This window comes from Ambystoma mexicanum, chromosome 2q, assembly GCF_040938575.1.
Source record: "Ambystoma mexicanum isolate Mex_15411 chromosome 2q, UKY_AmexF1_1, whole genome shotgun sequence".
NCBI classification, from domain to species: Eukaryota; Metazoa; Chordata; class Amphibia; order Caudata; family Ambystomatidae; genus Ambystoma; species Ambystoma mexicanum.
The window spans coordinates 186072789-186133998 of record NC_090924.1 but is presented as its reverse complement, the minus strand read 5'-3'; the positions used below and the strand labels follow the sequence as shown (position 1 = coordinate 186133998).

Below are 61210 nucleotides of genomic sequence, written 5' to 3'. Positions count from 1 at the left end.
TCCCTGCCCAGGAATGTTTAAGGCATATTGTATGTCCCTCCCTTACAATGAAAACTCTGTTGAAAGCACAGAGGTACATAGGAATGGATCTGTTAAGAAATGAAACAAAAAGCCTGGAAAATGTCGAACCAGGTAGTATTTGGACTTACAAAAGACGGACTCACAGTCAAATGTGCTATCCGTTGACCCACTGACCCCCTTACCTTTTGTGTAATACTTTTGCTCTCAGTAGGGTTGTCCAAAGTTCTCTTCTTAAAGCGGCTTTCTTATAAAAAATCCTAGACCTGCTTTTTGTGGCACACATGCCTCATATCCCGTTGCTCTTGATAAACTCACATCATCTCCCCCCAATACAAGCTGTAAAAGATTTCCAGGCCTTATCCGAGCAAACTAGACGTGGGTCGAAGGTTCAGCAATCCTTAAATCAGCAGTAAAGTTAACATTGAAATCAGCCTCAGAATCTCTTCAAGGATGGTCCAACATCTATTGCTTACAGGGCTCAATCGGACAGCTTCTGGCACTGATGCCTTAAGCCACTTCCTGTTGTTGCCTTGTCCTTGATACAGCCATGGGCCCACATACACTCAGTGGTACAGAGTTTTTCTCATGTCTATGGGTCTATTGTGATGCTCTCAGGCTTGCATCACCCAGCCATTGTGATGGGGAGGGGTGTCATTTTGCAAGCACCCTGGAGCATGAATCTGTATATCTTCAAATATAATTGGCATTAAACCAAACCCTTTAGGACCAGATCAATACAGCAGCAAAGAATGCTTATTCATTGTTGTTTCCCTCTTCATTTCATACCACCCGATATTTAAATGGTGTTTGGACTTTCTACCCTCTGACATAAGGACATTTGGTATGGCAAACCTTTGACTAGATGTCCTAATCAATGGTTTGATTGACTCTCCCTTTGCACTTGCTTCAGCAACACATGTACTAATATTGGAATGATAATGTGAACATTAAATTGTCCCCTGCTCTAAAGGATGACACGCACATTCGTAAAGCATTCACTATTTTTGGCACATGACAGGACAGAAACTTTCTTAATTTGCAAGTCTTTATTTTTTAATACATGTTTTTTTAATGAAGATTGAAATTGTATGTTCATACATATTACACGACAACACACTACATTTTGCGCCAAATTCAACACTCATGCCTCAGGAGCCTTTTACTTGTGAGTCCTATTGACTGAATGAACAGCCCCCTCTCCTTCAATTTCTTGACTTGTACTTTTAGAAGTGGCAAGCTTCTTTTGTTTTTTTATCCCATTTTACCAAACTCCGTTTTATCAGTTTCCACCTTGTTGTGCACTCCAGCGTAAACTGCTTTAAGGTGCTATTTGCAAACATTGTTCTGAACTACAGCTTTACTTGCTTCTAGGCCTTAATCTTTAATTGGGGCTGAGCAGTGTACTCTGGCTTTGGCTGCTTTTAGTTGGTTGGTTTCTTTTTTGATTTCTGTAACTTTCAAAGAGTCCCATTGTGAAATACCGTTGTCAGAATGTGCTACAGTGCATGAAAACTTAAAATAAATGGTTGTGAGAGGGAGAGGGGGAGGGAGGGGGCGGGGGGAGAAAGAGAGCGGGCGGGAGGGGGAAGGTTAAGGAGGGAGGGAGAGAGAGAGAGAGAGAGAGAGAGAGAGAGAGAGAGAGAGAAAAACAAAGAAAATATGGTATTCGGGGGGGCTATGTTTTTACATGGAAAAGATTTTAGGCTTTTAATCAAGTGGAAAGAGGCTCTGTGGCTGGTATCTCAGCCTGTTGATGCTTTGTTGAGTTGCTTGGAACATGCAACAAAGGTGACCTGAAGCACTCCCGACCAGGTTGCATGTCTCTAATTTACTGAAATCCCACAGACCTCCTCCGTGTGCCACAAAGTACCTGAGCTCTGCAGTTGTTCCCCACAAGTCGCCAAGCTCCCCAGATTTACTTTCTCAGAGTTGCTAGTTACTGCTACCCCACCTCGACCACTATATTTTCCCCAGATACTTGCTACTGTGCAGAAAGCAGGGCTAAGAGAGAGGGAGAAGGGGTGTGCCTATGCAAATCATCTGCCAGGATCATTCCTGGGAGGTCATTCCATCCCACCAAATGACACCCGAGCAGCGGCACATAATTTGGAGAACAGAAATATTCGGACAGGCCACAAAGCAAAGGCTGGGCCGTTGATTGAGGAACCCTTTAGCCATGTCTCCCTAAGTTACCGAGGTCCAGAAAAATTCCACCCTCAGCTCTCATAGAGAGGTCCTTGGCCGATCGTGGCCGATCAGGGCCGTGAAGGGTCGGGGTGACTGCACACTGCCTCACCTTTTCACTGCTTTCTACAGCGGTAATGCTTTTGCAGAAGGGACCTGTACAAGTGATTTTATTCTGCGCTGTGGGAAAGTGACATTTAACCACTGGCATTAACCAAACGACTTGCGCTGCTCAACGCACATACATGCAGAGAAATCATTTCATGTTTTTTGGGGAAGGTCTAGAGGGTCCTGCTGATTATTTATGAAGCTGTACGCTACTCTTGCTTTTACAGAGAGTCTTCCCTGCCCAGGAATGTTTAAGGCATACTGTATATCCCTCCCTTACAATGAAAACTCTGTTAAAAGCACAGAGGTACATAGGAATGGATCTGTTAAGAAATGAAACGAAAAACCTGGACAAAATGTCGAAACGGGTAGGATTTGGACTTAGCACATCTGACTGTGAGTCAGTTAATTGTATCTCTTCACCCACTGACCCCCTTTCCTTTTGTGTAATCCTTTTGCTCTCAATAGGATTTTCCAAAGTGGCTTTCATATAAAAGATCATAGACCTGCATTTTGTGGCACACAAGCCTCATATCCCGTTGCTCTTTATAAATTCACATCATCTCCCACCAATACAAGCTGTAAAAGATTTTCAGGGCTTAGCCAAGCAAACTAGACTTGGGTCGAAGGTTAAGCAATCCTTAAATCAGCAGCAGAGTTAACATTGAAATCAGCCTCAGAATCTCTTAAGGGATGGTCCAACATCTGTTGCTTGCAGCACGCAATGGGGCAGCCTGGGTGCTGACAGCTTAAGCCAGCTCCTGTTCTTGCCTTGTCCTTGATCCAGCCATGGGCCCACATGCACTCAGAGGAATAGAGTGTTTCTCGTGTCTATGGGTCTGCCGTGATGCTCTCACGCTTGCATCACCCAGCCTTCGTGATGGGGAGGGTGTGTCAATTTGCAAGCACCCTGCAGCATGAATCTGTTTATCTTTAAATATAATTGCCATTAAACCAAACCCTTTAGGACCGGATCAATACGGCAGAAAAAGAATGCTGATGTATTGCTGTTTGCCTCTTAATTTCATACCATCCAACATATAAATGGTGTTTGGTCAATGATTTGCCATATCAAATGTCCTTATGTCACAGGCAGAAAGTTCAGAGGTCCTAATCAATGGTTTGGTTGGCTCTCCCTTTGCGCTTGCCTTAAGGCGCCAGCACCAGAGGCTGCCCGATTGCGCCCTGAAAGCAACCAATGTTGAGCCATCCTTTAAGAGATTCTGAGGCTGATTTCAATGTTATTTTTGCTGCTGATTTAACGATTGCTCAACCTTCGACCCACGTCTAGTTTCCTTGGCTATGCCCTTGACATCTTTTACAGCTTGCATTGGTGGGAGATGATGTGAGTTTATCGAGAGCAACGGGATATGAGGCATGTGGGCCATAAAAAACAGCTCTGGGATTTTTTTTTAATCAGAAAGCCCCTTTAAGTAGGGAACTTTGGATGGACAGCCCTGCTGAGAGCAAAAGGATTACACAAAAGATAAGTGGGTCAGTGGGTCAAGGGATAGCACATCTGACTGTGAGTCAGTTTATTGTTAGTCCAAATCCTACCCGTTTCAACATTTTTCCAGGCTTTTTGTTTAATTTCTTAACAGATCCATTCCTATGTAGCTCAGCAACACATGTACTAATATTGGAATGATAATGGGAACATTGAATTGGCCCCTGCTCTGAAGGATGACACGTACATTTGTAAAGCATTCACTATTTTTAGCACATGACGGGACAGAAACTTTGTTAATTTGCAAGTCTTTATTTTTTAATTCATCTTTTTTGATGAAGATTGAAATTGTATGTTCATAGGGGCTGACGCCTGGGCAGCGGCAGGCAATTTGGAGAACAGAAATATTATTCATACATATTAAACAACAACACAATACATTTTGCGCCAAATTCAACACTAATGCCTCAGGAGCCTTTTACTTGTGAGTCCTAGTGACTGAATGAACAGCCCCGTCCCCTTCAATTTCTTGACTTGTACTTTTAGAAGTGGCACGGTTCCCATTCGACCAAATTCAGTATTATCACTTTCCCCATTGTTGTGCACGCCAGCGTAAACTGCTTTAAGGTGCTATTTGCAAACATCACTCTGAACTACAGCTTTATTTGCTTCTAGGCCTTTATCTTTAATTGGGGCTGAGCAGTGTACTCTGGATTTGGCTGCTTTTAGTTGGTTGATTTCTTTTTTGATTTCTGTAACCTTCAAAGAGTCCCATTGTGAAATACCATTGTCAGAATATGCTACAGTGCATGAAAACTTAAAATAAATGGTTGTGAGAGGGAGAGGGAGAGGGGGAGGGAGGGGGCGGGGGGAGAAAGAGAGCGGGCGGGAGGGAGGAAGGAGGGAGGGAAGGAGGAAGGGAGAGAGAGAGAGAGACAGAGAGAGAGGAAACAAAGAAAATATGGTATTCGGGGGTTGGGGGGCTATGTTTTTACATGGAAAAGATTTTAGGCTTTTAATCAAGTGGAAATGGCTCTGTGGCTGGTATCTCAGCCTGTTGATGCTTTGTTGAGTTGCTTGGAACATGCAAGGAAGGAGACCTGAAGCACTCCCAACCAGGTTGCATGTCTCCAAGTTACTGAAATCCCACAGACCTCCTCCCTGTGCCACAAAGTTCTGGGCACTGAGCTCTGTAGTTCCCCACAAGTCGCAAAGCACCCCAGATTTACTTTCTCAAAGTTGCTAGTGACTGCTACCCCACCTCGACCACTATATTTTCCCCAGATACTTGCTACTGTGGAGTAAGCAGGGCTAATAAAGAGGGAGAGGGGGTTTGCCTATGCAAATCATCTGCCAGGATCCTACCTGGCAGGTCATTCCATCTTACCAGCTGACACCTGGGCAGCGGCAGGTAATTTGGAGAACAGACATATACGGACAGGCCACAAAGCAAAGGTTGGGCCGTTGATTGAGGATCCCTTTAGCCATGCCTCCCTAAGTTACCGAGGTCCAGAAAAATTCCACCCTCAGCTCTCATAGAGAGGTCCTTGGCCGATCGTGGCCGATCAGGGGAGTAAAGGGTCGGGGGTGACTGCACACTGCCTCACCTTTTCACTGCTTTCTACAGTGGTAATGCTTTTGCAGAAGGGGCCAGTACAAGTGATTTTGTTCTGCGCTGTGGGAAAGTGGTTAATGTCAGTGGATAAATGTCAAACTACTTGCGCTGTTCAACACACATACATGCAGAGAAATAATGTTATGTTTTTTGGGGAAGATCTAGAGGGTCCTGCTGATGATTTATTAAACTGTCTGCTACTCTTTCTTTTACATAGAGTCTTCCCTGCCCAGGAATGTTTAAGGCATATTGTATGTCCCTCCCTTACAATGAAAACTCTGTTGAAAGCACAGAGGTACATAGGAATGGATCTGTTAAGAAATGAAACAAAAAGCCTGGAAAATGTCGAACCAGGTAGTATTTGGACTTACAAAAGACGGACTCACAGTCAAATGTGCTATCCGTTGACCCACTGACCCCCTTACCTTTTGTGTAATACTTTTGCTCTCAGTAGGGTTGTCCAAAGTTCTCTTCTTAAAGCGGCTTTCTTATAAAAAATCCTAGACCTGCTTTTTGTGGCACACATGCCTCATATCCCGTTGCTCTTGATAAACTCACATCATCTCCCCCCAATACAAGCTGTAAAAGATTTCCAGGCCTTATCCGAGCAAACTAGACGTGGGTCGAAGGTTCAGCAATCCTTAAATCAGCAGTAAAGTTAACATTGAAATCAGCCTCAGAATCTCGTCAAGGATGGTCCAACATCTATTGCTTACAGGGCTCAATCGGACAGCTTCTGGCACTGATGCCTTAAGCCACTTCCTGTTGTTGCCTTGTCCTTGATACAGCCATGGGCCCACATACACTCAGTGGTACAGAGTTTTTCTCATGTCTATGGGTCTATTGTGATGCTCTCAGGCTTGCATCACCCAGCCATTGTGATGGGGAGGGGTGTCATTTTGCAAGCACCCTGGAGCATGAATCTGTATATCTTCAAATATAATTGGCATTAAACCAAACCCTTTAGGACCAGATCAATACAGCAGCAAAGAATGCTTATTCATTGTTGTTTCCCTCTTCATTTCATACCACCCGATATTTAAATGGTGTTTGGACTTTCTACCCTCTGACATAAGGACATTTGGTATGGCAAACCTTTGACTAGATGTCCTAATCAATGGTTTGATTGACTCTCCCTTTGCACTTGCTTCAGCAACACATGTACTAATATTGGAATGATAATGTGAACATTAAATTGTCCCCTGCTCTAAAGGATGACACGCACATTCGTAAAGCATTCACTATTTTTGGCACATGACAGGACAGAAACTTTCTTAATTTGCAAGTCTTTATTTTTTAATACATGTTTTTTTAATGAAGATTGAAATTGTATGTTCATACATATTACACGACAACACAATACATTTTGCGCCAAATTCAACACTCATGCCTCAGGAGCCTTTTACTTGTGAGTCCTATTGACTGAATGAACAGCCCCCTCTCCTTCAATTTCTTGACTTGTACTTTTAGAAGTGGCACGCTTCTTTTGTTTTTTTATCCCATTTTACCAAACTCCGTTTTATCAGTTTCCACCTTGTTGTGCACTCCAGCGTAAACTGCTTTAAGGTGCTATTTGCAAACATTGTTCTGAACTACAGCTTTACTTGCTTCTAGGCCTTAATCTTTAATTGGGGCTGAGCAGTGTACTCTGGCTTTGGCTGCTTTTAGTTGGTTGGTTTCTTTTTTGATTTCTGTAACTTTCAAAGAGTCCCATTGTGAAATACCGTTGCCAGAATGTGCTACAGTGCATGAAAACTTAAAATAAATGGTTGTGAGAGGGAGAGGGGGAGGGAGGGGGCGGGGGGAGAAAGAGAGCGGGCGGGAGGGGGGAAGGTTAAGGAGGGAGGGTGAGAGAGAGAGAGAGAGAGAGAGAGAGAGAGAGAGAGAGAGAGAGAGAAAAAACAAAGAAAATATGGTATTCGGGGGGGCTATGTTTTTACATGGAAAAGATTTTAGGCTTTTAATCAAGTGGAAAGAGGCTCTGTGGCTGGTATCTCAGCCTGTTGATGCTTTGTTGAGTTGCTTGGAACATGCAACAAAGGTGACCTGAAGCACTCCCGACCAGGTTGCATGTCTCTAATTTACTGCAATCCCACAGACCTCCTCCGTGTGCCACAAAGTACCTGAGCTCTGCAGTTGTTCCCCACAAGTCGCCAAGCTCCCCAGATTTACTTTCTCAGAGTTGCTAGTTACTGCTACCCCACCTCGACCACTATATTTTCCCCAGATACTTGCTACTGTGCAGAAAGCAGGGCTAAGAGAGAGGGAGAAGGGGTGTGCCTATGCAAATCATCTGCCAGGATCATTCCTGGGAGGTCATTCCATCCCACCAAATGACACCCGAGCAGCGGCACATAATTTGGAGAACAGAAATATTCGGACAGGCCACAAAGCAAAGGCTGGGCCGTTGATTGAGGAACCCTTTAGCCATGTATCCCTAAGTTACCGAGGTCCAGAAAAATTCCACCCTCAGCTCTCATAGAGAGGTCCTTGGCCGATCGTGGCCGATCAGGGCCGTGAAGGGTCGGGGTGACTGCACACTGCCTCACCTTTTCACTGCTTTCTACAGCGGTAATGCTTTTGCAGAAGGGACCTGTACAAGTGATTTTATTCTGCGCTGTGGGAAAGTGACATTTAACCACTGGCATTAAGCAAACGACTTGCGCTGCTCAACGCACATACATGCAGAGAAATAATGTTATGTTTTTTGGGGAAGATCTAGAGGGTCCTGCTGATGATTTATTAAACTGTCTGCTACTCTTTCTTTTACATAGAGTCTTCCCTGCCCAGGAATGTTTAAGGCATATTGTATGTCCCTCCCTTACAATGAAAACTCTGTTGAAAGCACAGAGGTACATAGGAATGGATCTGTTAAGAAATGAAACAAAAAGCCTGGAAAATGTCGAACCAGGTAGTATTTGGACTTACAAAAGACGGACTCACAGTCAAATGTGCTATCCGTTGACCCACTGACCCCCTTACCTTTTGTGTAATACTTTTGCTCTCAGTAGGGTTGTCCAAAGTTCTCTTCTTAAAGCGGCTTTCTTATAAAAAATCCTAGACCTGCTTTTTGTGGCACACATGCCTCATATCCCGTTGCTCTTGATAAACTCACATCATCTCCCCCCAATACAAGCTGTAAAAGATTTCCAGGCCTTATCCGAGCAAACTAGACGTGGGTCGAAGGTTCAGCAATCCTTAAATCAGCAGTAAAGTTAACATTGAAATCAGCCTCAGAATCTCTTCAAGGATGGTCCAACATCTATTGCTTACAGGGCTCAATCGGACAGCTTCTGGCACTGATGCCTTAAGCCACTTCCTGTTGTTGCCTTGTCCTTGATACAGCCATGGGCCCACATACACTCAGTGGTACAGAGTTTTTCTCATGTCTATGGGTCTATTGTGATGCTCTCAGGCTTGCATCACCCAGCCATTGTGATGGGGAGGGGTGTCATTTTGCAAGCACCCTGGAGCATGAATCTGTATATCTTCAAATATAATTGGCATTAAACCAAACCCTTTAGGACCAGATCAATACAGCAGCAAAGAATGCTTATTCATTGTTGTTTCCCTCTTCATTTCATACCACCCGATATTTAAATGGTGTTTGGACTTTCTACCCTCTGACATAAGGACATTTGGTATGGCAAACCTTTGACTAGATGTCCTAATCAATGGTTTGATTGACTCTCCCTTTGCACTTGCTTCAGCAACACATGTACTAATATTGGAATGATAATGTGAACATTAAATTGTCCCCTGCTCTAAAGGATGACACGCACATTCGTAAAGCATTCACTATTTTTGGCACATGACAGGACAGAAACTTTCTTAATTTGCAAGTCTTTATTTTTTAATACATGTTTTTTTAATGAAGATTGAAATTGTATGTTCATACATATTACACGACAACACACTACATTTTGCGCCAAATTCAACACTCATGCCTCAGGAGCCTTTTACTTGTGAGTCCTATTGACTGAATGAACAGCCCCCTCTCCTTCAATTTCTTGACTTGTACTTTTAGAAGTGGCAAGCTTCTTTTGTTTTTTTATCCCATTTTACCAAACTCCGTTTTATCAGTTTCCACCTTGTTGTGCACTCCAGCGTAAACTGCTTTAAGGTGCTATTTGCAAACATTGTTCTGAACTACAGCTTTACTTGCTTCTAGGCCTTAATCTTTAATTGGGGCTGAGCAGTGTACTCTGGCTTTGGCTGCTTTTAGTTGGTTGGTTTCTTTTTTGATTTCTGTAACTTTCAAAGAGTCCCATTGTGAAATACCGTTGTCAGAATGTGCTACAGTGCATGAAAACTTAAAATAAATGGTTGTGAGAGGGAGAGGGGGAGGGAGGGGGCGGGGGGAGAAAGAGAGCGGGCGGGAGGGGGAAGGTTAAGGAGGGAGGGAGAGAGAGAGAGAGAGAGAGAGAGAGAGAGAGAGAGAGAGAAAAAACAAAGAAAATATGGTATTCGGGGGGGCTATGTTTTTACATGGAAAAGATTTTAGGCTTTTAATCAAGTGGAAAGAGGCTCTGTGGCTGGTATCTCAGCCTGTTGATGCTTTGTTGAGTTGCTTGGAACATGCAACAAAGGTGACCTGAAGCACTCCCGACCAGGTTGCATGTCTCTAATTTACTGAAATCCCACAGACCTCCTCCGTGTGCCACAAAGTACCTGAGCTCTGCAGTTGTTCCCCACAAGTCGCCAAGCTCCCCAGATTTACTTTCTCAGAGTTGCTAGTTACTGCTACCCCACCTCGACCACTATATTTTCCCCAGATACTTGCTACTGTGCAGAAAGCAGGGCTAAGAGAGAGGGAGAAGGGGTGTGCCTATGCAAATCATCTGCCAGGATCATTCCTGGGAGGTCATTCCATCCCACCAAATGACACCCGAGCAGCGGCACATAATTTGGAGAACAGAAATATTCGGACAGGCCACAAAGCAAAGGCTGGGCCGTTGATTGAGGAACCCTTTAGCCATGTCTCCCTAAGTTACCGAGGTCCAGAAAAATTCCACCCTCAGCTCTCATAGAGAGGTCCTTGGCCGATCGTGGCCGATCAGGGCCGTGAAGGGTCGGGGTGACTGCACACTGCCTCACCTTTTCACTGCTTTCTACAGCGGTAATGCTTTTGCAGAAGGGACCTGTACAAGTGATTTTATTCTGCGCTGTGGGAAAGTGACATTTAACCACTGGCATTAACCAAACGACTTGCGCTGCTCAACGCACATACATGCAGAGAAATCATTTCATGTTTTTTGGGGAAGGTCTAGAGGGTCCTGCTGATTATTTATGAAGCTGTACGCTACTCTTGCTTTTACAGAGAGTCTTCCCTGCCCAGGAATGTTTAAGGCATACTGTATATCCCTCCCTTACAATGAAAACTCTGTTAAAAGCACAGAGGTACATAGGAATGGATCTGTTAAGAAATGAAACGAAAAACCTGGACAAAATGTCGAAACGGGTAGGATTTGGACTTAGCACATCTGACTGTGAGTCAGTTAATTGTATCTCTTCACCCACTGACCCCCTTTCCTTTTGTGTAATCCTTTTGCTCTCAATAGGATTTTCCAAAGTGGCTTTCATATAAAAGATCATAGACCTGCATTTTGTGGCACACAAGCCTCATATCCCGTTGCTCTTTATAAATTCACATCATCTCCCACCAATACAAGCTGTAAAAGATTTTCAGGGCTTAGCCAAGCAAACTAGACTTGGGTCGAAGGTTAAGCAATCCTTAAATCAGCAGCAGAGTTAACATTGAAATCAGCCTCAGAATCTCTTAAGGGATGGTCCAACATCTGTTGCTTGCAGCACGCAATGGGGCAGCCTGGGTGCTGACAGCTTAAGCCAGCTCCTGTTCTTGCCTTGTCCTTGATCCAGCCATGGGCCCACATGCACTCAGAGGAATAGAGTGTTTCTCGTGTCTATGGGTCTGCCGTGATGCTCTCACGCTTGCATCACCCAGCCTTCGTGATGGGGAGGGTGTGTCAATTTGCAAGCACCCTGCAGCATGAATCTGTTTATCTTTAAATATAATTGCCATTAAACCAAACCCTTTAGGACCGGATCAATACGGCAGAAAAAGAATGCTGATGTATTGCTGTTTGCCTCTTAATTTCATACCATCCAACATATAAATGGTGTTTGGTCAATGATTTGCCATATCAAATGTCCTTATGTCACAGGCAGAAAGTTCAGAGGTCCTAATCAATGGTTTGGTTGGCTCTCCCTTTGCGCTTGCCTTAAGGCGCCAGCACCAGAGGCTGCCCGATTGCGCCCTGAAAGCAACCAATGTTGAGCCATCCTTTAAGAGATTCTGAGGCTGATTTCAATGTTATTTTTGCTGCTGATTTAACGATTGCTCAACCTTCGACCCACGTCTAGTTTCCTTGGCTATGCCCTTGACATCTTTTACAGCTTGCATTGGTGGGAGATGATGTGAGTTTATCGAGAGCAACGGGATATGAGGCATGTGGGCCATAAAAAACAGCTCTGGGATTTTTTTTTAATCAGAAAGCCCCTTTAAGTAGGGAACTTTGGATGGACAGCCCTGCTGAGAGCAAAAGGATTACACAAAAGATAAGTGGGTCAGTGGGTCAAGGGATAGCACATCTGACTGTGAGTCAGTTTATTGTTAGTCCAAATCCTACCCGTTTCAACATTTTTCCAGGCTTTTTGTTTAATTTCTTAACAGATCCATTCCTATGTAGCTCAGCAACACATGTACTAATATTGGAATGATAATGGGAACATTGAATTGGCCCCTGCTCTGAAGGATGACACGTACATTTGTAAAGCATTCACTATTTTTAGCACATGACGGGACAGAAACTTTGTTAATTTGCAAGTCTTTATTTTTTAATTCATCTTTTTTGATGAAGATTGAAATTGTATGTTCATAGGGGCTGACGCCTGGGCAGCGGCAGGCAATTTGGAGAACAGAAATATTATTCATACATATTAAACAACAACACAATACATTTTGCGCCAAATTCAACACTAATGCCTCAGGAGCCTTTTACTTGTGAGTCCTAGTGACTGAATGAACAGCCCCGTCCCCTTCAATTTCTTGACTTGTACTTTTAGAAGTGGCACGGTTCCCATTCGACCAAATTCAGTATTATCACTTTCCCCATTGTTGTGCACGCCAGCGTAAACTGCTTTAAGGTGCTATTTGCAAACATCGCTCTGAACTACAGCTTTATTTGCTTCTAGGCCTTTATCTTTAATTGGGGCTGAGCAGTGTACTCTGGATTTGGCTGCTTTTAGTTGGTTGATTTCTTTTTTGATTTCTGTAACCTTCAAAGAGTCCCATTGTGAAATACCATTGTCAGAATATGCTACAGTGCATGAAAACTTAAAATAAATGGTTGTGAGAGGGAGAGGGAGAGGGGGAGGGAGGGGGCGGGGGGAGAAAGAGAGCGGGCGGGAGGGAGGAAGGAGGGAGGGAAGGAGGAAGGGAGAGAGAGAGAGAGACAGAGAGAGAGGAAACAAAGAAAATATGGTATTCGGGGGTTGGGGGGCTATGTTTTTACATGGAAAAGATTTTAGGCTTTTAATCAAGTGGAAATGGCTCTGTGGCTGGTATCTCAGCCTGTTGATGCTTTGTTGAGTTGCTTGGAACATGCAAGGAAGGAGACCTGAAGCACTCCCAACCAGGTTGCATGTCTCCAAGTTACTGAAATCCCACAGACCTCCTCCCTGTGCCACAAAGTTCTGGGCACTGAGCTCTGTAGTTCCCCACAAGTCGCAAAGCACCCCAGATTTACTTTCTCAAAGTTGCTAGTGACTGCTACCCCACCTCGACCACTATATTTTCCCCAGATACTTGCTACTGTGGAGTAAGCAGGGCTAATAAAGAGGGAGAGGGGGTTTGCCTATGCAAATCATCTGCCAGGATCCTACCTGGCAGGTCATTCCATCTTACCAGCTGACACCTGGGCAGCGGCAGGTAATTTGGAGAACAGACATATACGGACAGGCCACAAAGCAAAGGTTGGGCCGTTGATTGAGGATCCCTTTAGCCATGCCTCCCTAAGTTACCGAGGTCCAGAAAAATTCCACCCTCAGCTCTCATAGAGAGGTCCTTGGCCGATTGTGGCCGATCAGGGGAGTAAAGGGTCGGGGGTGACTGCACACTGCCTCACCTTTTCACTGCTTTCTACAGTGGTAATGCTTTTGCAGAAGGGGCCAGTACAAGTGATTTTGTTCTGCGCTGTGGGAAAGTGGTTAATGTCAGTGGATAAATGTCAAACTACTTGCGCTGTTCAACACACATACATGCAGAGAAATAATGTTATGTTTTTTGGGGAAGATCTAGAGGGTCCTGCTGATGATTTATTAAAACTGTCTGCTACTCTTTCTTTTACATAGAGTCTTCCCTGCCCAGGAATGTTTAAGGCATATTGTATGTCCCTCCCTTACAATGAAAACTCTGTTGAAAGCACAGAGGTACATAGGAATGGATCTGTTAAGAAATGAAACAAAAAGCCTGGAAAATGTCGAACCAGGTAGTATTTGGACTTACAAAAGACGGACTCACAGTCAAATGTGCTATCCGTTGACCCACTGACCCCCTTACCTTTTGTGTAATACTTTTGCTCTCAGTAGGGTTGTCCAAAGTTCTCTTCTTAAAGCGGCTTTCTTATAAAAAATCCTAGACCTGCTTTTTGTGGCACACATGCCTCATATCCCGTTGCTCTTGATAAACTCACATCATCTCCCCCCAATACAAGCTGTAAAAGATTTCCAGGCCTTATCCGAGCAAACTAGACGTGGGTCGAAGGTTCAGCAATCCTTAAATCAGCAGTAAAGTTAACATTGAAATCAGCCTCAGAATCTCGTCAAGGATGGTCCAACATCTATTGCTTACAGGGCTCAATCGGACAGCTTCTGGCACTGATGCCTTAAGCCACTTCCTGTTGTTGCCTTGTCCTTGATACAGCCATGGGCCCACATACACTCAGTGGTACAGAGTTTTTCTCATGTCTATGGGTCTATTGTGATGCTCTCAGGCTTGCATCACCCAGCCATTGTGATGGGGAGGGGTGTCATTTTGCAAGCACCCTGGAGCATGAATCTGTATATCTTCAAATATAATTGGCATTAAACCAAACCCTTTAGGACCAGATCAATACAGCAGCAAAGAATGCTTATTCATTGTTGTTTCCCTCTTCATTTCATACCACCCGATATTTAAATGGTGTTTGGACTTTCTACCCTCTGACATAAGGACATTTGGTATGGCAAACCTTTGACTAGATGTCCTAATCAATGGTTTGATTGACTCTCCCTTTGCACTTGCTTCAGCAACACATGTACTAATATTGGAATGATAATGTGAACATTAAATTGTCCCCTGCTCTAAAGGATGACACGCACATTCGTAAAGCATTCACTATTTTTGGCACATGACAGGACAGAAACTTTCTTAATTTGCAAGTCTTTATTTTTTAATACATGTTTTTTTAATGAAGATTGAAATTGTATGTTCATACATATTACACGACAACACAATACATTTTGCGCCAAATTCAACACTCATGCCTCAGGAGCCTTTTACTTGTGAGTCCTATTGACTGAATGAACAGCCCCCTCTCCTTCAATTTCTTGACTTGTACTTTTAGAAGTGGCACGCTTCTTTTGTTTTTTTATCCCATTTTACCAAACTCCGTTTTATCAGTTTCCACCTTGTTGTGCACTCCAGCGTAAACTGCTTTAAGGTGCTATTTGCAAACATTGTTCTGAACTACAGCTTTACTTGCTTCTAGGCCTTAATCTTTAATTGGGGCTGAGCAGTGTACTCTGGCTTTGGCTGCTTTTAGTTGGTTGGTTTCTTTTTTGATTTCTGTAACTTTCAAAGAGTCCCATTGTGAAATACCGTTGCCAGAATGTGCTACAGTGCATGAAAACTTAAAATAAATGGTTGTGAGAGGGAGAGGGGGAGGGAGGGGGCGGGGGGAGAAAGAGAGCGGGCGGGAGGGGGGAAGGTTAAGGAGGGAGGGTGAGAGAGAGAGAGAGAGAGAGAGAGAGAGAGAGAGAGAGAGAGAGAAAAAACAAAGAAAATATGGTATTCGGGGGGGCTATGTTTTTACATGGAAAAGATTTTAGGCTTTTAATCAAGTGGAAAGAGGCTCTGTGGCTGGTATCTCAGCCTGTTGATGCTTTGTTGAGTTGCTTGGAACATGCAACAAAGGTGACCTGAAGCACTCCCGACCAGGTTGCATGTCTCTAATTTACTGCAATCCCACAGACCTCCTCCGTGTGCCACAAAGTACCTGAGCTCTGCAGTTGTTCCCCACAAGTCGCCAAGCTCCCCAGATTTACTTTCTCAGAGTTGCTAGTTACTGCTACCCCACCTCGACCACTATATTTTCCCCAGATACTTGCTACTGTGCAGAAAGCAGGGCTAAGAGAGAGGGAGAAGGGGTGTGCCTATGCAAATCATCTGCCAGGATCATTCCTGGGAGGTCATTCCATCCCACCAAATGACACCCGAGCAGCGGCACATAATTTGGAGAACAGAAATATTCGGACAGGCCACAAAGCAAAGGCTGGGCCGTTGATTGAGGAACCCTTTAGCCATGTATCCCTAAGTTACCGAGGTCCAGAAAAATTCCACCCTCAGCTCTCATAGAGAGGTCCTTGGCCGATCGTGGCCGATCAGGGCCGTGAAGGGTCGGGGTGACTGCACACTGCCTCACCTTTTCACTGCTTTCTACAGCGGTAATGCTTTTGCAGAAGGGACCTGTACAAGTGATTTTATTCTGCGCTGTGGGAAAGTGACATTTAACCACTGGCATTAAGCAAACGACTTGCGCTGCTCAACGCACATACATGCAGAGAAATAATGTTATGTTTTTTGGGGAAGATCTAGAGGGTCCTGCTGATGATTTATTAAACTGTCTGCTACTCTTTCTTTTACATAGAGTCTTCCCTGCCCAGGAATGTTTAAGGCATATTGTATGTCCCTCCCTTACAATGAAAACTCTGTTGAAAGCACAGAGGTACATAGGAATGGATCTGTTAAGAAATGAAACAAAAAGCCTGGAAAATGTCGAACCAGGTAGTATTTGGACTTACAAAAGACGGACTCACAGTCAAATGTGCTATCCGTTGACCCACTGACCCCCTTACCTTTTGTGTAATACTTTTGCTCTCAGTAGGGTTGTCCAAAGTTCTCTTCTTAAAGCGGCTTTCTTATAAAAAATCCTAGACCTGCTTTTTGTGGCACACATGCCTCATATCCCGTTGCTCTTGATAAACTCACATCATCTCCCCCCAATACAAGCTGTAAAAGATTTCCAGGCCTTATCCGAGCAAACTAGACGTGGGTCGAAGGTTCAGCAATCCTTAAATCAGCAGTAAAGTTAACATTGAAATCAGCCTCAGAATCTCTTCAAGGATGGTCCAACATCTATTGCTTACAGGGCTCAATCGGACAGCTTCTGGCACTGATGCCTTAAGCCACTTCCTGTTGTTGCCTTGTCCTTGATACAGCCATGGGCCCACATACACTCAGTGGTACAGAGTTTTTCTCATGTCTATGGGTCTATTGTGATGCTCTCAGGCTTGCATCACCCAGCCATTGTGATGGGGAGGGGTGTCATTTTGCAAGCACCCTGGAGCATGAATCTGTATATCTTCAAATATAATTGGCATTAAACCAAACCCTTTAGGACCAGATCAATACAGCAGCAAAGAATGCTTATTCATTGTTGTTTCCCTCTTCATTTCATACCACCCGATATTTAAATGGTGTTTGGACTTTCTACCCTCTGACATAAGGACATTTGGTATGGCAAACCTTTGACTAGATGTCCTAATCAATGGTTTGATTGACTCTCCCTTTGCACTTGCTTCAGCAACACATGTACTAATATTGGAATGATAATGTGAACATTAAATTGTCCCCTGCTCTAAAGGATGACACGCACATTCGTAAAGCATTCACTATTTTTGGCACATGACAGGACAGAAACTTTCTTAATTTGCAAGTCTTTATTTTTTAATACATGTTTTTTTAATGAAGATTGAAATTGTATGTTCATACATATTACACGACAACACACTACATTTTGCGCCAAATTCAACACTCATGCCTCAGGAGCCTTTTACTTGTGAGTCCTATTGACTGAATGAACAGCCCCCTCTCCTTCAATTTCTTGACTTGTACTTTTAGAAGTGGCAAGCTTCTTTTGTTTTTTTATCCCATTTTACCAAACTCCGTTTTATCAGTTTCCACCTTGTTGTGCACTCCAGCGTAAACTGCTTTAAGGTGCTATTTGCAAACATTGTTCTGAACTACAGCTTTACTTGCTTCTAGGCCTTAATCTTTAATTGGGGCTGAGCAGTGTACTCTGGCTTTGGCTGCTTTTAGTTGGTTGGTTTCTTTTTTGATTTCTGTAACTTTCAAAGAGTCCCATTGTGAAATACCGTTGTCAGAATGTGCTACAGTGCATGAAAACTTAAAATAAATGGTTGTGAGAGGGAGAGGGGGAGGGAGGGGGCGGGGGGAGAAAGAGAGCGGGCGGGAGGGGGAAGGTTAAGGAGGGAGGGAGAGAGAGAGAGAGAGAGAGAGAGAGAGAGAGAGAGAGAGAAAAAACAAAGAAAATATGGTATTCGGGGGGGCTATGTTTTTACATGGAAAAGATTTTAGGCTTTTAATCAAGTGGAAAGAGGCTCTGTGGCTGGTATCTCAGCCTGTTGATGCTTTGTTGAGTTGCTTGGAACATGCAACAAAGGTGACCTGAAGCACTCCCGACCAGGTTGCATGTCTCTAATTTACTGAAATCCCACAGACCTCCTCCGTGTGCCACAAAGTACCTGAGCTCTGCAGTTGTTCCCCACAAGTCGCCAAGCTCCCCAGATTTACTTTCTCAGAGTTGCTAGTTACTGCTACCCCACCTCGACCACTATATTTTCCCCAGATACTTGCTACTGTGCAGAAAGCAGGGCTAAGAGAGAGGGAGAAGGGGTGTGCCTATGCAAATCATCTGCCAGGATCATTCCTGGGAGGTCATTCCATCCCACCAAATGACACCCGAGCAGCGGCACATAATTTGGAGAACAGAAATATTCGGACAGGCCACAAAGCAAAGGCTGGGCCGTTGATTGAGGAACCCTTTAGCCATGTCTCCCTAAGTTACCGAGGTCCAGAAAAATTCCACCCTCAGCTCTCATAGAGAGGTCCTTGGCCGATCGTGGCCGATCAGGGCCGTGAAGGGTCGGGGTGACTGCACACTGCCTCACCTTTTCACTGCTTTCTACAGCGGTAATGCTTTTGCAGAAGGGACCTGTACAAGTGATTTTATTCTGCGCTGTGGGAAAGTGACATTTAACCACTGGCATTAACCAAACGACTTGCGCTGCTCAACGCACATACATGCAGAGAAATCATTTCATGTTTTTTGGGGAAGGTCTAGAGGGTCCTGCTGATTATTTATGAAGCTGTACGCTACTCTTGCTTTTACAGAGAGTCTTCCCTGCCCAGGAATGTTTAAGGCATACTGTATATCCCTCCCTTACAATGAAAACTCTGTTAAAAGCACAGAGGTACATAGGAATGGATCTGTTAAGAAATGAAACGAAAAACCTGGACAAAATGTCGAAACGGGTAGGATTTGGACTTAGCACATCTGACTGTGAGTCAGTTAATTGTATCTCTTCACCCACTGACCCCCTTTCCTTTTGTGTAATCCTTTTGCTCTCAATAGGATTTTCCAAAGTGGCTTTCATATAAAAGATCATAGACCTGCATTTTGTGGCACACAAGCCTCATATCCCGTTGCTCTTTATAAATTCACATCATCTCCCACCAATACAAGCTGTAAAAGATTTTCAGGGCTTAGCCAAGCAAACTAGACTTGGGTCGAAGGTTAAGCAATCCTTAAATCAGCAGCAGAGTTAACATTGAAATCAGCCTCAGAATCTCTTAAGGGATGGTCCAACATCTGTTGCTTGCAGCACGCAATGGGGCAGCCTGGGTGCTGACAGCTTAAGCCAGCTCCTGTTCTTGCCTTGTCCTTGATCCAGCCATGGGCCCACATGCACTCAGAGGAATAGAGTGTTTCTCGTGTCTATGGGTCTGCCGTGATGCTCTCACGCTTGCATCACCCAGCCTTCGTGATGGGGAGGGTGTGTCAATTTGCAAGCACCCTGCAGCATGAATCTGTTTATCTTTAAATATAATTGCCATTAAACCAAACCCTTTAGGACCGGATCAATACGGCAGAAAAAGAATGCTGATGTATTGCTGTTTGCCTCTTAATTTCATACCATCCAACATATAAATGGTGTTTGGTCAATGATTTGCCATATCAAATGTCCTTATGTCACAGGCAGAAAGTTCAGAGGTCCTAATCAATGGTTTGGTTGGCTCTCCCTTTGCGCTTGCCTTAAGGCGCCAGCACCAGAGGCTGCCCGATTGCGCCCTGAAAGCAACCAATGTTGAGCCATCCTTTAAGAGATTCTGAGGCTGATTTCAATGTTATTTTTGCTGCTGATTTAACGATTGCTCAACCTTCGACCCACGTCTAGTTTCCTTGGCTATGCCCTTGACATCTTTTACAGCTTGCATTGGTGGGAGATGATGTGAGTTTATCGAGAGCAACGGGATATGAGGCATGTGGGCCATAAAAAACAGCTCTGGGATTTTTTTTTAATCAGAAAGCCCCTTTAAGTAGGGAACTTTGGATGGACAGCCCTGCTGAGAGCAAAAGGATTACACAAAAGATAAGTGGGTCAGTGGGTCAAGGGATAGCACATCTGACTGTGAGTCAGTTTATTGTTAGTCCAAATCCTACCCGTTTCAACATTTTTCCAGGCTTTTTGTTTAATTTCTTAACAGATCCATTCCTATGTAGCTCAGCAACACATGTACTAATATTGGAATGATAATGGGAACATTGAATTGGCCCCTGCTCTGAAGGATGACACGTACATTTGTAAAGCATTCACTATTTTTAGCACATGACGGGACAGAAACTTTGTTAATTTGCAAGTCTTTATTTTTTAATTCATCTTTTTTGATGAAGATTGAAATTGTATGTTCATAGGGGCTGACGCCTGGGCAGCGGCAGGCAATTTGGAGAACAGAAATATTATTCATACATATTAAACAACAACACAATACATTTTGCGCCAAATTCAACACTAATGCCTCAGGAGCCTTTTACTTGTGAGTCCTAGTGACTGAATGAACAGCCCCGTCCCCTTCAATTTCTTGACTTGTACTTTTAGAAGTGGCACGGTTCCCATTCGACCAAATTCAGTATTATCACTTTCCCCATTGTTGTGCACGCCAGCGTAAACTGCTTTAAGGTGCTATTTGCAAACATCACTCTGAACTACAGCTTTATTTGCTTCTAGGCCTTTATCTTTAATTGGGGCTGAGCAGTGTACTCTGGATTTGGCTGCTTTTAGTTGGTTGATTTCTTTTTTGATTTCTGTAACCTTCAAAGAGTCCCATTGTGAAATACCATTGTCAGAATATGCTACAGTGCATGAAAACTTAAAATAAATGGTTGTGAGAGGGAGAGGGAGAGGGGGAGGGAGGGGGCGGGGGGAGAAAGAGAGCGGGCGGGAGGGAGGAAGGAGGGAGGGAAGGAGGAAGGGAGAGAGAGAGAGAGACAGAGAGAGAGGAAACAAAGAAAATATGGTATTCGGGGGTTGGGGGGCTATGTTTTTACATGGAAAAGATTTTAGGCTTTTAATCAAGTGGAAATGGCTCTGTGGCTGGTATCTCAGCCTGTTGATGCTTTGTTGAGTTGCTTGGAACATGCAAGGAAGGAGACCTGAAGCACTCCCAACCAGGTTGCATGTCTCCAAGTTACTGAAATCCCACAGACCTCCTCCCTGTGCCACAAAGTTCTGGGCACTGAGCTCTGTAGTTCCCCACAAGTCGCAAAGCACCCCAGATTTACTTTCTCAAAGTTGCTAGTGACTGCTACCCCACCTCGACCACTATATTTTCCCCAGATACTTGCTACTGTGGAGTAAGCAGGGCTAATAAAGAGGGAGAGGGGGTTTGCCTATGCAAATCATCTGCCAGGATCCTACCTGGCAGGTCATTCCATCTTACCAGCTGACACCTGGGCAGCGGCAGGTAATTTGGAGAACAGACATATACGGACAGGCCACAAAGCAAAGGTTGGGCCGTTGATTGAGGATCCCTTTAGCCATGCCTCCCTAAGTTACCGAGGTCCAGAAAAATTCCACCCTCAGCTCTCATAGAGAGGTCCTTGGCCGATCGTGGCCGATCAGGGGAGTAAAGGGTCGGGGGTGACTGCACACTGCCTCACCTTTTCACTGCTTTCTACAGTGGTAATGCTTTTGCAGAAGGGGCCAGTACAAGTGATTTTGTTCTGCGCTGTGGGAAAGTGGTTAATGTCAGTGGATAAATGTCAAACTACTTGCGCTGTTCAACACACATACATGCAGAGAAATAATGTTATGTTTTTTGGGGAAGATCTAGAGGGTCCTGATGATGATTTATTAAACTGTCTGCTACTCTTTCTTTTACATAGAGTCTTCCCTGCCCAGGAATGTTTAAGGCATATTGTATGTCCCTCCCTTACAATGAAAACTCTGTTGAAAGCACAGAGGTACATAGGAATGGATCTGTTAAGAAATGAAACAAAAAGCCTGGAAAATGTCGAACCAGGTAGTATTTGGACTTACAAAAGACGGACTCACAGTCAAATGTGCTATCCGTTGACCCACTGACCCCCTTACCTTTTGTGTAATACTTTTGCTCTCAGTAGGGTTGTCCAAAGTTCTCTTCTTAAAGCGGCTTTCTTATAAAAAATCCTAGACCTGCTTTTTGTGGCACACATGCCTCATATCCCGTTGCTCTTGATAAACTCACATCATCTCCCCCCAATACAAGCTGTAAAAGATTTCCAGGCCTTATCCGAGCAAACTAGACGTGGGTCGAAGGTTCAGCAATCCTTAAATCAGCAGTAAAGTTAACATTGAAATCAGCCTCAGAATCTCGTCAAGGATGGTCCAACATCTATTGCTTACAGGGCTCAATCGGACAGCTTCTGGCACTGATGCCTTAAGCCACTTCCTGTTGTTGCCTTGTCCTTGATACAGCCATGGGCCCACATACACTCAGTGGTACAGAGTTTTTCTCATGTCTATGGGTCTATTGTGATGCTCTCAGGCTTGCATCACCCAGCCATTGTGATGGGGAGGGGTGTCATTTTGCAAGCACCGTGGAGCATGAATCTGTATATCTTCAAATATAATTGGCATTAAACCAAACCCTTTAGGACCAGATCAATACAGCAGCAAAGAATGCTTATTCATTGTTGTTTCCCTCTTCATTTCATACCACCCGATATTTAAATGGTGTTTGGACTTTCTACCCTCTGACATAAGGACATTTGGTATGGCAAACCTTTGACTAGATGTCCTAATCAATGGTTTGATTGACTCTCCCTTTGCACTTGCTTCAGCAACACATGTACTAATATTGGAATGATAATGTGAACATTAAATTGTCCCCTGCTCTAAAGGATGACACGCACATTAGTAAAGCATTCACTATTTTTGGCACATGACAGGACAGAAACTTTCTTAATTTGCAAGTCTTTATTTTTTAATACATGTTTTTTTAATGAAGATTGAAATTGTATGTTCATACATATTACACGACAACACAATACATTTTGCGCCAAATTCAACACTCATGCCTCAGGAGCCTTTTACTTGTGAGTCCTATTGACTGAATGAACAGCCCCCTCTCCTTCAATTTCTTGACTTGTACTTTTAGAAGTGGCACGCTTCTTTTGTTTTTTTATCCCATTTTACCAAACTCCGTTTTATCAGTTTCCACCTTGTTGTGCACTCCAGCGTAAACTGCTTTAAGGTGCTATTTGCAAACATTGTTCTGAACTACAGCTTTACTTGCTTCTAGGCCTTAATCTTTAATTGGGGCTGAGCAGTGTACTCTGGCTTTGGCTGCTTTTAGTTGGTTGGTTTCTTTTTTGATTTCTGTAACTTTCAAAGAGTCCCATTGTGAAATACCGTTGCCAGAATGTGCTACAGTGCATGAAAACTTAAAATAAATGGTTGTGAGAGGGAGAGGGGGAGGGAGGGGGCGGGGGGAGAAAGAGAGCGGGCGGGAGGGGGGAAGGTTAAGGAGGGAGGGTGAGAGAGAGAGAGAGAGAGAGAGAGAGAGAGAGAGAGAGAGAGAGAGAAAAAACAAAGAAAATATGGTATTCGGGGGGGCTATGTTTTTACATGGAAAAGATTTTAGGCTTTTAATCAAGTGGAAAGAGGCTCTGTGGCTGGTATCTCAGCCTGTTGATGCTTTGTTGAGTTGCTTGGAACATGCAACAAAGGTGACCTGAAGCACTCCCGACCAGGTTGCATGTCTCTAATTTACTGCAATCCCACAGACCTCCTCCGTGTGCCACAAAGTACCTGAGCTCTGCAGTTGTTCCCCACAAGTCGCCAAGCTCCCCAGATTTACTTTCTCAGAGTTGCTAGTTACTGCTACCCCACCTCGACCACTATATTTTCCCCAGATACTTGCTACTGTGCAGAAAGCAGGGCTAAGAGAGAGGGAGAAGGGGTGTGCCTATGCAAATCATCTGCCAGGATCATTCCTGGGAGGTCATTCCATCCCACCAAATGACACCCGAGCAGCGGCACATAATTTGGAGAACAGAAATATTCGGACAGGCCACAAAGCAAAGGCTGGGCCGTTGATTGAGGAACCCTTTAGCCATGTATCCCTAAGTTACCGAGGTCCAGAAAAATTCCACCCTCAGCTCTCATAGAGAGGTCCTTGGCCGATCGTGGCCGATCAGGGCCGTGAAGGGTCGGGGTGACTGCACACTGCCTCACCTTTTCACTGCTTTCTACAGCGGTAATGCTTTTGCAGAAGGGACCTGTACAAGTGATTTTATTCTGCGCTGTGGGAAAGTGACATTTAACCACTGGCATTAAGCAAACGACTTGCGCTGCTCAACGCACATACATGCAGAGAAATAATGTTATGTTTTTTGGGGAAGATCTAGAGGGTCCTGCTGATGATTTATTAAACTGTCTGCTACTCTTTCTTTTACATAGAGTCTTCCCTGCCCAGGAATGTTTAAGGCATATTGTATGTCCCTCCCTTACAATGAAAACTCTGTTGAAAGCACAGAGGTACATAGGAATGGATCTGTTAAGAAATGAAACAAAAAGCCTGGAAAATGTCGAACCAGGTAGTATTTGGACTTACAAAAGACGGACTCACAGTCAAATGTGCTATCCGTTGACCCACTGACCCCCTTACCTTTTGTGTAATACTTTTGCTCTCAGTAGGGTTGTCCAAAGTTCTCTTCTTAAAGCGGCTTTCTTATAAAAAATCCTAGACCTGCTTTTTGTGGCACACATGCCTCATATCCCGTTGCTCTTGATAAACTCACATCATCTCCCCCCAATACAAGCTGTAAAAGATTTCCAGGCCTTATCCGAGCAAACTAGACGTGGGTCGAAGGTTCAGCAATCCTTAAATCAGCAGTAAAGTTAACATTGAAATCAGCCTCAGAATCTCTTCAAGGATGGTCCAACATCTATTGCTTACAGGGCTCAATCGGACAGCTTCTGGCACTGATGCCTTAAGCCACTTCCTGTTGTTGCCTTGTCCTTGATACAGCCATGGGCCCACATACACTCAGTGGTACAGAGTTTTTCTCATGTCTATGGGTCTATTGTGATGCTCTCAGGCTTGCATCACCCAGCCATTGTGATGGGGAGGGGTGTCATTTTGCAAGCACCCTGGAGCATGAATCTGTATATCTTCAAATATAATTGGCATTAAACCAAACCCTTTAGGACCAGATCAATACAGCAGCAAAGAATGCTTATTCATTGTTGTTTCCCTCTTCATTTCATACCACCCGATATTTAAATGGTGTTTGGACTTTCTACCCTCTGACATAAGGACATTTGGTATGGCAAACCTTTGACTAGATGTCCTAATCAATGGTTTGATTGACTCTCCCTTTGCACTTGCTTCAGCAACACATGTACTAATATTGGAATGATAATGTGAACATTAAATTGTCCCCTGCTCTAAAGGATGACACGCACATTCGTAAAGCATTCACTATTTTTGGCACATGACAGGACAGAAACTTTCTTAATTTGCAAGTCTTTATTTTTTAATACATGTTTTTTTAATGAAGATTGAAATTGTATGTTCATACATATTACACGACAACACACTACATTTTGCGCCAAATTCAACACTCATGCCTCAGGAGCCTTTTACTTGTGAGTCCTATTGACTGAATGAACAGCCCCCTCTCCTTCAATTTCTTGACTTGTACTTTTAGAAGTGGCAAGCTTCTTTTGTTTTTTTATCCCATTTTACCAAACTCCGTTTTATCAGTTTCCACCTTGTTGTGCACTCCAGCGTAAACTGCTTTAAGGTGCTATTTGCAAACATTGTTCTGAACTACAGCTTTACTTGCTTCTAGGCCTTAATCTTTAATTGGGGCTGAGCAGTGTACTCTGGCTTTGGCTGCTTTTAGTTGGTTGGTTTCTTTTTTGATTTCTGTAACTTTCAAAGAGTCCCATTGTGAAATACCGTTGTCAGAATGTGCTACAGTGCATGAAAACTTAAAATAAATGGTTGTGAGAGGGAGAGGGGGAGGGAGGGGGCGGGGGGAGAAAGAGAGCGGGCGGGAGGGGGAAGGTTAAGGAGGGAGGGAGAGAGAGAGAGAGAGAGAGAGAGAGAGAGAGAGAAAAAACAAAGAAAATATGGTATTCGGGGGGGCTATGTTTTTACATGGAAAAGATTTTAGGCTTTTAATCAAGTGGAAAGAGGCTCTGTGGCTGGTATCTCAGCCTGTTGATGCTTTGTTGAGTTGCTTGGAACATGCAACAAAGGTGACCTGAAGCACTCCCGACCAGGTTGCATGTCTCTAATTTACTGAAATCCCACAGACCTCCTCCGTGTGCCACAAAGTACCTGAGCTCTGCAGTTGTTCCCCACAAGTCGCCAAGCTCCCCAGATTTACTTTCTCAGAGTTGCTAGTTACTGCTACCCCACCTCGACCACTATATTTTCCCCAGATACTTGCTACTGTGCAGAAAGCAGGGCTAAGAGAGAGGGAGAAGGGGTGTGCCTATGCAAATCATCTGCCAGGATCATTCCTGGGAGGTCATTCCATCCCACCAAATGACACCCGAGCAGCGGCACATAATTTGGAGAACAGAAATATTCGGACAGGCCACAAAGCAAAGGCTGGGCCGTTGATTGAGGAACCCTTTAGCCATGTCTCCCTAAGTTACCGAGGTCCAGAAAAATTCCACCCTCAGCTCTCATAGAGAGGTCCTTGGCCGATCGTGGCCGATCAGGGCCGTGAAGGGTCGGGGTGACTGCACACTGCCTCACCTTTTCACTGCTTTCTACAGCGGTAATGCTTTTGCAGAAGGGACCTGTACAAGTGATTTTATTCTGCGCTGTGGGAAAGTGACATTTAACCACTGGCATTAACCAAACGACTTGCGCTGCTCAACGCACATACATGCAGAGAAATCATTTCATGTTTTTTGGGGAAGGTCTAGAGGGTCCTGCTGATTATTTATGAAGCTGTACGCTACTCTTGCTTTTACAGAGAGTCTTCCCTGCCCAGGAATGTTTAAGGCATACTGTATATCCCTCCCTTACAATGAAAACTCTGTTAAAAGCACAGAGGTACATAGGAATGGATCTGTTAAGAAATGAAACGAAAAACCTGGACAAAATGTCGAAACGGGTAGGATTTGGACTTAGCACATCTGACTGTGAGTCAGTTAATTGTATCTCTTCACCCACTGACCCCCTTTCCTTTTGTGTAATCCTTTTGCTCTCAATAGGATTTTCCAAAGTGGCTTTCATATAAAAGATCATAGACCTGCATTTTGTGGCACACAAGCCTCATATCCCGTTGCTCTTTATAAATTCACATCATCTCCCACCAATACAAGCTGTAAAAGATTTTCAGGGCTTAGCCAAGCAAACTAGACTTGGGTCGAAGGTTAAGCAATCCTTAAATCAGCAGCAGAGTTAACATTGAAATCAGCCTCAGAATCTCTTAAGGGATGGTCCAACATCTGTTGCTTGCAGCACGCAATGGGGCAGCCTGGGTGCTGACAGCTTAAGCCAGCTCCTGTTCTTGCCTTGTCCTTGATCCAGCCATGGGCCCACATGCACTCAGAGGAATAGAGTGTTTCTCGTGTCTATGGGTCTGCCGTGATGCTCTCACGCTTGCATCACCCAGCCTTCGTGATGGGGAGGGTGTGTCAATTTGCAAGCACCCTGCAGCATGAATCTGTTTATCTTTAAATATAATTGCCATTAAACCAAACCCTTTAGGACCGGATCAATACGGCAGAAAAAGAATGCTGATGTATTGCTGTTTGCCTCTTAATTTCATACCATCCAACATATAAATGGTGTTTGGTCAATGATTTGCCATATCAAATGTCCTTATGTCACAGGCAGAAAGTTCAGAGGTCCTAATCAATGGTTTGGTTGGCTCTCCCTTTGCGCTTGCCTTAAGGCGCCAGCACCAGAGGCTGCCCGATTGCGCCCTGAAAGCAACCAATGTTGAGCCATCCTTTAAGAGATTCTGAGGCTGATTTCAATGTTATTTTTGCTGCTGATTTAACGATTGCTCAACCTTCGACCCACGTCTAGTTTCCTTGGCTATGCCCTTGACATCTTTTACAGCTTGCATTGGTGGGAGATGATGTGAGTTTATCGAGAGCAACGGGATATGAGGCATGTGGGCCATAAAAAACAGCTCTGGGATTTTTTTTTAATCAGAAAGCCCCTTTAAGTAGGGAACTTTGGATGGACAGCCCTGCTGAGAGCAAAAGGATTACACAAAAGATAAGTGGGTCAGTGGGTCAAGGGATAGCACATCTGACTGTGAGTCAGTTTATTGTTAGTCCAAATCCTACCCGTTTCAACATTTTTCCAGGCTTTTTGTTTAATTTCTTAACAGATCCATTCCTATGTAGCTCAGCAACACATGTACTAATATTGGAATGATAATGGGAACATTGAATTGGCCCCTGCTCTGAAGGATGACACGTACATTTGTAAAGCATTCACTATTTTTAGCACATGACGGGACAGAAACTTTGTTAATTTGCAAGTCTTTATTTTTTAATTCATCTTTTTTGATGAAGATTGAAATTGTATGTTCATAGGGGCTGACGCCTGGGCAGCGGCAGGCAATTTGGAGAACAGAAATATTATTCATACATATTAAACAACAACACAATACATTTTGCGCCAAATTCAACACTAATGCCTCAGGAGCCTTTTACTTGTGAGTCCTAGTGACTGAATGAACAGCCCCGTCCCCTTCAATTTCTTGACTTGTACTTTTAGAAGTGGCACGGTTCCCATTCGACCAAATTCAGTATTATCACTTTCCCCATTGTTGTGCACGCCAGCGTAAACTGCTTTAAGGTGCTATTTGCAAACATCACTCTGAACTACAGCTTTATTTGCTTCTAGGCCTTTATCTTTAATTGGGGCTGAGCAGTGTACTCTGGATTTGGCTGCTTTTAGTTGGTTGATTTCTTTTTTGATTTCTGTAACCTTCAAAGAGTCCCATTGTGAAATACCATTGTCAGAATATGCTACAGTGCATGAAAACTTAAAATAAATGGTTGTGAGAGGGAGAGGGAGAGGGAGAGGGAGAGGGGGAGGGAGGGGGCGGGGGGAGAAAGAGAGCGGGCGGGAGGGAGGAAGGAGGGAGGGAAGGAGGAAGGGAGAGAGAGAGAGAGACAGAGAGAGAGGAAACAAAGAAAATATGGTATTCGGGGGTTGGGGGGCTATGTTTTTACATGGAAAAGATTTTAGGCTTTTAATCAAGTGGAAATGGCTCTGTGGCTGGTATCTCAGCCTGTTGATGCTTTGTTGAGTTGCTTGGAACATGCAAGGAAGGAGACCTGAAGCACTCCCAACCAGGTTGCATGTCTCCAAGTTACTGAAATCCCACAGACCTCCTCCCTGTGCCACAAAGTTCTGGGCACTGAGCTCTGTAGTTCCCCACAAGTCGCAAAGCACCCCAGATTTACTTTCTCAAAGTTGCTAGTGACTGCTACCCCACCTCGACCACTATATTTTCCCCAGATACTTGCTACTGTGGAGTAAGCAGGGCTAATAAAGAGGGAGAGGGGGTTTGCCTATGCAAATCATCTGCCAGGATCCTACCTGGCAGGTCATTCCATCTTACCAGCTGACACCTGGGCAGCGGCAGGTAATTTGGAGAACAGACATATACGGACAGGCCACAAAGCAAAGGTTGGGCCGTTGATTGAGGATCCCTTTAGCCATGCCTCCCTAAGTTACCGAGGTCCAGAAAAATTCCACCCTCAGCTCTCATAGAGAGGTCCTTGGCCGATCGTGGCCGATCAGGGGAGTAAAGGGTCGGGGGTGACTGCACACTGCCTCACCTTTTCACTGCTTTCTACAGTGGTAATGCTTTTGCAGAAGGGGCCAGTACAAGTGATTTTGTTCTGCGCTGTGGGAAAGTGGTTAATGTCAGTGGATAAATGTCAAACTACTTGCGCTGTTCAACACACATACATGCAGAGAAATAATGTTATGTTTTTTGGGGAAGATCTAGAGGGTCCTGCTGATGATTTATTAAACTGTCTGCTACTCTTTCTTTTACATAGAGTCTTCCCTGCCCAGGAATGTTTAAGGCATATTGTATGTCCCTCCCTTACAATGAAAACTCTGTTGAAAGCACAGAGGTACATAGGAATGGATCTGTTAAGAAATGAAACAAAAAGCCTGGAAAATGTCGAACCAGGTAGTATTTGGACTTACAAAAGACGGACTCACAGTCAAATGTGCTATCCGTTGACCCACTGACCCCCTTACCTTTTGTGTAATACTTTTGCTCTCAGTAGGGTTGTCCAAAGTTCTCTTCTTAAAGCGGCTTTCTTATAAAAAATCCTAGACCTGCTTTTTGTGGCACACATGCCTCATATCCCGTTGCTCTTGATAAACTCACATCATCTCCCCCCAATACAAGCTGTAAAAGATTTCCAGGCCTTATCCGAGCAAACTAGACGTGGGTCGAAGGTTCAGCAATCCTTAAATCAGCAGTAAAGTTAACATTGAAATCAGCCTCAGAATCTCGTCAAGGATGGTCCAACATCTATTGCTTACAGGGCTCAATCGGACAGCTTCTGGCACTGATGCCTTAAGCCACTTCCTGTTGTTGCCTTGTCCTTGATACAGCCATGGGCCCACATACACTCAGTGGTACAGAGTTTTTCTCATGTCTATGGGTCTATTGTGATGCTCTCAGGCTTGCATCACCCAGCCATTGTGATGGGGAGGGGTGTCATTTTGCAAGCACCCTGGAGCATGAATCTGTATATCTTCAAATATAATTGGCATTAAACCAAACCCTTTAGGACCAGATCAATACAGCAGCAAAGAATGCTTATTCATTGTTGTTTCCCTCTTCATTTCATACCACCCGATATTTAAATGGTGTTTGGACTTTCTACCCTCTGACATAAGGACATTTGGTATGGCAAACCTTTGACTAGATGTCCTAATCAATGGTTTGATTGACTCTCCCTTTGCACTTGCTTCAGCAACACATGTACTAATATTGGAATGATAATGTGAACATTAAATTGTCCCCTGCTCTAAAGGATGACACGCACATTCGTAAAGCATTCACTATTTTTGGCACATGACAGGACAGAAACTTTCTTAATTTGCAAGTCTTTATTTTTTAATACATGTTTTTTTAATGAAGATTGAAATTGTATGTTCATACATATTACACGACAACACAATACATTTTGCGCCAAATTCAACACTCATGCCTCAGGAGCCTTTTACTTGTGAGTCCTATTGACTGAATGAACAGCCCCCTCTCCTTCAATTTCTTGACTTGTACTTTTAGAAGTGGCACGCTTCTTTTGTTTTTTTATCCCATTTTACCAAACTCCGTTTTATCAGTTTCCACCTTGTTGTGCACTCCAGCGTAAACTGCTTTAAGGTGCTATTTGCAAACATTGTTCTGAACTACAGCTTTACTTGCTTCTAGGCCTTAATCTTTAATTGGGGCTGAGCAGTGTACTCTGGCTTTGGCTGCTTTTAGTTGGTTGGTTTCTTTTTTGATTTCTGTAACTTTCAAAGAGTCCCATTGTGAAATACCGTTGCCAGAATGTGCTACAGTGCATGAAAACTTAAAATAAATGGTTGTGAGAGGGAGAGGGGGAGGGAGGGGGCGGGGGGAGAAAGAGAGCGGGCGGGAGGGGGGAAGGTTAAGGAGGGAGGGTGAGAGAGAGAGAGAGAGAGAGAGAGAGAGAGAGAGAGAGAGAGAGAGAAAAAACAAAGAAAATATGGTATTCGGGGGGGCTATGTTTTTACATGGAAAAGATTTTAGGCTTTTAATCAAGTGGAAAGAGGCTCTGTGGCTGGTATCTCAGCCTGTTGATGCTTTGTTGAGTTGCTTGGAACATGCAACAAAGGTGACCTGAAGCACTCCCGACCAGGTTGCATGTCTCTAATTTACTGCAATCCCACAGACCTCCTCCGTGTGCCACAAAGTACCTGAGCTCTGCAGTTGTTCCCCACAAGTCGCCAAGCTCCCCAGATTTACTTTCTCAGAGTTGCTAGTTACTGCTACCCCACCTCGACCACTATATTTTCCCCAGATACTTGCTACTGTGCAGAAAGCAGGGCTAAGAGAGAGGGAGAAGGGGTGTGCCTATGCAAATCATCTGCCAGGATCATTCCTGGGAGGTCATTCCATCCCACCAAATGACACCCGAGCAGCGGCACATAATTTGGAGAACAGAAATATTCGGACAGGCCACAAAGCAAAGGCTGGGCCGTTGATTGAGGAACCCTTTAGCCATGTATCCCTAAGTTACCGAGGTCCAGAAAAATTCCACCCTCAGCTCTCATAGAGAGGTCCTTGGCCGATCGTGGCCGATCAGGGCCGTGAAGGGTCGGGGTGACTGCACACTGCCTCACCTTTTCACTGCTTTCTACAGCGGTAATGCTTTTGCAGAAGGGACCTGTACAAGTGATTTTATTCTGCGCTGTGGGAAAGTGACATTTAACCACTGGCATTAAGCAAACGACTTGCGCTGCTCAACGCACATACATGCAGAGAAATAATGTTATGTTTTTTGGGGAAGATCTAGAGGGTCCTGCTGATGATTTATTAAACTGTCTGCTACTCTTTCTTTTACATAGAGTCTTCCCTGCCCAGGAATGTTTAAGGCATATTGTATGTCCCTCCCTTACAATGAAAACTCTGTTGAAAGCACAGAGGTACATAGGAATGGATCTGTTAAGAAATGAAACAAAAAGCCTGGAAAATGTCGAACCAGGTAGTATTTGGACTTACAAAAGACGGACTCACAGTCAAATGTGCTATCCGTTGACCCACTGACCCCCTTACCTTTTGTGTAATACTTTTGCTCTCAGTAGGGTTGTCCAAAGTTCTCTTCTTAAAGCGGCTTTCTTATAAAAAATCCTAGACCTGCTTTTTGTGGCACACATGCCTCATATCCCGTTGCTCTTGATAAACTCACATCATCTCCCCCCAATACAAGCTGTAAAAGATTTCCAGGCCTTATCCGAGCAAACTAGACGTGGGTCGAAGGTTCAGCAATCCTTAAATCAGCAGTAAAGTTAACATTGAAATCAGCCTCAGAATCTCTTCAAGGATGGTCCAACATCTATTGCTTACAGGGCTCAATCGGACAGCTTCTGGCACTGATGCCTTAAGCCACTTCCTGTTGTTGCCTTGTCCTTGATACAGCCATGGGCCCACATACACTCAGTGGTACAGAGTTTTTCTCATGTCTATGGGTCTATTGTGATGCTCTCAGGCTTGCATCACCCAGCCATTGTGATGGGGAGGGGTGTCATTTTGCAAGCACCCTGGAGCATGAATCTGTATATCTTCAAATATAATTGGCATTAAACCAAACCCTTTAGGACCAGATCAATACAGCAGCAAAGAATGCTTATTCATTGTTGTTTCCCTCTTCATTTCATACCACCCGATATTTAAATGGTGTTTGGACTTTCTACCCTCTGACATAAGGACATTTGGTATGGCAAACCTTTGACTAGATGTCCTAATCAATGGTTTGATTGACTCTCCCTTTGCACTTGCTTCAGCAACACATGTACTAATATTGGAATGATAATGTGAACATTAAATTGTCCCCTGCTCTAAAGGATGACACGCACATTCGTAAAGCATTCACTATTTTTGGCACATGACAGGACAGAAACTTTCTTAATTTGCAAGTCTTTATTTTTTAATACATGTTTTTTTAATGAAGATTGAAATTGTATGTTCATACATATTACACGACAACACACTACATTTTGCGCCAAATTCAACACTCATGCCTCAGGAGCCTTTTACTTGTGAGTCCTATTGACTGAATGAACAGCCCCCTCTCCTTCAATTTCTTGACTTGTACTTTTAGAAGTGGCAAGCTTCTTTTGTTTTTTTATCCCATTTTACCAAACTCCGTTTTATCAGTTTCCACCTTGTTGTGCACTCCAGCGTAAACTGCTTTAAGGTGCTATTTGCAAACATTGTTCTGAACTACAGCTTTACTTGCTTCTAGGCCTTAATCTTTAATTGGGGCTGAGCAGTGTACTCTGGCTTTGGCTGCTTTTAGTTGGTTGGTTTCTTTTTTGATTTCTGTAACTTTCAAAGAGTCCCATTGTGAAATACCGTTGTCAGAATGTGCTACAGTGCATGAAAACTTAAAATAAATGGTTGTGAGAGGGAGAGGGGGAGGGAGGGGGCGGGGGGAGAAAGAGAGCGGGCGGGAGGGGGAAGGTTAAGGAGGGAGGGAGAGAGAGAGAGAGAGAGAGAGAGAGAGAGAGAGAGAGAGAAAAAACAAAGAAAATATGGTATTCGGGGGGGCTATGTTTTTACATGGAAAAGATTTTAGGCTTTTAATCAAGTGGAAAGAGGCTCTGTGGCTGGTATCTCAGCCTGTTGATGCTTTGTTGAGTTGCTTGGAACATGCAACAAAGGTGACCTGAAGCACTCCCGACCAGGTTGCATGTCTCTAATTTACTGAAATCCCACAGACCTCCTCCGTGTGCCACAAAGTACCTGAGCTCTGCAGTTGTTCCCCACAAGTCGCCAAGCTCCCCAGATTTACTTTCTCAGAGTTGCTAGTTACTGCTACCCCACCTCGACCACTATATTTTCCCCAGATACTTGCTACTGTGCAGAAAGCAGGGCTAAGAGAGAGGGAGAAGGGGTGTGCCTATGCAAATCATCTGCCAGGATCATTCCTGGGAGGTCATTCCATCCCACCAAATGACACCCGAGCAGCGGCACATAATTTGGAGAACAGAAATATTCGGACAGGCCACAAAGCAAAGGCTGGGCCGTTGATTGAGGAACCCTTTAGCCATGTCTCCCTAAGTTACCGAGGTCCAGAAAAATTCCACCCTCAGCTCTCATAGAGAGGTCCTTGGCCGATCGTGGCCGATCAGGGCCGTGAAGGGTCGGGGTGACTGCACACTGCCTCACCTTTTCACTGCTTTCTACAGCGGTAATGCTTTTGCAGAAGGGACCTGTACAAGTGATTTTATTCTGCGCTGTGGGAAAGTGACATTTAACCACTGGCATTAACCAAACGACTTGCGCTGCTCAACGCACATACATGCAGAGAAATCATTTCATGTTTTTTGGGGAAGGTCTAGAGGGTCCTGCTGATTATTTATGAAGCTGTACGCTACTCTTGCTTTTACAGAGAGTCTTCCCTGCCCAGGAATGTTTAAGGCATACTGTATATCCCTCCCTTACAATGAAAACTCTGTTAAAAGCACAGAGGTACATAGGAATGGATCTGTTAAGAAATGAAACGAAAAACCTGGACAAAATGTCGAAACGGGTAGGATTTGGACTTAGCACATCTGACTGTGAGTCAGTTAATTGTATCTCTTCACCCACTGACCCCCTTTCCTTTTGTGTAATCCTTTTGCTCTCAATAGGATTTTCCAAAGTGGCTTTCATATAAAAGATCATAGACCTGCATTTTGTGGCACACAAGCCTCATATCCCGTTGCTCTTTATAAATTCACATCATCTCCCACCAATACAAGCTGTAAAAGATTTTCAGGGCTTAGCCAAGCAAACTAGACTTGGGTCGAAGGTTAAGCAATCCTTAAATCAGCAGCAGAGTTAACATTGAAATCAGCCTCAGAATCTCTTAAGGGATGGTCCAACATCTGTTGCTTGCAGCACGCAATGGGGCAGCCTGGGTGCTGACAGCTTAAGCCAGCTCCTGTTCTTGCCTTGTCCTTGATCCAGCCATGGGCCCACATGCACTCAGAGGAATAGAGTGTTTCTCGTGTCTATGGGTCTGCCGTGATGCTCTCACGCTTGCATCACCCAGCCTTCGTGATGGGGAGGGTGTGTCAATTTGCAAGCACCCTGCAGCATGAATCTGTTTATCTTTAAATATAATTGCCATTAAACCAAACCCTTTAGGACCGGATCAATACGGCAGAAAAAGAATGCTGATGTATTGCTGTTTGCCTCTTAATTTCATACCATCCAACATATAAATGGTGTTTGGTCAATGATTTGCCATATCAAATGTCCTTATGTCACAGGCAGAAAGTTCAGAGGTCCTAATCAATGGTTTGGTTGGCTCTCCCTTTGCGCTTGCCTTAAGGCGCCAGCACCAGAGGCTGCCCGATTGCGCCCTGAAAGCAACCAATGTTGAGCCATCCTTTAAGAGATTCTGAGGCTGATTTCAATGTTATTTTTGCTGCTGATTTAACGATTGCTCAACCTTCGACCCACGTCTAGTTTCCTTGGCTATGCCCTTGACATCTTTTACAGCTTGCATTGGTGGGAGATGATGTGAGTTTATCGAGAGCAACGGGATATGAGGCATGTGGGCCATAAAAAACAGCTCTGGGATTTTTTTTTAATCAGAAAGCCCCTTTAAGTAGGGAACTTTGGATGGACAGCCCTGCTGAGAGCAAAAGGATTACACAAAAGATAAGTGGGTCAGTGGGTCAAGGGATAGCACATCTGACTGTGAGTCAGTTTATTGTTAGTCCAAATCCTACCCGTTTCAACATTTTTCCAGGCTTTTTGTTTAATTTCTTAACAGATCCATTCCTATGTAGCTCAGCAACACATGTACTAATATTGGAATGATAATGGGAACATTGAATTGGCCCCTGCTCTGAAGGATGACACGTACATTTGTAAAGCATTCACTATTTTTAGCACATGACGGGACAGAAACTTTGTTAATTTGCAAGTCTTTATTTTTTAATTCATCTTTTTTGATGAAGATTGAAATTGTATGTTCATAGGGGCTGACGCCTGGGCAGCGGCAGGCAATTTGGAGAACAGAAATATTATTCATACATATTAAACAACAACACAATACATTTTGCGCCAAATTCAACACTAATGCCTCAGGAGCCTTTTACTTGTGAGTCCTAGTGACTGAATGAACAGCCCCGTCCCCTTCAATTTCTTGACTTGTACTTTTAGAAGTGGCACGGTTCCCATTCGACCAAATTCAGTATTATCACTTTCCCCATTGTTGTGCACGCCAGCGTAAACTGCTTTAAGGTGCTATTTGCAAACATCGCTCTGAACTACAGCTTTATTTGCTTCTAGGCCTTTATCTTTAATTGGGGCTGAGCAGTGTACTCTGGATTTGGCTGCTTTTAGTTGGTTGATTTCTTTTTTGATTTCTGTAACCTTCAAAGAGTCCCATTGTGAAATACCATTGTCAGAATATGCTACAGTGCATGAAAACTTAAAATAAATGGTTGTGAGAGGGAGAGGGAGAGGGGGAGGGAGGGGGCGGGGGGAGAAAGAGAGCGGGCGGGAGGGAGGAAGGAGGGAGGGAAGGAGGAAGGGAGAGAGAGAGAGAGACAGAGAGAGAGGAAACAAAGAAAATATGGTATTCGGGGGTTGGGGGGCTATGTTTTTACATGGAAAAGATTTTAGGCTTTTAATCAAGTGGAAATGGCTCTGTGGCTGGTATCTCAGCCTGTTGATGCTTTGTTGAGTTGCTTGGAACATGCAAGGAAGGAGACCTGAAGCACTCCCAACCAGGTTGCATGTCTCCAAGTTACTGAAATCCCACAGACCTCCTCCCTGTGCCACAAAGTTCTGGGCACTGAGCTCTGTAGTTCCCCACAAGTCGCAAAGCACCCCAGATTTACTTTCTCAAAGTTGCTAGTGACTGCTACCCCACCTCGACCACTATATTTTCCCCAGATACTTGCTACTGTGGAGTAAGCAGGGCTAATAAAGAGGGAGAGGGGGTTTGCCTATGCAAATCATCTGCCAGGATCCTACCTGGCAGGTCATTCCATCTTACCAGCTGACACCTGGGCAGCGGCAGGTAATTTGGAGAACAGACATATACGGACAGGCCACAAAGCAAAGGTTGGGCCGTTGATTGAGGATCCCTTTAGCCATGCCTCCCTAAGTTACCGAGGTCCAGAAAAATTCCACCCTCAGCTCTCATAGAGAGGTCCTTGGCCGATCGTGGCCGATCAGGGGAGTAAAGGGTCGGGGGTGACTGCACACTGCCTCACCTTTTCACTGCTTTCTACAGTGGTAATGCTTTTGCAGAAGGGGCCAGTACAAGTGATTTTGTTCTGCGCTGTGGGAAAGTGGTTAATGTCAGTGGATAAATGTCAAACTACTTGCGCTGTTCAACACACATACATGCAGAGAAATAATGTTATGTTTTTTGGGGAAGATCTAGAGGGTCCTGCTGATGATTTATTAAACTGTCTGCTACTCTTTCTTTTACATAGAGTCTTCCCTGCCCAGGAATGTTTAAGGCATATTGTATGTCCCTCCCTTACAATGAAAACTCTGTTGAAAGCACAGAGGTACATAGGAATGGATCTGTTAAGAAATGAAACAAAAAGCCTGGAAAATGTCGAACCAGGTAGTATTTGGACTTACAAAAGACGGACTCACAGTCAAATGTGCTATCCGTTGACCCACTGACCCCCTTACCTTTTGTGTAATACTTTTGCTCTCAGTAGGGTTGTCCAAAGTTCTCTTCTTAAAGCGGCTTTCTTATAAAAAATCCTAGACCTGCTTTTTGTGGCACACATGCCTCATATCCCGTTGCTCTTGATAAACTCACATCATCTCCCCCCAATACAAGCTGTAAAAGATTTCCAGGCCTTATCCGAGCAAACTAGACGTGGGTCGAAGGTTCAGCAATCCTTAAATCAGCAGTAAAGTTAACATTGAAATCAGCCTCAGAATCTCGTCAAGGATGGTCCAACATCTATTGCTTACAGGGCTCAATCGGACAGCTTCTGGCACTGATGCCTTAAGCCACTTCCTGTTGTTGCCTTGTCCTTGATACAGCCATGGGCCCACATACACTCAGTGGAACAGAGTTTTTCTCATGTCTATGGGTCTATTGTGATGCTCTCAGGCTTGCATCACCCAGCCATTGTGATGGGGAGGGGTGTCATTTTGCAAGCACCCTGGAGCATGAATCTGTATATCTTCAAATATAATTGGCATTAAACCAAACCCTTTAGGACCAGATCAATACAGCAGCAAAGAATGCTTATTCATTGTTGTTTCCCTCTTCATTTCATACCACCCGATATTTAAATGGTGTTTGGACTTTCTACCCTCTGACATAAGGACATTTGGTATGGCAAACCTTTGACTAGATGTCCTAATCAATGGTTTGATTGACTCTCCCTTTGCACTTGCTTCAGCAACACATGTACTAATATTGGAATGATAATGTGAACATTAAATTGTCCCCTGCTCTAAAGGATGACACGCACATTCGTAAAGCATTCACTATTTTTGGCACATGACAGGACAGAAACTTTCTTAATTTGCAAGTCTTTATTTTTTAATACATGTTTTTTTAATGAAGATTGAAATTGTATGTTCATACATATTACACGACAACACAATACATTTTGCGCCAAATTCAACACTCATGCCTCAGGAGCCTTTTACTTGTGAGTCCTATTGACTGAATGAACAGCCCCCTCTCCTTCAATTTCTTGACTTGTACTTTTAGAAGTGGCACGCTTCTTTTGTTTTTTTATCCCATTTTACCAAACTCCGTTTTATCAGTTTCCACCTTGTTGTGCACTCCAGCGTAAACTGCTTTAAGGTGCTATTTGCAAACATTGTTCTGAACTACAGCTTTACTTGCTTCTAGGCCTTAATCTTTAATTGGGGCTGAGCAGTGTACTCTGGCTTTGGCTGCTTTTAGTTGGTTGGTTTCTTTTTTGATTTCTGTAACTTTCAAAGAGTCCCATTGTGAAATACCGTTGCCAGAATGTGCTACAGTGCATGAAAACTTAAAATAAATGGTTGTGAGAGGGAGAGGGGGAGGGAGGGGGCGGGGGGAGAAAGAGAGCGGGCGGGAGGGGGGAAGGTTAAGGAGGGAGGGTGAGAGAGAGAGAGAGAGAGAGAGAGAGAGAGAGAGAGAGAGAGAAAAAACAAAGAAAATATGGTATTCGGGGGGGCTATGTTTTTACATGGAAAAGATTTTAGGCTTTTAATCAAGTGGAAAGAGGCTCTGTGGCTGGTATCTCAGCCTGTTGATGCTTTGTTGAGTTGCTTGGAACATGCAACAAAGGTGACCTGAAGCACTCCCGACCAGGTTGCATGTCTCTAATTTACTGCAATCCCACAGACCTCCTCCGTGTGCCACAAAGTACCTGAGCTCTGCAGTTGTTCCCCACAAGTCGCCAAGCTCCCCAGATTTACTTTCTCAGAGTTGCTAGTTACTGCTACCCCACCTCGACCACTATATTTTCCCCAGATACTTGCTACTGTGCAGAAAGCAGGGCTAAGAGAGAGGGAGAAGGGGTGTGCCTATGCAAATCATCTGCCAGGATCATTCCTGGGAGGTCATTCCATCCCACCAAATGACACCCGAGCAGCGGCACATAATTTGGAGAACAGAAATATTCGGACAGGCCACAAAGCAAAGGCTGGGCCGTTGATTGAGGAACCCTTTAGCCATGTATCCCTAAGTTACCGAGGTCCAGAAAAATTCCACCCTCAGCTCTCATAGAGAGGTCCTTGGCCGATCGTGGCCGATCAGGGCCGTGAAGGGTCGGGGTGACTGCACACTGCCTCACCTTTTCACTGCTTTCTACAGCGGTAATGCTTTTGCAGAAGGGACCTGTACAAGTGATTTTATTCTGCGCTGTGGGAAAGTGACATTTAACCACTGGCATTAAGCAAACGACTTGCGCTGCTCAACGCACATACATGCAGAGAAATAATGTTATGTTTTTTGGGGAAGATCTAGAGGGTCCTGCTGATGATTTATTAAACTGTCTGCTACTCTTTCTTTTACATAGAGTCTTCCCTGCCCAGGAATGTTTAAGGCATATTGTATGTCCCTCCCTTACAATGAAAACTCTGTTGAAAGCACAGAGGTACATAGGAATGGATCTGTTAAGAAATGAAACAAAAAGCCTGGAAAATGTCGAACCAGGTAGTATTTGGACTTACAAAAGACGGACTCACAGTCAAATGTGCTATCCGTTGACCCACTGACCCCCTTACCTTTTGTGTAATACTTTTGCTCTCAGTAGGGTTGTCCAAAGTTCTCTTCTTAAAGCGGCTTTCTTATAAAAAATCCTAGACCTGCTTTTTGTGGCACACATGCCTCATATCCCGTTGCTCTTGATAAACTCACATCATCTCCCCCCAATACAAGCTGTAAAAGATTTCCAGGCCTTATCCGAGCAAACTAGACGTGGGTCGAAGGTTCAGCAATCCTTAAATCAGCAGTAAAGTTAACATTGAAATCAGCCTCAGAATCTCTTCAAGGATGGTCCAACATCTATTGCTTACAGGGCTCAATCGGACAGCTTCTGGCACTGATGCCTTAAGCCACTTCCTGTTGTTGCCTTGTCCTTGATACAGCCATGGGCCCACATACACTCAGTGGTACAGAGTTTTTCTCATGTCTATGGGTCTATTGTGATGCTCTCAGGCTTGCATCACCCAGCCATTGTGATGGGGAGGGGTGTCATTTTGCAAGCACCCTGGAGCATGAATCTGTATATCTTCAAATATAATTGGCATTAAACCAAACCCTTTAGGACCAGATCAATACAGCAGCAAAGAATGCTTATTCATTGTTGTTTCCCTCTTCATTTCATACCACCCGATATTTAAATGGTGTTTGGACTTTCTACCCTCTGACATAAGGACATTTGGTATGGCAAACCTTTGACTAGATGTCCTAATCAATGGTTTGATTGACTCTCCCTTTGCACTTGCTTCAGCAACACATGTACTAATATTGGAATGATAATGTGAACATTAAATTGTCCCCTGCTCTAAAGGATGACACGCACATTCGTAAAGCATTCACTATTTTTGGCACATGACAGGACAGAAACTTTCTTAATTTGCAAGTCTTTATTTTTTAATACATGTTTTTTTAATGAAGATTGAAATTGTATGTTCATACATATTACACGACAACACACTACATTTTGCGCCAAATTCAACACTCATGCCTCAGGAGCCTTTTACTTGTGAGTCCTATTGACTGAATGAACAGCCCCCTCTCCTTCAATTTCTTGACTTGTACTTTTAGAAGTGGCAAGCTTCTTTTGTTTTTTTATCCCATTTTACCAAACTCCGTTTTATCAGTTTCCACCTTGTTGTGCACTCCAGCGTAAACTGCTTTAAGGTGCTATTTGCAAACATTGTTCTGAACTACAGCTTTACTTGCTTCTAGGCCTTAATCTTTAATTGGGGCTGAGCAGTGTACTCTGGCTTTGGCTGCTTTTAGTTGGTTGGTTTCTTTTTTGATTTCTGTAACTTTCAAAGAGTCCCATTGTGAAATACCGTTGTCAGAATGTGCTACAGTGCATGAAAACTTAAAATAAATGGTTGTGAGAGGGAGAGGGGGAGGGAGGGGGCGGGGGGAGAAAGAGAGCGGGCGGGAGGGGGAAGGTTAAGGAGGGAGGGAGAGAGAGAGAGAGAGAGAGAGAGAGAGAGAGAGAGAAAAAACAAAGAAAATATGGTATTCGGGGGGGCTATGTTTTTACATGGAAAAGATTTTAGGCTTTTAATCAAGTGGAAAGAGGCTCTGTGGCTGGTATCTCAGCCTGTTGATGCTTTGTTGAGTTGCTTGGAACATGCAACAAAGGTGACCTGAAGCACTCCCGACCAGGTTGCATGTCTCTAATTTACTGAAATCCCACAGACCTCCTCCGTGTGCCACAAAGTACCTGAGCTCTGCAGTTGTTCCCCACAAGTCGCCAAGCTCCCCAGATTTACTTTCTCAGAGTTGCTAGTTACTGCTACCCCACCTCGACCACTATATTTTCCCCAGATACTTGCTACTGTGCAGAAAGCAGGGCTAAGAGAGAGGGAGAAGGGGTGTGCCTATGCAAATCATCTGCCAGGATCATTCCTGGGAGGTCATTCCATCCCACCAAATGACACCCGAGCAGCGGCACATAATTTGGAGAACAGAAATATTCGGACAGGCCACAAAGCAAAGGCTGGGCCGTTGATTGAGGAACCCTTTAGCCATGTCTCCCTAAGTTACCGAGGTCCAGAAAAATTCCACCCTCAGCTCTCATAGAGAGGTCCTTGGCCGATCGTGGCCGATCAGGGCCGTGAAGGGTCGGGGTGACTGCACACTGCCTCACCTTTTCACTGCTTTCTACAGCGGTAATGCTTTTGCAGAAGGGACCTGTACAAGTGATTTTATTCTGCGCTGTGGGAAAGTGACATTTAACCACTGGCATTAACCAAACGACTTGCGCTGCTCAACGCACATACATGCAGAGAAATCATTTCATGTTTTTTGGGGAAGGTCTAGAGGGTCCTGCTGATTATTTATGAAGCTGTACGCTACTCTTGCTTTTACAGAGAGTCTTCCCTGCCCAGGAATGTTTAAGGCATACTGTATATCCCTCCCTTACAATGAAAACTCTGTTAAAAGCACAGAGGTACATAGGAATGGATCTGTTAAGAAATGAAACGAAAAACCTGGACAAAATGTCGAAACGGGTAGGATTTGGACTTAGCACATCTGACTGTGAGTCAGTTAATTGTATCTCTTCACCCACTGACCCCCTTTCCTTTTGTGTAATCCTTTTGCTCTCAATAGGATTTTCCAAAGTGGCTTTCATATAAAAGATCATAGACCTGCATTTTGTGGCACACAAGCCTCATATCCCGTTGCTCTTTATAAATTCACATCATCTCCCACCAATACAAGCTGTAAAAGATTTTCAGGGCTTAGCCAAGCAAACTAGACTTGGGTCGAAGGTTAAGCAATCCTTAAATCAGCAGCAGAGTTAACATTGAAATCAGCCTCAGAATCTCTTAAGGGATGGTCCAACATCTGTTGCTTGCAGCACGCAATGGGGCAGCCTGGGTGCTGACAGCTTAAGCCAGCTCCTGTTCTTGCCTTGTCCTTGATCCAGCCATGGGCCCACATGCACTCAGAGGAATAGAGTGTTTCTCGTGTCTATGGGTCTGCCGTGATGCTCTCACGCTTGCATCACCCAGCCTTCGTGATGGGGAGGGTGTGTCAATTTGCAAGCACCCTGCAGCATGAATCTGTTTATCTTTAAATATAATTGCCATTAAACCAAACCCTTTAGGACCGGATCAATACGGCAGAAAAAGAATGCTGATGTATTGCTGTTTGCCTCTTAATTTCATACCATCCAACATATAAATGGTGTTTGGTCAATGATTTGCCATATCAAATGTCCTTATGTCACAGGCAGAAAGTTCAGAGGTCCTAATCAATGGTTTGGTTGGCTCTCCCTTTGCGCTTGCCTTAAGGCGCCAGCACCAGAGGCTGCCCGATTGCGCCCTGAAAGCAACCAATGTTGAGCCATCCTTTAAGAGATTCTGAGGCTGATTTCAATGTTATTTTTGCTGCTGATTTAACGATTGCTCAACCTTCGACCCACGTCTAGTTTCCTTGGCTATGCCCTTGACATCTTTTACAGCTTGCATTGGTGGGAGATGATGTGAGTTTATCGAGAGCAACGGGATATGAGGCATGTGGGCCATAAAAAACAGCTCTGGGATTTTTTTTTAATCAGAAAGCCCCTTTAAGTAGGGAACTTTGGATGGACAGCCCTGCTGAGAGCAAAAGGATTACACAAAAGATAAGTGGGTCAGTGGGTCAAGGGATAGCACATCTGACTGTGAGTCAGTTTATTGTTAGTCCAAATCCTACCCGTTTCAACATTTTTCCAGGCTTTTTGTTTAATTTCTTAACAGATCCATTCCTATGTAGCTCAGCAACACATGTACTAATATTGGAATGATAATGGGAACATTGAATTGGCCCCTGCTCTGAAGGATGACACGTACATTTGTAAAGCATTCACTATTTTTAGCACATGACGGGACAGAAACTTTGTTAATTTGCAAGTCTTTATTTTTTAATTCATCTTTTTTGATGAAGATTGAAATTGTATGTTCATAGGGGCTGACGCCTGGGCAGCGGCAGGCAATTTGGAGAACAGAAATATTATTCATACATATTAAACAACAACACAATACATTTTGCGCCAAATTCAACACTAATGCCTCAGGAGCCTTTTACTTGTGAGTCCTAGTGACTGAATGAACAGCCCCGTCCCCTTCAATTTCTTGACTTGTACTTTTAGAAGTGGCACGGTTCCCATTCGACCAAATTCAGTATTATCACTTTCCCCATTGTTGTGCACGCCAGCGTAAACTGCTTTAAGGTGCTATTTGCAAACATCGCTCTGAACTACAGCTTTATTTGCTTCTAGGCCTTTATCTTTAATTGGGGCTGAGCAGTGTACTCTGGATTTGGCTGCTTTTAGTTGGTTGATTTCTTTTTTGATTTCTGTAACCTTCAAAGAGTCCCATTGTGAAATACCATTGTCAGAATATGCTACAGTGCATGAAAACTTAAAATAAATGGTTGTGAGAGGGAGAGGGAGAGGGGGAGGGAGGGGGCGGGGGGAGAAAGAGAGCGGGCGGGAGGGAGGAAGGAGGGAGGGAAGGAGGAAGGGAGAGAGAGAGAGAGACAGAGAGAGAGGAAACAAAGAAAATATGGTATTCGGGGGTTGGGGGGCTATGTTTTTACATGGAAAAGATTTTAGGCTTTTAATCAAGTGGAAATGGCTCTGTGGCTGGTATCTCAGCCTGTTGATGCTTTGTTGAGTTGCTTGGAACATGCAAGGAAGGAGACCTGAAGCACTCCCAACCAGGTTGCATGTCTCCAAGTTACTGAAATCCCACAGACCTCCTCCCTGTGCCACAAAGTTCTGGGCACTGAGCTCTGTAGTTCCCCACAAGTCGCAAAGCACCCCAGATTTACTTTCTCAAAGTTGCTAGTGACTGCTACCCCACCTCGACCACTATATTTTCCCCAGATACTTGCTACTGTGGAGTAAGCAGGGCTAATAAAGAGGGAGAGGGGGTTTGCCTATGCAAATCATCTGCCAGGATCCTACCTGGCAGGTCATTCCATCTTACCAGCTGACACCTGGGCAGCGGCAGGTAATTTGGAGAACAGACATATACGGACAGGCCACAAAGCAAAGGTTGGGCCGTTGATTGAGGATCCCTTTAGCCATGCCTCCCTAAGTTACCGAGGTCCAGAAAAATTCCACCCTCAGCTCTCATAGAGAGGTCCTTGGCCGATCGTGGCCGATCAGGGGAGTAAAGGGTCGGGGGTGACTGCACACTGCCTCACCTTTTCACTGCTTTCTACAGTGGTAATGCTTTTGCAGAAGGGGCCAGTACAAGTGATTTTGTTCTGCGCTGTGGGAAAGTGGTTAATGTCAGTGGATAAATGTCAAACTACTTGCGCTGTTCAACACACATACATGCAGAGAAATAATGTTATGTTTTTTGGGGAAGATCTAGAGGGTCCTGCTGATGATTTATTAAACTGTCTGCTACTCTTTCTTTTACATAGAGTCTTCCCTGCCCAGGAATGTTTAAGGCATATTGTATGTCCCTCCCTTACAATGAAAACTCTGTTGAAAGCACAGAGGTACATAGGAATGGATCTGTTAAGAAATGAAACAAAAAGCCTGGAAAATGTCGAACCAGGTAGTATTTGGACTTACAAAAGACGGACTCACAGTCAAATGTGCTATCCGTTGACCCACTGACCCCCTTACCTTTTGTGTAATACTTTTGCTCTCAGTAGGGTTGTCCAAAGTTCTCTTCTTAAAGCGGCTTTCTTATAAAAAATCCTAGACCTGCTTTTTGTGGCACACATGCCTCATATCCCGTTGCTCTTGATAAACTCACATCATCTCCCCCCAATACAAGCTGTAAAAGATTTCCAGGCCTTATCCGAGCAAACTAGACGTGGGTCGAAGGTTCAGCAATCCTTAAATCAGCAGTAAAGTTAACATTGAAATCAGCCTCAGAATCTCGTCAAGGATGGTCCAACATCTATTGCTTACAGGGCTCAATCGGACAGCTTCTGGCACTGATGCCTTAAGCCACTTCCTGTTGTTGCCTTGTCCTTGATACAGCCATGGGCCCACATACACTCAGTGGAACAGAGTTTTTCTCATGTCTATGGGTCTATTGTGATGCTCTCAGGCTTGCATCACCCAGCCATTGTGATGGGGAGGGGTGTCATTTTGCAAGCACCCTGGAGCATGAATCTGTATATCTTCAAATATAATTGGCATTAAACCAAACCCTTTAGGACCAGATCAATACAGCAGCAAAGAATGCTTATTCATTGTTGTTTCCCTCTTCATTTCATACCACCCGATATTTAAATGGTGTTTGGACTTTCTACCCTCTGACATAAGGACATTTGGCATGGCAAACCTTTGACTAGATGTCCTAATCAATGGTTTGATTGACTCTCCCTTTGCACTTGCTTCAGCAACACATGTACTAATATTGGAATGATAATGTGAACATTAAATTGTCCCCTGCTCTAAAGGATGACACGCACATTCGTAAAGCATTCACTATTTTTGGCACATGACAGGACAGAAACTTTCTTAATTTGCAAGTCTTTATTTTTTAATACATGTTTTTTTAATGAAGATTGAAATTGTATGTTCATACATATTACACGACAACACAATACATTTTGCGCCAAATTCAACACTCATGCCTCAGGAGCCTTTTACTTGTGAGTCCTATTGACTGAATGAACAGCCCCCTCTCCTTCAATTTCTTGACTTGTACTTTTAGAAGTGGCACGCTTCTTTTGTTTTTTTATCCCATTTTACCAAACTCCGTTTTATCAGTTTCCACCTTGTTGTGCACTCCAGCGTAAACTGCTTTAAGGTGCTATTTGCAAACATTGTTCTGAACTACAGCTTTACTTGCTTCTAGGCCTTAATCTTTAATTGGGGCTGAGCAGTGTACTCTGGCTTTGGCTGCTTTTAGTTGGTTGGTTTCTTTTTTGATTTCTGTAACTTTCAAAGAGTCCCATTGTGAAATACCGTTGCCAGAATGTGCTACAGTGCATGAAAACTTAAAATAAATGGTTGTGAGAGGGAGAGGGGGAGGGAGGGGGCGGGGGGAGAAAGAGAGCGGGCGGGAGGGGGGAAGGTTAAGGAGGGAGGGTGAGAGAGAGAGAGAGAGAGAGAGAGAGAGAGAGAGAAAAAACAAAGAAAATATGGTATTCGGGGGGGCTATGTTTTTACATGGAAAAGATTTTAGGCTTTTAATCAAGTGGAAAGAGGCTCTGTGGCTGGTATCTCAGCCTGTTGATGCTTTGTTGAGTTGCTTGGAACATGCAACAAAGGTGACCTGAAGCACTCCCGACCAGGTTGCATGTCTCTAATTTACTGCAATCCCACAGACCTCCTCCGTGTGCCACAAAGTACCTGAGCTCTGCAGTTGTTCCCCACAAGTCGCCAAGCTCCCCAGATTTACTTTCTCAGAGTTGCTAGTTACTGCTACCCCACCTCGACCACTATATTTTCCCCAGATACTTGCTACTGTGCAGAAAGCAGGGCTAAGAGAGAGGGAGAAGGGGTGTGCCTATGCAAATCATCTGCCAGGATCATTCCTGGGAGGTCATTCCATCCCACCAAATGACACCCGAGCAGCGGCACATAATTTGGAGAACAGAAATATTCGGACAGGCCACAAAGCAAAGGCTGGGCCGTTGATTGAGGAACCCTTTAGCCATGTATCCCTAAGTTACCGAGGTCCAGAAAAATTCCACCCTCAGCTCTCATAGAGAGGTCCTTGGCCGATCGTGGCCGATCAGGGCCGTGAAGGGTCGGGGTGACTGCACACTGCCTCACCTTTTCACTGCTTTCTACAGCGGTAATGCTTTTGCAGAAGGGACCTGTACAAGTGATTTTATTCTGCGCTGTGGGAAAGTGACATTTAACCACTGGCATTAAGCAAACGACTTGCGCTGCTCAACGCACATACATGCAGAGAAATAATGTTATGTTTTTTGGGGAAGATCTAGAGGGTCCTGCTGATGATTTATTAAACTGTCTGCTACTCTTTCTTTTACATAGAGTCTTCCCTGCCCAGGAATGTTTAAGGCATATTGTATGTCCCTCCCTTACAATGAAAACTCTGTTGAAAGCACAGAGGTACATAGGAATGGATCTGTTAAGAAATGAAACAAAAAGCCTGGAAAATGTCGAACCAGGTAGTATTTGGACTTACAAAAGACGGACTCACAGTCAAATGTGCTATCCGTTGACCCACTGACCCCCTTACCTTTTGTGTAATACTTTTGCTCTCAGTAGGGTTGTCCAAAGTTCTCTTCTTAAAGCGGCTTTCTTATAAAAAATCCTAGACCTGCTTTTTGTGGCACACATGCCTCATATCCCGTTGCTCTTGATAAACTCACATCATCTCCCCCCAATACAAGCTGTAAAAGATTTCCAGGCCTTATCCGAGCAAACTAGACGTGGGTCGAAGGTTCAGCAATCCTTAAATCAGCAGTAAAGTTAACATTGAAATCAGCCTCAGAATCTCTTCAAGGATGGTCCAACATCTATTGCTTACAGGGCTCAATCGGACAGCTTCTGGCACTGATGCCTTAAGCCACTTCCTGTTGTTGCCTTGTCCTTGATACAGCCATGGGCCCACATACACTCAGTGGTACAGAGTTTTTCTCATGTCTATGGGTCTATTGTGATGCTCTCAGGCTTGCATCACCCAGCCATTGTGATGGGGAGGGGTGTCATTTTGCAAGCACCCTGGAGCATGAATCTGTATATCTTCAAATATAATTGGCATTAAACCAAACCCTTTAGGACCAGATCAATACAGCAGCAAAGAATGCTTATTCATTGTTGTTTCCCTCTTCATTTCATACCACCCGATATTTAAATGGTGTTTGGACTTTCTACCCTCTGACATAAGGACATTTGGTATGGCAAACCTTTGACTAGATGTCCTAATCAATGGTTTGATTGACTCTCCCTTTGCACTTGCTTCAGCAACACATGTACTAATATTGGAATGATAATGTGAACATTAAATTGTCCCCTGCTCTAAAGGATGACACGCACATTCGTAAAGCATTCACTATTTTTGGCACATGACAGGACAGAAACTTTCTTAATTTGCAAGTCTTTATTTTTTAATACATGTTTTTTTAATGAAGATTGAAATTGTATGTTCATACATATTACACGACAACACACTACATTTTGCGCCAAATTCAACACTCATGCCTCAGGAGCCTTTTACTTGTGAGTCCTATTGACTGAATGAACAGCCCCCTCTCCTTCAATTTCTTGACTTGTACTTTTAGAAGTGGCAAGCTTCTTTTGTTTTTTTATCCCATTTTACCAAACTCCGTTTTATCAGTTTCCACCTTGTTGTGCACTCCAGCGTAAACTGCTTTAAGGTGCTATTTGCAAACATTGTTCTGAACTACAGCTTTACTTGCTTCTAGGCCTTAATCTTTAATTGGGGCTGAGCAGTGTACTCTGGCTTTGGCTGCTTTTAGTTGGTTGGTTTCTTTTTTGATTTCTGTAACTTTCAAAGAGTCCCATTGTGAAATACCGTTGTCAGAATGTGCTACAGTGCATGAAAACTTAAAATAAATGGTTGTGAGAGGGAGAGGGGGAGGGAGGGGGCGGGGGGAGAAAGAGAGCGGGCGGGAGGGGGAAGGTTAAGGAGGGAGGGAGAGAGAGAGAGAGAGAGAGAGAGAGAGAGAGAGAGAGAGAGAAAAAACAAAGAAAATATGGTATTCGGGGGGGCTATGTTTTTACATGGAAAAGATTTTAGGCTTTTAATCAAGTGGAAAGAGGCTCTGTGGCTGGTATCTCAGCCTGTTGATGCTTTGTTGAGTTGCTTGGAACATGCAACAAAGGTGACCTGAAGCACTCCCGACCAGGTTGCATGTCTCTAATTTACTGAAATCCCACAGACCTCCTCCGTGTGCCACAAAGTACCTGAGCTCTGCAGTTGTTCCCCACAAGTCGCCAAGCTCCCCAGATTTACTTTCTCAGAGTTGCTAGTTACTGCTACCCCACCTCGACCACTATATTTTCCCCAGATACTTGCTACTGTGCAGAAAGCAGGGCTAAGAGAGAGGGAGAAGGGGTGTGCCTATGCAAATCATCTGCCAGGATCATTCCTGGGAGGTCATTCCATCCCACCAAATGACACCCGAGCAGCGGCACATAATTTGGAGAACAGAAATATTCGGACAGGCCACAAAGCAAAGGCTGGGCCGTTGATTGAGGAACCCTTTAGCCATGTCTCCCTAAGTTACCGAGGTCCAGAAAAATTCCACCCTCAGCTCTCATAGAGAGGTCCTTGGCCGATCGTGGCCGATCAGGGCCGTGAAGGGTCGGGGTGACTGCACACTGCCTCACCTTTTCACTGCTTTCTACAGCGGTAATGCTTTTGCAGAAGGGACCTGTACAAGTGATTTTATTCTGCGCTGTGGGAAAGTGACATTTAACCACTGGCATTAACCAAACGACTTGCGCTGCTCAACGCACATACATGCAGAGAAATCATTTCATGTTTTTTGGGGAAGGTCTAGAGGGTCCTGCTGATTATTTATGAAGCTGTACGCTACTCTTGCTTTTACAGAGAGTCTTCCCTGCCCAGGAATGTTTAAGGCATACTGTATATCCCTCCCTTACAATGAAAACTCTGTTAAAAGCACAGAGGTACATAGGAATGGATCTGTTAAGAAATGAAACGAAAAACCTGGACAAAATGTCGAAACGGGTAGGATTTGGACTTAGCACATCTGACTGTGAGTCAGTTAATTGTATCTCTTCACCCACTGACCCCCTTTCCTTTTGTGTAATCCTTTTGCTCTCAATAGGATTTTCCAAAGTGGCTTTCATATAAAAGATCATAGACCTGCATTTTGTGGCACACAAGCCTCATATCCCGTTGCTCTTTATAAATTCACATCATCTCCCACCAATACAAGCTGTAAAAGATTTTCAGGGCTTAGCCAAGCAAACTAGACTTGGGTCGAAGGTTAAGCAATCCTTAAATCAGCAGCAGAGTTAACATTGAAATCAGCCTCAGAATCTCTTAAGGGATGGTCCAACATCTGTTGCTTGCAGCACGCAATGGGGCAGCCTGGGTGCTGACAGCTTAAGCCAGCTCCTGTTCTTGCCTTGTCCTTGATCCAGCCATGGGCCCACATGCACTCAGAGGAATAGAGTGTTTCTCGTGTCTATGGGTCTGCCGTGATGCTCTCACGCTTGCATCACCCAGCCTTCGTGATGGGGAGGGTGTGTCAATTTGCAAGCACCCTGCAGCATGAATCTGTTTATCTTTAAATATAATTGCCATTAAACCAAACCCTTTAGGACCGGATCAATACGGCAGAAAAAGAATGCTGATGTATTGCTGTTTGCCTCTTAATTTCATACCATCCAACATATAAATGGTGTTTGGTCAATGATTTGCCATATCAAATGTCCTTATGTCACAGGCAGAAAGTTCAGAGGTCCTAATCAATGGTTTGGTTGGCTCTCCCTTTGCGCTTGCCTTAAGGCGCCAGCACCAGAGGCTGCCCGATTGCGCCCTGAAAGCAACCAATGTTGAGCCATCCTTTAAGAGATTCTGAGGCTGATTTCAATGTTATTTTTGCTGCTGATTTAACGATTGCTCAACCTTCGACCCACGTCTAGTTTCCTTGGCTATGCCCTTGACATCTTTTACAGCTTGCATTGGTGGGAGATGATGTGAGTTTATCGAGAGCAACGGGATATGAGGCATGTGGGCCATAAAAAACAGCTCTGGGATTTTTTTTTAATCAGAAAGCCCCTTTAAGTAGGGAACTTTGGATGGACAGCCCTGCTGAGAGCAAAAGGATTACACAAAAGATAAGTGGGTCAGTGGGTCAAGGGATAGCACATCTGACTGTGAGTCAGTTTATTGTTAGTCCAAATCCTACCCGTTTCAACATTTTTCCAGGCTTTTTGTTTAATTTCTTAACAGATCCATTCCTATGTAGCTCAGCAACACATGTACTAATATTGGAATGATAATGGGAACATTGAATTGGCCCCTGCTCTGAAGGATGACACGTACATTTGTAAAGCATTCACTATTTTTAGCACATGACGGGACAGAAACTTTGTTAATTTGCAAGTCTTTATTTTTTAATTCATCTTTTTTGATGAAGATTGAAATTGTATGTTCATAGGGGCTGACGCCTGGGCAGCGGCAGGCAATTTGGAGAACAGAAATATTATTCATACATATTAAACAACAACACAATACATTTTGCGCCAAATTCAACACTAATGCCTCAGGAGCCTTTTACTTGTGAGTCCTAGTGACTGAATGAACAGCCCCGTCCCCTTCAATTTCTTGACTTGTACTTTTAGAAGTGGCACGGTTCCCATTCGACCAAATTCAGTATTATCACTTTCCCCATTGTTGTGCACGCCAGCGTAAACTGCTTTAAGGTGCTATTTGCAAACATCACTCTGAACTACAGCTTTATTTGCTTCTAGGCCTTTATCTTTAATTGGGGCTGAGCAGTGTACTCTGGATTTGGCTGCTTTTAGTTGGTTGATTTCTTTTTTGATTTCTGTAACCTTCAAAGAGTCCCATTGTGAAATACCATTGTCAGAATATGCTACAGTGCATGAAAACTTAAAATAAATGGTTGTGAGAGGGAGAGGGAGAGGGGGAGGGAGGGGGCGGGGGGAGAAAGAGAGCGGGCGGGAGGGAGGAAGGAGGGAGGGAAGGAGGAAGGGAGAGAGAGAGAGAGACAGAGAGAGAGGAAACAAAGAAAATATGGTATTCGGGGGTTGGGGGGCTATGTTTTTACATGGAAAAGATTTTAGGCTTTTAATCAAGTGGAAATGGCTCTGTGGCTGGTATCTCAGCCTGTTGATGCTTTGTTGAGTTGCTTGGAACATGCAAGGAAGGAGACCTGAAGCACTCCCAACCAGGTTGCATGTCTCCAAGTTACTGAAATCCCACAGACCTCCTCCCTGTGCCACAAAGTTCTGGGCACTGAGCTCTGTAGTTCCCCACAAGTCGCAAAGCACCCCAGATTTACTTTCTCAAAGTTGCTAGTGACTGCTACCCCACCTCGACCACTATATTTTCCCCAGATACTTGCTACTGTGGAGTAAGCAGGGCTAATAAAGAGGGAGAGGGGGTTTGCCTATGCAAATCATCTGCCAGGATCCTACCTGGCAGGTCATTCCATCTTACCAGCTGACACCTGGGCAGCGGCAGGTAATTTGGAGAACAGACATATACGGACAGGCCACAAAGCAAAGGTTGGGCCGTTGATTGAGGATCCCTTTAGCCATGCCTCCCTAAGTTACCGAGGTCCAGAAAAATTCCACCCTCAGCTCTCATAGAGAGGTCCTTGGCCGATCGTGGCCGATCAGGGGAGTAAAGGGTCGGGGGTGACTGCACACTGCCTCACCTTTTCACTGCTTTCTACAGTGGTAATGCTTTTGCAGAAGGGGCCAGTACAAGTGATTTTGTTCTGCGCTGTGGGAAAGTGGTTAATGTCAGTGGATAAATGTCAAACTACTTGCGCTGTTCAACACACATACATGCAGAGAAATAATGTTATGTTTTTTGGGGAAGATCTAGAGGGTCCTGCTGATGATTTATTAAACTGTCTGCTACTCTTTCTTTTACATAGAGTCTTCCCTGCCCAGGAATGTTTAAGGCATATTGTATGTCCCTCCCTTACAATGAAAACTCTGTTGAAAGCACAGAGGTACATAGGAATGGATCTGTTAAGAAATGAAACAAAAAGCCTGGAAAATGTCGAACCAGGTAGTATTTGGACTTACAAAAGACGGACTCACAGTCAAATGTGCTATCCGTTGACCCACTGACCCCCTTACCTTTTGTGTAATACTTTTGCTCTCAGTAGGGTTGTCCAAAGTTCTCTTCTTAAAGCGGCTTTCTTATAAAAAATCCTAGACCTGCTTTTTGTGGCACACATGCCTCATATCCCGTTGCTCTTGATAAACTCACATCATCTCCCCCCAATACAAGCTGTAAAAGATTTCCAGGCCTTATCCGAGCAAACTAGACGTGGGTCGAAGGTTCAGCAATCCTTAAATCAGCAGTAAAGTTAACATTGAAATCAGCCTCAGAATCTCGTCAAGGATGGTCCAACATCTATTGCTTACAGGGCTCAATCGGACAGCTTCTGGCACTGATGCCTTAAGCCACTTCCTGTTGTTGCCTTGTCCTTGATACAGCCATGGGCCCACATACACTCAGTGGTACAGAGTTTTTCTCATGTCTATGGGTCTATTGTGATGCTCTCAGGCTTGCATCACCCAGCCATTGTGATGGGGAGGGGTGTCATTTTGCAAGCACCCTGGAGCATGAATCTGTATATCTTCAAATATAATTGGCATTAAACCAAACCCTTTAGGACCAGATCAATACAGCAGCAAAGAATGCTTATTCATTGTTGTTTCCCTCTTCATTTCATACCACCCGATATTTAAATGGTGTTTGGACTTTCTACCCTCTGACATAAGGACATTTGGTATGGCAAACCTTTGACTAGATGTCCTAATCAATGGTTTGATTGACTCTCCCTTTGCACTTGCTTCAGCAACACATGTACTAATATTGGAATGATAATGTGAACATTAAATTGTCCCCTGCTCTAAAGGATGACACGCACATTCGTAAAGCATTCACTATTTTTGGCACATGACAGGACAGAAACTTTCTTAATTTGCAAGTCTTTATTTTTTAATACATGTTTTTTTAATGAAGATTGAAATTGTATGTTCATACATATTACACGACAACACAATACATTTTGCGCCAAATTCAACACTCATGCCTCAGGAGCCTTTTACTTGTGAGTCCTATTGACTGAATGAACAGCCCCCTCTCCTTCAATTTCTTGACTTGTACTTTTAGAAGTGGCACGCTTCTTTTGTTTTTTTATCCCATTTTACCAAACTCCGTTTTATCAGTTTCCACCTTGTTGTGCACTCCAGCGTAAACTGCTTTAAGGTGCTATTTGCAAACATTGTTCTGAACTACAGCTTTACTTGCTTCTAGGCCTTAATCTTTAATTGGGGCTGAGCAGTGTACTCTGGCTTTGGCTGCTTTTAGTTGGTTGGTTTCTTTTTTGATTTCTGTAACTTTCAAAGAGTCCCATTGTGAAATACCGTTGCCAGAATGTGCTACAGTGCATGAAAACTTAAAATAAATGGTTGTGAGAGGGAGAGGGGGAGGGAGGGGGCGGGGGGAGAAAGAGAGCGGGCGGGAGGGGGGAAGGTTAAGGAGGGAGGGTGAGAGAGAGAGAGAGAGAGAGAGAGAGAGAGAGAGAGAGAGAGAGAGAAAAAACAAAGAAAATATGGTATTCGGGGGGGCTATGTTTTTACATGGAAAAGATTTTAGGCTTTTAATCAAGTGGAAAGAGGCTCTGTGGCTGGTATCTCAGCCTGTTGATGCTTTGTTGAGTTGCTTGGAACATGCAACAAAGGTGACCTGAAGCACTCCCGACCAGGTTGCATGTCTCTAATTTACTGCAATCCCACAGACCTCCTCCGTGTGCCACAAAGTACCTGAGCTCTGCAGTTGTTCCCCACAAGTCGCCAAGCTCCCCAGATTTACTTTCTCAGAGTTGCTAGTTACTGCTACCCCACCTCGACCACTATATTTTCCCCAGATACTTGCTACTGTGCAGAAAGCAGGGCTAAGAGAGAGGGAGAAGGGGTGTGCCTATGCAAATCATCTGCCAGGATCATTCCTGGGAGGTCATTCCATCCCACCAAATGACACCCGAGCAGCGGCACATAATTTGGAGAACAGAAATATTCGGACAGGCCACAAAGCAAAGGCTGGGCCGTTGATTGAGGAACCCTTTAGCCATGTATCCCTAAGTTACCGAGGTCCAGAAAAATTCCACCCTCAGCTCTCATAGAGAGGTCCTTGGCCGATCGTGGCCGATCAGGGCCGTGAAGGGTCGGGGTGACTGCACACTGCCTCACCTTTTCACTGCTTTCTACAGCGGTAATGCTTTTGCAGAAGGGACCTGTACAAGTGATTTTATTCTGCGCTGTGGGAAAGTGACATTTAACCACTGGCATTAAGCAAACGACTTGCGCTGCTCAACGCACATACATGCAGAGAAATAATGTTATGTTTTTTGGGGAAGATCTAGAGGGTCCTGCTGATGATTTATTAAACTGTCTGCTACTCTTTCTTTTACATAGAGTCTTCCCTGCCCAGGAATGTTTAAGGCATATTGTATGTCCCTCCCTTACAATGAAAACTCTGTTGAAAGCACAGAGGTACATAGGAATGGATCTGTTAAGAAATGAAACAAAAAGCCTGGAAAATGTCGAACCAGGTAGTATTTGGACTTACAAAAGACGGACTCACAGTCAAATGTGCTATCCGTTGACCCACTGACCCCCTTACCTTTTGTGTAATACTTTTGCTCTCAGTAGGGTTGTCCAAAGTTCTCTTCTTAAAGCGGCTTTCTTATAAAAAATCCTAGACCTGCTTTTTGTGGCACACATGCCTCATATCCCGTTGCTCTTGATAAACTCACATCATCTCCCCCCAATACAAGCTGTAAAAGATTTCCAGGCCTTATCCGAGCAAACTAGACGTGGGTCGAAGGTTCAGCAATCCTTAAATCAGCAGTAAAGTTAACATTGAAATCAGCCTCAGAATCTCTTCAAGGATGGTCCAACATCTATTGCTTACAGGGCTCAATCGGACAGCTTCTGGCACTGATGCCTTAAGCCACTTCCTGTTGTTGCCTTGTCCTTGATACAGCCATGGGCCCACATACACTCAGTGGTACAGAGTTTTTCTCATGTCTATGGGTCTATTGTGATGCTCTCAGGCTTGCATCACCCAGCCATTGTGATGGGGAGGGGTGTCATTTTGCAAGCACCCTGGAGCATGAATCTGTATATCTTCAAATATAATTGGCATTAAACCAAACCCTTTAGGACCAGATCAATACAGCAGCAAAGAATGCTTATTCATTGTTGTTTCCCTCTTCATTTCATACCACCCGATATTTAAATGGTGTTTGGACTTTCTACCCTCTGACATAAGGACATTTGGTATGGCAAACCTTTGACTAGATGTCCTAATCAATGGTTTGATTGACTCTCCCTTTGCACTTGCTTCAGCAACACATGTACTAATATTGGAATGATAATGTGAACATTAAATTGTCCCCTGCTCTAAAGGATGACACGCACATTCGTAAAGCATTCACTATTTTTGGCACATGACAGGACAGAAACTTTCTTAATTTGCAAGTCTTTATTTTTTAATACATGTTTTTTTAATGAAGATTGAAATTGTATGTTCATACATATTACACGACAACACACTACATTTTGCGCCAAATTCAACACTCATGCCTCAGGAGCCTTTTACTTGTGAGTCCTATTGACTGAATGAACAGCCCCCTCTCCTTCAATTTCTTGACTTGTACTTTTAGAAGTGGCAAGCTTCTTTTGTTTTTTTATCCCATTTTACCAAACTCCGTTTTATCAGTTTCCACCTTGTTGTGCACTCCAGCGTAAACTGCTTTAAGGTGCTATTTGCAAACATTGTTCTGAACTACAGCTTTACTTGCTTCTAGGCCTTAATCTTTAATTGGGGCTGAGCAGTGTACTCTGGCTTTGGCTGCTTTTAGTTGGTTGGTTTCTTTTTTGATTTCTGTAACTTTCAAAGAGTCCCATTGTGAAATACCGTTGTCAGAATGTGCTACAGTGCATGAAAACTTAAAATAAATGGTTGTGAGAGGGAGAGGGGGAGGGAGGGGGCGGGGGGAGAAAGAGAGCGGGCGGGAGGGGGAAGGTTAAGGAGGGAGGGAGAGAGAGAGAGAGAGAGAGAGAGAGAGAGAGAGAGAGAGAGAAAAAACAAAGAAAATATGGTATTCGGGGGGGCTATGTTTTTACATGGAAAAGATTTTAGGCTTTTAATCAAGTGGAAAGAGGCTCTGTGGCTGGTATCTCAGCCTGTTGATGCTTTGTTGAGTTGCTTGGAACATGCAACAAAGGTGACCTGAAGCACTCCCGACCAGGTTGCATGTCTCTAATTTACTGAAATCCCACAGACCTCCTCCGTGTGCCACAAAGTACCTGAGCTCTGCAGTTGTTCCCCACAAGTCGCCAAGCTCCCCAGATTTACTTTCTCAGAGTTGCTAGTTACTGCTACCCCACCTCGACCACTATATTTTCCCCAGATACTTGCTACTGTGCAGAAAGCAGGGCTAAGAGAGAGGGAGAAGGGGTGTGCCTATGCAAATCATCTGCCAGGATCATTCCTGGGAGGTCATTCCATCCCACCAAATGACACCCGAGCAGCGGCACATAATTTGGAGAACAGAAATATTCGGACAGGCCACAAAGCAAAGGCTGGGCCGTTGATTGAGGAACCCTTTAGCCATGTCTCCCTAAGTTACCGAGGTCCAGAAAAATTCCACCCTCAGCTCTCATAGAGAGGTCCTTGGCCGATCGTGGCCGATCAGGGCCGTGAAGGGTCGGGGTGACTGCACACTGCCTCACCTTTTCACTGCTTTCTACAGCGGTAATGCTTTTGCAGAAGGGACCTGTACAAGTGATTTTATTCTGCGCTGTGGGAAAGTGACATTTAACCACTGGCATTAAGCAAACGACTTGCGCTGCTCAACGCACATACATGCAGAGAAATCATTTCATGTTTTTTGGGGAAGGTCTAGAGGGTCCTGCTGATTATTTATGAAGCTGTACGCTACTCTTGCTTTTACAGAGAGTCTTCCCTGCCCAGGAATGTTTAAGGCATACTGTATATCCCTCCCTTACAATGAAAACTCTGTTAAAAGCACAGAGGTACATAGGAATGGATCTGTTAAGAAATGAAACGAAAAACCTGGACAAAATGTCGAAACGGGTAGGATTTGGACTTAGCACATCTGACTGTGAGTCAGTTAATTGTATCTCTTCACCCACTGACCCCCTTTCCTTTTGTGTAATCCTTTTGCTCTCAATAGGATTTTCCAAAGTGGCTTTCATATAAAAGATCATAGACCTGCATTTTGTGGCACACAAGCCTCATATCCCGTTGCTCTTTATAAATTCACATCATCTCCCACCAATACAAGCTGTAAAAGATTTTCAGGGCTTAGCCAAGCAAACTAGACTTGGGTCGAAGGTTAAGCAATCCTTAAATCAGCAGCAGAGTTAACATTGAAATCAGCCTCAGAATCTCTTAAGGGATGGTCCAACATCTGTTGCTTGCAGCACGCAATGGGGCAGCCTGGGTGCTGACAGCTTAAGCCAGCTCCTGTTCTTGCCTTGTCCTTGATCCAGCCATGGGCCCACATGCACTCAGAGGAATAGAGTGTTTCTCGTGTCTATGGGTCTGCCGTGATGCTCTCACGCTTGCATCACCCAGCCTTCGTGATGGGGAGGGTGTGTCAATTTGCAAGCACCCTGCAGCATGAATCTGTTTATCTTTAAATATAATTGCCATTAAACCAAACCCTTTAGGACCGGATCAATACGGCAGAAAAAGAATGCTGATGTATTGCTGTTTGCCTCTTAATTTCATACCATCCAACATATAAATGGTGTTTGGTCAATGATTTGCCATATCAAATGTCCTTATGTCACAGGCAGAAAGTTCAGAGGTCCTAATCAATGGTTTGGTTGGCTCTCCCTTTGCGCTTGCCTTAAGGCGCCAGCACCAGAGGCTGCCCGATTGCGCCCTGAAAGCAACCAATGTTGAGCCATCCTTTAAGAGATTCTGAGGCTGATTTCAATGTTATTTTTGCTGCTGATTTAACGATTGCTCAACCTTCGACCCACGTCTAGTTTCCTTGGCTATGCCCTTGACATCTTTTACAGCTTGCATTGGTGGGAGATGATGTGAGTTTATCGAGAGCAACGGGATATGAGGCATGTGGGCCATAAAAAACAGCTCTGGGATTTTTTTTTAATCAGAAAGCCCCTTTAAGTAGGGAACTTTGGATGGACAGCCCTGCTGAGAGCAAAAGGATTACACAAAAGATAAGTGGGTCAGTGGGTCAAGGGATAGCACATCTGACTGTGAGTCAGTTTATTGTTAGTCCAAATCCTACCCGTTTCAACATTTTTCCAGGCTTTTTGTTTAATTTCTTAACAGATCCATTCCTATGTAGCTCAGCAACACATGTACTAATATTGGAATGATAATGGGAACATTGAATTGGCCCCTGCTCTGAAGGATGACACGTACATTTGTAAAGCATTCACTATTTTTAGCACATGACGGGACAGAAACTTTGTTAATTTGCAAGTCTTTATTTTTTAATTCATCTTTTTTGATGAAGATTGAAATTGTATGTTCATAGGGGCTGACGCCTGG

General features: G+C 44.1%; 15 non-coding genes across 15 annotated transcripts; all 15 read left to right on the top strand.

Moving 5' to 3' along the window:
- The first annotated feature begins 922 nt into the window (after positions 1-922).
- On the top strand, positions 923-1027 carry LOC138570713 (U6 spliceosomal RNA). The gene has a single exon (XR_011303747.1). It is a non-coding gene; the product is annotated as a U6 spliceosomal RNA (small nuclear RNA).
- Positions 1028-6519: 5492 nt separating this feature from the next.
- Positions 6520-6624, top strand: LOC138570711 (U6 spliceosomal RNA). The gene has a single exon (XR_011303746.1). It is a non-coding gene; the product is annotated as a U6 spliceosomal RNA (small nuclear RNA).
- A 2452-nt stretch (positions 6625-9076) lies between these two features.
- LOC138570710 (U6 spliceosomal RNA) lies at positions 9077-9181 on the top strand. Its single transcript, XR_011303745.1, has one exon. It is a non-coding gene; the product is annotated as a U6 spliceosomal RNA (small nuclear RNA).
- Positions 9182-14675: 5494 nt separating this feature from the next.
- Positions 14676-14780, top strand: LOC138570709 (U6 spliceosomal RNA). Its single transcript, XR_011303744.1, has one exon. It is a non-coding gene; the product is annotated as a U6 spliceosomal RNA (small nuclear RNA).
- A 2450-nt stretch (positions 14781-17230) lies between these two features.
- Positions 17231-17335, top strand: LOC138570708 (U6 spliceosomal RNA). The gene has a single exon (XR_011303743.1). It is a non-coding gene; the product is annotated as a U6 spliceosomal RNA (small nuclear RNA).
- Positions 17336-22828: 5493 nt separating this feature from the next.
- On the top strand, positions 22829-22933 carry LOC138570652 (U6 spliceosomal RNA). The gene has a single exon (XR_011303688.1). It is a non-coding gene; the product is annotated as a U6 spliceosomal RNA (small nuclear RNA).
- A 2452-nt stretch (positions 22934-25385) lies between these two features.
- Positions 25386-25490, top strand: LOC138570706 (U6 spliceosomal RNA). Its single transcript, XR_011303741.1, has one exon. It is a non-coding gene; the product is annotated as a U6 spliceosomal RNA (small nuclear RNA).
- A 5499-nt stretch (positions 25491-30989) lies between these two features.
- LOC138570705 (U6 spliceosomal RNA) lies at positions 30990-31094 on the top strand. Its single transcript, XR_011303740.1, has one exon. It is a non-coding gene; the product is annotated as a U6 spliceosomal RNA (small nuclear RNA).
- A 2452-nt stretch (positions 31095-33546) lies between these two features.
- On the top strand, positions 33547-33651 carry LOC138570704 (U6 spliceosomal RNA). Its single transcript, XR_011303739.1, has one exon. It is a non-coding gene; the product is annotated as a U6 spliceosomal RNA (small nuclear RNA).
- Positions 33652-39144: 5493 nt separating this feature from the next.
- Positions 39145-39249, top strand: LOC138570703 (U6 spliceosomal RNA). Its single transcript, XR_011303738.1, has one exon. It is a non-coding gene; the product is annotated as a U6 spliceosomal RNA (small nuclear RNA).
- Positions 39250-41697: 2448 nt separating this feature from the next.
- LOC138570702 (U6 spliceosomal RNA) lies at positions 41698-41802 on the top strand. Its single transcript, XR_011303737.1, has one exon. It is a non-coding gene; the product is annotated as a U6 spliceosomal RNA (small nuclear RNA).
- A 5489-nt stretch (positions 41803-47291) lies between these two features.
- Positions 47292-47396, top strand: LOC138570701 (U6 spliceosomal RNA). Its single transcript, XR_011303736.1, has one exon. It is a non-coding gene; the product is annotated as a U6 spliceosomal RNA (small nuclear RNA).
- Positions 47397-49836: 2440 nt separating this feature from the next.
- LOC138570700 (U6 spliceosomal RNA) lies at positions 49837-49941 on the top strand. The gene has a single exon (XR_011303735.1). It is a non-coding gene; the product is annotated as a U6 spliceosomal RNA (small nuclear RNA).
- Positions 49942-55436: 5495 nt separating this feature from the next.
- On the top strand, positions 55437-55541 carry LOC138570699 (U6 spliceosomal RNA). Its single transcript, XR_011303734.1, has one exon. It is a non-coding gene; the product is annotated as a U6 spliceosomal RNA (small nuclear RNA).
- Positions 55542-57993: 2452 nt separating this feature from the next.
- On the top strand, positions 57994-58098 carry LOC138570698 (U6 spliceosomal RNA). The gene has a single exon (XR_011303733.1). It is a non-coding gene; the product is annotated as a U6 spliceosomal RNA (small nuclear RNA).
- The last annotated feature ends 3112 nt before the right edge of the window (positions 58099-61210 follow it).